General features: G+C 40.4%; 5 protein-coding genes and 1 pseudogene across 6 annotated transcripts in view; 5 read left to right on the top strand and 1 right to left on the bottom strand.

The window, feature by feature from the left end:
* Positions 1-7,832, top strand: part of LOC121305471 (NXPE family member 1-like) — a 9,580-nt gene extending 1,748 nt beyond the window's left edge. The window contains exons 3-5 of the mRNA XM_041237113.1: positions 1,907-1,968; positions 2,586-2,804; positions 7,054-7,832. Of these exons, the coding sequence (XP_041093047.1) occupies positions 1,907-1,968; positions 2,586-2,804; positions 7,054-7,595 (823 nt within the window). The 3' untranslated portion in view covers positions 7,596-7,832. The remainder of the gene's footprint in view (positions 1-1,906; positions 1,969-2,585; positions 2,805-7,053) is intronic.
* Positions 7,833-13,542: 5,710 nt separating this feature from the next.
* LOC121305534 (NXPE family member 1-like) lies at positions 13,543-20,826 on the top strand. Its single transcript, XM_041237186.1, has 5 exons — positions 13,543-13,805; positions 14,600-15,297; positions 16,577-16,638; positions 16,995-17,213; positions 19,806-20,826. The coding sequence occupies exons 1-5, from the start codon at positions 13,692-13,694 to the stop codon at positions 20,345-20,347; spliced, it is 1,635 nt and encodes a 544-aa protein (XP_041093120.1). The 5' UTR covers positions 13,543-13,691; the 3' UTR covers positions 20,348-20,826.
* Positions 20,827-28,619: 7,793 nt separating this feature from the next.
* LOC121305461 (NXPE family member 1-like) lies at positions 28,620-38,650 on the top strand. Its single transcript, XM_041237101.1, has 6 exons — positions 28,620-28,769; positions 30,919-31,048; positions 31,560-32,257; positions 32,862-32,923; positions 35,099-35,317; positions 37,985-38,650. Exons 2-6 carry the CDS (start codon positions 30,956-30,958, stop codon positions 38,524-38,526), a joined length of 1,614 nt encoding a protein of 537 aa, XP_041093035.1. The 5' UTR covers positions 28,620-28,769; positions 30,919-30,955; the 3' UTR covers positions 38,527-38,650.
* A 1,457-nt stretch (positions 38,651-40,107) lies between these two features.
* Positions 40,108-42,466, top strand: LOC121305543 (annotated as a pseudogene).
* A 3,022-nt stretch (positions 42,467-45,488) lies between these two features.
* On the top strand, positions 45,489-53,962 carry LOC121305547 (TBC1 domain family member 25-like). 2 transcript variants are annotated; one of them, XM_041237210.1, is made up of 7 exons: positions 45,489-46,131; positions 47,299-47,408; positions 47,715-47,869; positions 49,009-49,133; positions 49,444-49,632; positions 50,028-50,303; positions 50,375-53,962. In XM_041237210.1, exons 1-7 carry the CDS (start codon positions 46,087-46,089, stop codon positions 52,799-52,801), a joined length of 3,327 nt encoding a protein of 1,108 aa, XP_041093144.1. In that variant the 5' UTR covers positions 45,489-46,086; the 3' UTR covers positions 52,802-53,962. The 2 variants fall into 2 exon arrangements, with proteins under 2 accessions (XP_041093144.1, XP_041093143.1); XM_041237209.1 differs by lacking the exon at positions 45,489-46,131 and having other exon boundaries at positions 46,490-47,408.
* A 4,158-nt stretch (positions 53,963-58,120) lies between these two features.
* LOC121305546 (NXPE family member 1-like) lies at positions 58,121-65,765 on the bottom strand. Its single transcript, XM_041237208.1, has 5 exons — positions 65,501-65,765; positions 64,024-64,721; positions 62,717-62,778; positions 62,142-62,360; positions 58,121-58,786 (listed from the first exon to the last, which is right to left on the bottom strand). The coding sequence occupies exons 1-5, from the start codon at positions 65,612-65,614 to the stop codon at positions 58,245-58,247; spliced, it is 1,635 nt and encodes a 544-aa protein (XP_041093142.1). The 5' UTR covers positions 65,615-65,765; the 3' UTR covers positions 58,121-58,244.
* Between the last annotated feature and the right edge of the window lie 5,412 nt (positions 65,766-71,177).

The raw sequence follows: 71,177 nt of genomic DNA, 5'->3' as shown, positions 1-71,177 counted from the left end.
TTTGGTTTCTCTTTACTCTATTCTGTATTTGTAATGTATATTTCTAAACCAGTGTACGTGGGGAGTAATGATGTAGATCTGTGCCATTTACCCGGTTGGCTTCATTTCTTTACATTGAATTCAATGGGCTCTGCGTTAGTTGTTCATGAACCTTGCAATGAGATTTCAAGAGATAATGAAGTGTATTTCTGCCTCAGTAAAGAGATGAATCTTTAGCTTGTCCCTTGAATTTGATGTGTTTCGACCACTGGAACAATGCAAGTCATACCAAACTGAACAAAACAAAGCCCTATAATACTCTCATAATATCTACTGAGAGTAACAATTACCAGGCTTTATTACTGACAGGTAGAATTATACAGAGAAATTCACTACTGCTAGAGTTGATGAATTAACCCTGATACAAAGTTAAATCATTGACAGTGTTTCCCCTCTGCTGCGTGTTCCAACTGCCAGTGAGTTTAACAGTGTAACGACACATAAACCCCAAACCCCACCCCAGCCCACTGGAGATAAATTTTACAACGCCCAAACGCAAGACTCCTACTGCATCGCATTTTCATCCATTTGCCCCATTGCAACCGTGGCATAAGAACATAAGAACACAAGAAAGTTTACAAACGAGAGGAGGCCATTCGGCCCATCTTGCTCGTTTGGTTGTCAGTAGCTTATTGATCCCAGAATCTCATCAAGCAGCTTCATGAAGGATCCCAGGGTGTCAGCTTCAACAACATTACTGTATTGAAGTAGTTCAGTTCTCAGTAAGAACTACTTGGTCAATTACGGTGTGGCTAGTTTCACACTTGTGATTTCACGGGGCATGAGCTGGGGGGTACGGATAGGGCAGAGGAAGCAGAAGGGAGCGGGAAGTAGGACAGAGTGCTGGCTAGAAAGGACCAGACCTAGGTTAAAAGAGGGGGCGAAGCCCACTGTAGTAGCAGACCAGTGAAGCTGGACATGGAAGCTAGGATAGATTGGCCGAGACTTGGCCTGGGACCTGAGATAAGAACAAGGCATAGAGATTAATATGGGACTCGAGCACGGAGTAGCCACGTCCCGAATTGAGGCAGAGTATAGAACAGAGCCTTGAGTGAGGCAAGATAAATCCAGGAGCTGCGAAAGGACAGTGTGTGGCCGGGGGTCCGCTCTGACTCACATGGTGAGAACCCCCCTGAAGGTAAAGGGAGACTGATGCCTAGCCCAGAGGTCAGGGAAGTTGCCCCCAAAAAGGATGGACCCCCGGCTGCTCACAAAATCTCCCACACCGTGAGACAAACAAAAGACAGCACACGCCAGCGCATAACAAACAAAAGACCAGCTGATTAAGCTGATTAATTGCTTGGGCTGGAGGATCTGAAGGGGGGGAGATGAGCAAAAAGTCATCTATGAGATGGAGGAGGAAAGGAACACGATAGATGTTGAGCAAAATCCAGCAGAGGGCTTCTGACAAGGAATCAAATATTTTTGGGCTGCTGCGGCAACCAAAAGTGAGCTGGGTGGAAAAATAGAACTTGTCTGCCCAGCAGACTCCGAAAAGATAACGGAGGGAAGGGTGAATAGGCATAACCTTGAATGCATCGAAAATATCGGCTGATGTGTTAGTAAGCTACCTGAATTGATACCAATATTGTAAAGTTACACACACATAGCTTGAACATTATCAACATGCACAACAATGTAGCACGTATTCACAACAGAAATCAGATAGGGATCAGTCAGCTTATTCTGGGGGAAGCCTTCAGGTACAGTGATGGTCTGTCGTCAGGAGACCCACACTGGCCAACCTGCAATTACAGGTGCTCTCATGCAAATGCTGCGATATACATGGTCTGTGTGTGTGTATTAATGCCTCTTTAAAACATGAAACTGTACAAATCCAATAAAGAGGTTTTCTTTTCTTCTGAAGGTCTACGGTTGGCGTGACAATCCAAAATAATTTCAAAGACATTACAGTGGTTACCTGTGAAGGTAAGGTTCCTTTGTGATTTGATTATGTAAGTGATTTGAATTCTTAAATTAAAATAGTACAACCTTGAAGTAACCTAAACCTTTGGGCTAATTAACTAAATACTTTTAGGAAAAACAGCAATATAAAGGATGTCTAAATGTTTGTTTTGCAAGTATTTTTTACATGCAGTGAATATGTTCCATGTTTCTGTTGTCACAGAACAAGGCTGGACGTTTGTACCACATAACTTTTTAAATAGGTAAATTAAACAAAACCTTTTTTTCTCACAAAACCCAACGAGTCGAGATGTATTATAAAATGCACATTAAGTAGAAAACAGGAATGCAATTTCCTTATCATGTGCTGAATAGAAAGGAGCGAAATGCATCTAATTATAAAGAAATGTCAAGTGTTGATACACAAGATCTTGATACAGAATTGTATTGATCTTATCATAACATACCACTTTGAAATATCGTGATCGAGAGATATTGTATCTTGTGATCTCGACATAACAAATCTGTAATTGTGTTTTCCTGTCCCTAATGAGCCACCGTAGTATTGGTCTTTTTATTCTAAGTGTAGAAAGCATTTTAATAACACTGTCAGGCTGTCAATAGAATGCTTTCTGTTTTAGATCGTGTTCCTCAAGCTGCTGGGAAGTGTGAGCTGGGAATGAGCTCTCCTATCCCCAGTGGATTTTTCCATTCAGACCGGTGGAGTTCTTCCTATTGCAGAATGAGCAGCTTCCAAAATGTGAACGACATGAACCAGTGTCTTCAGGGGAAACAGGTTTACCTGCGGGGGGACTCGACAATGCGCCAGTGGATTGAATATTCCACATTCAAACTAAACGGTAAACAGATCTTCACTCCAAGTTAGATCCGTTATGTTTATTTACTACTTCAGTTGTTCTAAATGTAGCATGGAAACCTTTCAAGAAAACCTTTGTCATGATCCTGATACAGATGCAGAAGCCAAAGTCAAGGAAGTATTGAAAGCGTTAAATACACCTTTTTGAATTAAATCAAACTCATTTGAAACTCACCAACCACTGCCTGATCACTATGAACCTGAAGGAGAATTACTGTACGGGAGAGATCGCCAGTGTCCAAGTGGAAATTAATGACAACTGGGCTTTTAGTATATAAAAAAGTGCCCCTCAAAGTTTTTAACCATCATAAAACTTTGCAGACCCTCATTACAAAGAGGGAAAAGATTACTCCTAGGATTAGTGTGCATCAGTGAAAAGGGTATGTGTGAAAGAAGGACTACCTTACATGGGTTTGTTATGAATTTTTATATATTTTTATGTATTTATTTATTTAGAGCATGGCTTCTCAAACTCGGTCCTGGGGACCCCCTGTGGCTGCTGGTTTTCAATCCAACCCAGCTCTCAATTAACTAGACCCTTCATTGAACTGATAATTTGCTTAATTAGACATTTTTACTTGTTTTCAGCTCTTAAAACAGTTGCAAAATTCAAGTTGCTTATCAAATGTTATAGCTAACTTGAAATATACAGCTGTTCAAGAGCTGAAAACAAGTAGAAAGGTCTAATTAAGCAAATTATCAGTTCAATGAAGGGTCTAGTTAAGTAATTGAGAGCTGGGTTGGAATGAAAACCAGCAGCCACAGGGGGTCCCCAGGACCGAGTTTGAGAAGCCCTGATTAGAGCAAGCTTATATATCCTCTGTACGTGCAAGTCAGCAATAGAGGGTTGGTAGATTCTGAAATTTCTCTGTTCTTTCTAAAGCTGTAATTAGCACGGTTAAACCTTGGGCTGGATTAAATCAAGCTCGATTATTTTATAGTTCTGTATTCTTTAATACAACATGGTGGCTTTGCTCTCTCTGTAAGGAAGATGTAGTCGCTACACTACACACCACTGCCAGATATTCTGTCTGGTTACACAGGGCTTGTCAAACATATGTAGAATTAGCAAAGAAACGACTTGAAGTATTCATTCGCTGACGCGTTTGGGTAACGGGGCCGAAATGATCCGTTACTTCACGTTTTCATTCATGCACTTATTGAGTTGAGTATTTTGATTTTGTACGCGTTTTCTTTGATAGGGCACTTTATGATTGATTTGTAGCACTTTATTGCTGCTTCCTCGCTCGGCTCCGGAGCTAAATTAATTAATTACCCGGCATTTGAAAACAATATAGTCACCTGTCTATAAATATCCCTTGATGGTTTGTTTTCGAGGATGGCTATCCACTGTTTGTCTTGCCTGTGCGTGTAGAAACTTTGGACTTTGTTCTTGCTGCTGTGATGATAATGTAATATCTTTTGTCCCTATCTCTGTTTCAATCAAAAGACGATTCCTGTCGCCTGGATAATTTTAAAGGACTGGTTTTTTTATTCGCGCTTTTGCACAGTTGATTTGTTGCTATAAGTGTTTATAAATCTGCACGGTTATATACTGTCGATGGTAGTAATAATTGTTGTTGTGCGTATCTACGATCAGAGTCTATGTCCTCTCCAAATAAAGCCTGCAGTTATTTTTAATCGCTGTAGTTTGTGTGTTCCTAGTGGTCTGTATCCCAGTTCCACGCCCTGTAAAATAACCTATTTAAGAGACGTGTTTTAAACCACCGTTGGTTTTAATTGAGGGTGAAATTCCCTCTGTGGCGCAGGCAGGCTTTCCTGTTTTATCCATTCTGTGGCGCTTGTCCCGTTCTGTCGCTGCGGGCAGATGATACATATGCATTAAAAGGAGAGTTGTTTAGACTGCAATCCAGCGATAAGCTAGTTAGCCACCGCGTAAATTATCATGTGAAGTCTGGTTGGGGCAGGTTGTCACATGCAAATCCTGTAGGAAGAAGTCTTATATTTTTTCTTCTTTTTTTTTTATACCAAATTGTGGAATGAGTCACCATGTAATGCTGCTTTAAATTATTTCCTGTTTGTTCTGCTGGTTCTGTGGAGGCTGTGGGATTATTCTGTAGCATGGGTCAACATTTCAAATAGATGGATAGATAGATAATGTGTGTGTGTGTGTGTATATATATATATATATATACGTTTTTTTTTTTTTTTTTATCTATTTCGGTCGTCTGGGTTTTCAAGATGTAGTTTGCTTTGTTTAGGATTAGATATTCTGTCTTTTCACAGACACTATCTTTTACTCAGCTTTGGACTATATTGGGTCCCTAACCTGTAATTGTTAGTTCGATTCAGATCTCTAAAAGCTGTATGTGTGATTGCTGTTCTCTCTCGGTGTTTAATATCTAAGCGGTGCATTTAATTGTTCAAATCTAATCAGCATACTCCCGAGTCGTGATATTACTGTCTTGACTGGTTTATTATTATTATTATTATTATTATTATTATTATTATTATTATTATTATTTATAGATTTGTAACTTCCGTTAATGCTTTAGAACAAAGGGTTTTAGCAAGTAGCTTAAATCTGTTACACAGTGAGGCAATGTGCCCCACCCCTGTGTGTATTTGTGTGTTGCGTGTGCTGTGTTCATGTTGGTGTGTAGGTATTGGTGCACGGGATATAAATGGGTCTGTGAGTGGTTTAAAATATATAGCTGCATTTACTTCACGTGCATTTAAACTTTTTAATAGTATGTGAGCACTGGGTTGCACAAATTAATTCACCTGCTGGGAATAATTAGTAATTGAATCCCAGCACAACAGTATATATAGATGCACGTTTCACTCACTCGGGGTTGTGTGTTCGATGAGTGGAGAACGACTGAGAGAGAGGAGATTAGTTTAAACATTAACGATTGCTACTGTGCTGTGTCGTGGAACTTTTCAGGTCCGCAACTAAAAGAGCCAACTGCACCAGGTGTTCAGAGATATAAAGTTTTATTAGTTTGCTCAGCACATCAGTGTTAGGAAACCCAAGCAGTGTTCTGCCATACAGAGTTAGCATACAGATATTACACCTTTACAGAGAGACAGGGTCGTTTCCCTTTCAACCAATAAGCTAGAGCTAACCCAGTTGGGGTAGCAAAGAAAGGGAAATAGGTATTTACAAGGTAGTGAGAAGTCAACTCAGTAGATTGTAATGCAATAAAAGTTTAGGTGGAATGTCATGTTCCCTTTTGTCCCACCATCTACAGTTTGGTTCCCAGCAACATGTATCTGCAGTTTAATACATTTATTTCTATAAACTTAATAGATCACAAACTCAAAATATTTTAAAACATATAACTCGGTGAATAAATGTAGTACAGGGTAGCAACAAACAGATACAGGAATGGTGCTATGCAATTATTCCCCTACAGCTGGTTGAACCAGCACGATACTTGTTTGCTCATTTATCTCTCTGTGAAACAAAACGCCACGTTAGCCAAAACGAACAAAGTGTTTTTCGTTTGCAAATACTTTTATTTCATGTTTTGTTGATTTTTTTAAAGAGCTCAGCAGTGCATTTCACACACCATACCCCCTTTGCAGTACTGTGTGCGTGTTCATTTCTGGTGTGACCTAACTACTTAAACCAGCCTGTCACATACAGTGATAGGTTGAAACAATGAACCGCCTCCTTCACATAGCAATGCTTAGTGCTAATTGTTTGAAACACAACATGTCAGCACTGGCACGGCGATACTATTTGGTTGAGACAGTATAACTTTCTTGCAGGCAGTGCAAATGCTCAATCTGAAACTAAAGTTAATGAGAAAGTTGAAGGTACTGCTACAGTAAATGTACATTCTAATACCTTCTGGCATTGCTTTATTGAGTGTATCATTCTGCGTTAATCCATTCCATAATCTCACACTAGTGAGCCACATAACATGACTATATATGCAAGCGTTTGGACTGCCTTTGCCATTCTGTTTGAATTCCTCCCTTAAACTGTCTGGTTACTGACAGTGATCAATCTGTTAACACACCGAGGTCTTTCTCTTAGCGAGCCTGTTCTGTTCCCTATATGAGTTGAAAGGGGTTGGCAAAAAAGAAATTCCTCTTCATGCGACTTCAAAGTGACTCTTCATTATTAAACACGCTCCCCCCCCCCCCCCCCCCCCCCCCCCCCCCCACACCCCCCCAAGAAAATTTAACACAACCCCCAGGTTGGGACGTGCTGTTTTAGATTATTAGATTAGCCATTAATCTGTTTTCTTCCTTCACAGAGCTGAAGTACACAGGTAAAACAGAGACCCATGCACCCAAGCTTGCTGTTGACAAGACGAGAAACATAACCATGTCCTGGAAGATGCATGGATTCCCTTGCATTTCATATTCACCATGCTTTACGGATGGTGGGATCTATATTGTTGAAGAGCTGGACAGACTCGCTGGCAGGGAGAACACTGTTGTAGCTATCTCTGTGGGTCAGCACCTGCGTCCTTTCAGCTTGAAATTCTACGTTACAAGAATGATGAACATCAAGCAGGCTGTCGCAAGACTTCTTCAGAGAAGCCCTTCGACCAGGGTGTTTGTTAAATCAGAGAACACCAGAGAACTCAGCTCTGAGATGATCTGGGCAAGTGACTGGCACGGTCACCTCCACAACCTGGCTCTGAGGGAGGTGTTTCGGGGGGTGAAAGTGGGGTTCATTGATGCTTGGGACATGACTGTAGCTGCAAACTCATTCTCCATTCACCCAAACAGGAATATCATTCATAATCAAATTGCTTTGTTTTTGTCATATCTGTGTGGTCCAAGTGTTTAGCGGGGAGTCTTTGTGTGATTGGTGCTTTGATGTAACTGTTCTAATCATCATGTCTAAATGGGGGTAGAACCATAATCTAGACTTGTGGAATATATGGTGCTTAAACGATGAATTCCCAAAAAATCTGAGTTAGGCAGAAATAAATTTCTAGGGGATAAAACTTGAGTAAAATGAATTATTTTCTTAGCAAAAAATAACGCTGTGTAACAATTTTTTTTTTTTTTTTTTTTTGTTCCTGGGTAGTAAGTGTTATTTCCTAATTGCTTATGCCTCAAAAGAATAGAAAATGGCTATTATTCCCCACAAACTTTGCTTTTGTGACCAGGACAGTGATATTTCAAAATATCACTATTTCCAATGGGAAAACGGGCAAATGTGTGTCTTCTCGTTCACATAAAGTCAGAAAAAAACAACATATGAATCCAAATTAAGATGTATTTATACTAAAGTGATACAAAAATGACTACAAAAGATTTAGAAGTGAGTAGTTTTTCAAGATTTACGATTATACTGTAAATTTGATTGATTTGAAAATAGGGTGCAAAGGAAAACACTTAATGAATATTGTACACAATACCCTGACAGAGGGCTGAAATCCCTGAGGCAGGACGAAGTCTGCCTTGTCTCCCTGTGATTGTTCAGCTGTGTTGAAGCAAGATGGGGGAGCTTAGACTCTGAATAATAACTAAATGTAAAAAGTAAATGTATGCTATGAAAGTCTTTCTAAAACACTTATCTGCTGCGTCTTCTACGGTTTATTTGAGACAATTTAAAAATGTGTGAAGGAGCTTTATCTTAACAAAGTATTTCAATCAGATTGTTGGTAATCATGGTCTTGTTGCATGTTGAAATATGACAAAGGGGCTTTCATAGTATTAAAAACGATGTTATTTATTTATTTTTTTAAAGCATAAAAGTTGATTTCACCCATTATCTGCTTGAATTGAAAAATAAAGATCGAAAATAACTATAAATTCTTTCTAAAATAAACGTCGATATGAATCGTTGATTTTGTCTTGGTGTTGTTCAGTATTGTGTATTCTCACCTCCTGTGGTCATAGCCCTTCTCTACTGGCACATCATCCAACCTGTGAGGACTCGGTATGGTACATCTGTACCGTACAAATACAGCATTTTTTTTTAAGCACCCAAACATAAAATCCACTAAAAAAAACTATCTTTGGCAAATCGGATTTTTACAACCTTTTAAAGCCTTCTGCCCACGCTGTTTCTCCTGCCTCCGACTCCTCCACCGGTCCGTCTCTGTTCGACCTCCCGTCCCTCCTGAAAGCGCTCTTCGCGAAGGCTATCCCTTTCCCCTATATATAATTATTTTTTAAGTAGCTTACCCACGTTATTCTGCTTATTTTATTTGTTTGTTTGTTTGTTTTCTTTCGTTGCCGCTGCTATGAAAAAGATCTGTTGACTGGCAGGTTTGAACGTTGTTCTCTCGAGATCTCTTAGGCTGTGTGATAGGGTTATGATGGCATTACAGGTGCACAGATCTCAATCAAATAGAAAATGTTTTGGACTAAGCTTAAGGAAATACGGAAGACAGAATGCGTCCAGATTTCATCAAAAAAGATTTTGCATACTGGTTACAAACGATCATAAACGTTTGGAGGCTGTTAAGTACCCAGGGCGAGTTCAACAGTAACAATATGTTGAAGCACAAATATGTTGAAGTACCTGAAATGTGCAGTGGACCGAGCTGCAGTCAACAAGTAACTTTACTGAGGTTAATGTCATTTCAGCTACTGCCAGGACCAATAGGCTGCCTTGACATTATAGAGTAATGCAAACAATATAATGAAATATGAATTACAATTCTGAATGTATTATAGATTAATATTCAGGGGGAACGAACCGTGAAACTCAAATAATCACCACGCCAGCTACAGGGTTTGAAACTTGAAGAACAAGTTTACTGCACCCTGTTTAACTTTCTTGTTAAACAACCGAAGGGCTTTCACCAGAAACGTACAGAAAATAAAAGGTTTTTTTAATCTTTTTGTGTATTTTTTACACAATTACACAATTACATTGTTCTTTCACATGTACAGCAAGTTCAAGCTATATTAGATATGTTAGTATATTATATATATATATATATATATATATATTATATATATATATATTACGTTATTTTGCTTATTTATTTTTTAAATAGCTTACCCACGTTATTCTGCTTATTTTATTTGTTTGTTTGTTTGTTTTCTTTCGTTGCCGTTGCTATGAAAACGATCTGTTGACTGGCAGGTTTGAAAGTTGCTCTCTCGAGATCTCTTTGGCTGTGTGAAAGGGTTATGGTGGTATTACAGGTGCACAGATTGCGCAATTTCGTGCTGTGTGAATGGGTATTATAAATAATGTTTTACTCGTCTCTGAGACGGCTCACTAGCGTCATTTGTGTGTGAAAGTGGAAAGGACTGAAAAAAAAATATGTAGGCTTATCAGGCATAATAGTACACGAAAGAACTGTACAGCTGAACACAGAAGACTTGTATACAGGTAGACCTCGATGCAAACCACTTCTAAAGAAAACGCATATAACAAACTGTATGCAAAATATAACTTTTCCTCCAAAAAATGGCTTAAGTATGTTTGGAGAAAAAGGGAAAGCCTTCAATGGAGAAAAACTTTGTACAGTTAAACTTGGAGGTGGTTTGATCATGATACGGGGACTGGAGACACCCAAGTGACTGATGATCGAATGAATTCAGCCGTGTATCAAAACATTCTACCCAGTAACCGTGTGCTCGAAGGCTGGTTGGCAGAGTGTTTATCCTCCAACGCGACAATGACCCACAGTGTACAGCGACGTCAACTCAGGAGTTCTTGAAGAAAACGTTCTGGAATGGTATTCTGCAATCACCAGATCTCAATCAAATAGAAAATGTTTTGGACTAAGCTTAAGGAAATATGGAAGACAGAATGTGTCCAGATTTCATCAAAAAAGATTTTTCATACTGGTTACAAACGATCATAAACGTTTGGAGGCTGTTAAGTACCTGGGGTGAGTTCAACAATGATTACACTGTAACACAAGTTTTGTTCTTGGGTAGTAAGTGTTATTTCCTAAGTGCTTATAACTCAAAAGTATAGAAAATGGCTAGTATTCCCCACAAACTTTGCTTTTGTAACCAGGACAGTGATGTTTTGAAATTTACCTATTTCCAATGAGAAAAACGGTCTTTTCGTTCACATAAAGTCAGAAAAAAACAACATATGAATCCAAATTAACATGTATTTATACTAAAGTAATACAAAAATGACTACAAAAGATTTAGAAGTGAGTAGTTTTTTCTAGATTTACGATTATACTGTAAATCACTTTCACGAATCAGCCCCCAAATGTAGTCTCCCATCATGTTCTCGTTATACTGTCCTTGGTAGCGACGTTCAAAGTCCAGTATATCCTGGTGGAAGCGCCTTGCTCCTCCGAGTACGCTCCCATGTTCTCCTTGAATTTATCAAGATGAGCATCAAGGATATGGACTTTGACGGACATCCTACAGCCCATTGTGCCGTAGTGCTTCACCAGAGTCTCAACCAGCTCCACATAGTTTTCGGCCTTGTGATTGCCCAGGAAGCCCCAAACCACTGCGACAAAGCTGTTCCAAGCCGCTTTCTCCTTACTAGTGAGCTTCTTGGGGAATTCATTGCACTCCAGGATCTTCTTTATCTGTGGTCCGACGAAGACACCAGCTTGACCTTTGCCTCAGACAGCTTAGGGAAGAAGTCTTGAAGGTACTTGAAGGCTGCCAACTCCTTATCTAGAGCTCTGACAAATTGTTTCATAAGGCCCAATCTGATGTGCAGTGGTGGCATCAGCACCTTCCGGGGGTCCACCAGTGGCTCCCACTTGACGTTGTTCCTCCCCACAGAGAACTCGGTCCGCTGTGGCCAGTCCTGCCTGTGGTAGTGTGCCTTGGTGTCCCTGCTGTCCCAAAGGCAAAGATAGCAGGGAAACTTGGTAAAACTGCTTGGAGACCCATCAGGAATGCCACCATTGCAGCCTCTTGATGCCATCTCAGAAAAATGCAGATATGTATCCACTTAGGCAGCTGGAACTAAACTGAACTGGTGGGCTTAAGGCCCCTGTATTTATACTACTATTTATATTACTGGAAAGTTCTAGAAAGTTCTAGAAGTTACTCCAAGTTTGCTCAGCACTAAATCTATCTGGAATGTTCTGAAAAACAGGTAAATTTCAAAATATCACTGTCCTGGTCACAAAAGCAAAGTTTGTGGGGAATAATAGCCATTTTCTATACTTTTGAGGCATAAACAATTAGGAAATAACACTTACTACCCAGGAACCAAAAAAAAAATAATTGTTACATGGTGTAATATGTTGAAGCACAAATATGAAATGTGCAGTGGACCGAGCTGCAGTCAACAAGTAACTTTACTGAGGTTAATGTCATTTCAGCTACTGCCAGGACCAATAGACTGCCTTGACATTATAGAGTAATGCAAACAATGTAATGAAATATGAATTACAATTCTGAATGTATTATAGATTAATCTTCAGGGGGAACGAACTGTGAAACCCTTTTAAAGCGCCCAATAAAGTCCCAGTACGAGAGAATGTTTTAAAAAACATTTAAAAGGCATTGCAATAGTCAATCCTAGAAGATATAAAGGCATGCAGCGGTCTCTCAGCATCGTGCTGTGAAAGGAAATGCCTCACCTTGCATTTCTAAGTTGAAAGAAAGCTACTTCAATTATACTCTGAATATGTGACTCAAAGGAGAGGTTATCAAACTACAACCAGATTCCTTATTTCAGTTTTCTGAGAGTACTGGAAACTAGCATTAATAGCATTTTCACATATTCTTTCCTGGCAGTTTTGCTTCATGACATTCAGGGTCTCGATTCCATGTATCGAACGTCATTTGTACCCACATGAATAATTATAGCTGAAACCTTTGTTTTTTGACCACGATTTTTTAGTTTGGCTGAAATGCCATGAACTCTAGCGCCTGAGATGTTCCCAACAGACCCTTTCTGTTAGAAGCGGTCAGATTGGGTTTGAGGGTTAATTTGGTAACATTAATTGGGCATTTATTATATCTTGTGTAACTTACCTGTAATTAGTTTATTGTTTAGTCAAAAAGAAATACAAATGAAAAAAAAAAGTTTAAATTCCTGCTGTGACGGAAATATAATGAGTTCTGGTTGGAAATCTCCCCTCCCGACCTGTGAGGGCACAAAATAACGAAAGGGAAAGTCTTTGGACGGGCTGGCCTGACAGTTCATTTCCAGGGTCAGGAAGTCGGTCAGCCTGGAAGAAGGCGAGACTCCGTTGCAGGAACGTATTGACCTGGAAGAGACCCTTGTTCCGTTTGCAGGTAAACGGTATTTGCCCCTCCCCCGTAAACGGTTTTTCCCAAAAAAGAAGAGAGAAGTATTAGTGAGTGTTTGTTTTGTCTGTTAGTAACTGTCTGTGTTTGTGAATCACCAGACAGCTAATACAGATCCAGAGCTGTCGCCAAGGGCCAGCACAAAACCGGATCAACACTGCACTACAGTCATGATTAACAGTGTTAGCACTAATTGTACTGCACCGCAAGCACTGAGAGCGCTCACTTTGGACTTTGTGAACGTGTGTGTCTTATTGTGTGCGTTAAACGTACCGTCATTCTTAACTACCATTCTGCAACATCATTATTCATTGCGCAATGCACATTGTTGCGTATTGCAAAAGCTTTATTATTGGTCATCAGACCATTGTATTAAAAAACAAATAAAACAAACCATTCCACCGTACTGTGCTATCTGTTTATTGTTTTGGATTACTGCATCATCACCGTACCTGCTATACACCTGTTTATGATCAGGAGCGACTTTGCCACACCTGCCTACACCTAGTCAAACTGGTTTCACAACCAAGTAGCGCAAAGTATGACAAATACCTAAATACCTAACTTGTGCTGCATAATGTGACTCTACCTACCTCCCTCTTCGAGTTTTGGTGACTTTCTACATTTGTTGCTGCCTCTTCTACCATTGCTTTGTCTCTCAATCCTGATACACTAGTGTACGATCAGGAGCAGACTAACCTCTCCTCTCATCTTCAGAGTACCGGACATGGCTGGAGCAGAAATCACCCTGAACAGGAAATCTCATCTCCCATATTTCAATAAGATGAAGATTTTATTTGTGCTTCTCTTGCCTTTTGTCCTCTATATATACTTGCTGCTGGTAAGATTGTCTTTTCCTCTGTTCAGTGAATCAACTCTCCTTCTGCATTTTATCATTGAAGGGGATATAGTAGAGGTAGAGGTATGTCTGTATATCACGCGTCTCCATACATCTGTCATGAAACTTGGTATTATTTAGCAGAGGTTATTGGAGTATCACATTCTGGGGATAAGGGGGGTCTGTCCGTACCTTCATCCAATTGTATGTCACACTATGCTGACTTTTTAAAATAGTGTTCATTTTTTAAGGAGGCTCCCCTCTGATGTATTTTAGCAAAATTTGTAACAAAGTTTAGACACACAACACATTGTTCTAACCCTAACCTAGAGCTCTGAAGTGCTTGTCCTTCATGAATCTGTTGTCTGAATGGGGTATGGCTTCATAATCGAAGGCTCAGATTTACATTAAATACGACTTTCAAATCTTTCCACTGCGGTTGGTCAGATTATGTTTATATGCATTCATTTGGCAAGACCTGGACTGTTTTTTCTAAACAAACAGATCAAGATATTCAATGGGGAAAATCTGTTGAAACACAGAAACAACAGTATAATTATAGGGCAGTTTTTTGTTAGTTTTTTAGTTCTAGTGCAATTTTTTTTAATTAATCCTAGATTCAAACCCAAATAATTAAAGCTTAATGTTAAAACCTGACTTTCTATCATGTATGATGCATGCATGTGAAAAAAGTAACGAAAGTATTTCTTAGTTAAAATGAAAATACTGGAATATGATAGAATCCCCCATTGCAGCTCCAGCAGTGGAGAATGACTCCTATCTTTTTACTCTTGCAGCGTGTTAAGGGGTTTGACAGACGACTCCTGTTACCTCCCAAACCAAGATTACATGATCCAAGAAGAGCTACTGAAGCAAAAGTCAATGAAATATTGCAAGCGCTAAAAAGACACATACCTACAGTAAATCAAACTCAACTGGAACTCACCAGCAGTGGCGAACACAGCCTGGTCACCTTAATGAACCCGAAGGAGAATTACTGTGTGGGAGAGATCCTCAGTGTCCGAGTGGAAATGAATGACTACCAGGGCAAACCCAAGACATACGGGGGAGATTTCATTCTGGCTCGGATCCATTCTCCAGAGCTGCAAGCAGGAGCGGCGGGCGTGCCTGAGGATTTCAACAACGGGACCTACCGCGTCAACTTCACTTTGTTTTGGCCGGGCAGCGTGAAGGTTTCGGTGCTTCTGATACATTCAAGCGAGGTGGTCTCGATGTTATCACGAGCTAAAGAGTATTGCAATAATAAATTTATTTTCACAGGCACCTTTCATAACAGTACGCTACAGGAGACATCTATATGCGACATTCATCTGAGCACAAATGAAACCGTCTGTAAATTCAAGGACAAGGGGAACCAGGAATCATTTTCCTGTTTCAAACCTAAAACATTGCCGTGTGAGACCCTGAATTACACAACATCAAGGAACGGCGAAACGTCCTGTCTAACCGACGCTGAGAACGAGCTTCTAAAGAGGTTTGGTTTCTCTTTACTCTATTCTGTATTTCTAAACCAGTGTACGTGTGGAGTAAAGATGTAGATCTGTGCCATTTACCCGGTTGGCTTCATTTCTTTACATTGAATTCAATGGGCTATGCGTTAGTTGTTCATGAACCTTGCAATGAGATTTCAAGAGATAGTGAAGTGTATTTCTGCCTCAGTAAAGAGATGATTCTTTAGCTTGTCCCTTGAATTTGATGTGTTTTGACCACTGGAACAATGCAAGTCATACCAAACTGAACAAAACAAAGCCCTATAATACTCTCATAATATCTACTGAGAGTAACAATTACCAGGCTTTATTACTGACAGGTAGAATTATACAGAGAAATTCACTACTGCTAGAGTTTATGAATTAACCCTGATACAAAGTTAAATCATTGACAGTGTTTCCCCTCTGCTGCGTGTTCCAACTGCCAGTGAGTTTAACAGTGTAACGACACATAAACCCCAGCCCAGCCCAGCCCAGCCCAGCCCACTAGAGATACTTTTTGCAACGCCCAAACTGCTGCACATTCCAGAGAGAGAGAGAGAGAGAGAGAGAGAGAGAGAGAGAGAGAGAGAGACTGCCCACACCCACAGGGATGGAATAAGACTCTCCTCTCATGCCACCGTCACATCAGGGATGGAAATAAGACTCCTACTGCATCGCATTTTCATCCATTCGCCCCATAGCAGCCATTACATGTATTGAAATAGTTCAGTTCTCAGTAAGAACTACTTAGACAATTAAATTATTACTGAAATGATTACAAGTACCAGATGTTACAACAGTATGATGAAATCTAAATTCTGTGAAAAGAAGAACATTCTGGGTGCCAAAATACTAAACAAAAACCGATCAATCAGTGCTCCAAAGGTCCTTGTAAAGATGGTCAGTGTTGTAAGCAGAGTAAAGAAATGAATATAATATCTGTAAACAAGTGTGCACAATTCCAACTGATGTGTTAGCAAGCTACCTGTATTGATACTAATATTGTAAAGTTACGCACACATAGCTTGAACATTATTGTCATGCACAATAATGTAGCACGTATTCATAACAGAAATCAAATAGGGATCAGTCAGCTTATTCTGGGGGAAGCCTTCAGGTACAGTGATGGTCTGTCGTCAGGAGACCCACACTGGCCAACCTGCAATTACAGGTGCTCTCATGCAAATGCTGCGATATACATGGTCTCTGTGTGTGTATTAATGCCTCCTTAAAACATGAAACTGTACAAATGCAATAAAGAGGTTTTCTTTTCTTCTGAAGGTCTACGGTTGGCGTGACAATCCAAAATAATTTCAAAGACATTACAGTGGTTACCTGTAAAGGTAAGGTTCCTTTGTGATTTGATTATGTAAGTGATTTGAATTCTTAAATTAAAATAGTACAACCTTGAAGTAACCTAAACCTCTGGGCTAATTAACTAAATACTTTTAGGAAAAACAGCAATATAAAGGATGTCTAAATGTTTGTTTTGCAAGTATTATGTGTTGATCTTCACATGACATACCAGTGGGAGACAGCTGGATCGAGAGATAATGTGTCTTGTGATCTCGACATAACAAATCTGTAATTGTGTTTTCCTGTCCTTAATGAGCCACCGTAGTATTGGTCTTTTTATTCTAAGTGTAGAAAGCATTTTAATAACACTGTCAGGCTGTCAATAGAATGCTTTCTGTTTTAGATCGTGTTCCTCAAGCTGCTGGGAAGTGTGAGCTGGGAATGAGCTCTCTTATCCCCAGTGGATTTTTCCATTCAGACCGGTGGAGTTCTTCCTATTGCAGAATGAGCAGCTTCCAAAATGTGAGCGACATGAACCAGTGCCTTCAGGGGAAACAGTTTTACCTGCGGGGGGACTCGACAATGCGCCAGTGGATTGAATATTCCACATTCAAACTAAACGGTAAACAGATTTTGCTTTGACTAACTTGAAACGTATACATGTTGATAAGCCGATGCAGAACGTGATTTTCCAGCTGTTTTAGCTTTACTTCTGGTTGTAAAATAAATAAAGAAATAAAACTGTACAAAGTAGTTTTACTGTAAAATACTAAACGTGTGTTGTTGCGCGCATATATATATATATATTCTGCAATTGATTTATCTGCTAAAAAATAAAAAGGAATCAGACAGACGTCTAATGTAGTGGATTTACAAGTTGAACTCTACGTTGATAATAAACTATGAAGACATTGACACACAGACACACACACTGACACACACACACACACACACACACACACACACACACACACACACAGACACACACACACACACACACACACACACACACACACACACACACACACTGACACAAACACACACACACACAAGTGAAAATACAGCAAACTCACGTAGAGTGAGGTTAATCAAAGTTACGAAAAGCAACATTTGTTTTGAGTTCGTTCGTGACCAGACCACTGATTTTATATAGGCCTACACAATATTTAGAAATTACAAAAGCAAATGAAAAACAAACAAACAAACAAAAAAACAACATAAGAAAATATTAATGTATTTAACTTTTACTATTCTATACTATGCTAGAATGTGACGACCCTAATTTACCACATATGTTTCAGTTTGATGTTCTTATCTGAATGTGTCTGGTCCTGGGTGTTGTGCCTAATTGTTGGGAGCTACAGGTTTGAACAATACCAGATTCTTCTTCTTCTTCTTCCTTCTTCTTCTTCTTCTTCTTCTTCTTCTTCTTCTTCTTCTTCTTCTTCTTCTTCTTCTTCTCCTTCTCTTTTTCACTAAAAACGTTTTCCGCTGTTTGAAGAGAAGACTCCGTTAAAATAGTAAATGAATTTATTGAAAACAAACACAAATTACAAATTCATTTAAACTTGTGCAGAAGCTCTTTAGAAAGGAGTGATGCTGTATTATTGCTTATGCAATTCAAACGTCATAAACTGTCAATCTGCATTGTTTTCTTGGGGGGAAATATCCACACAATTGTCAGCGCAAAACTGGATCTACCAGTATTCTGGAATACAGCCTGCTGTTTTGAGAACAGTATTGAAACTTGTTTTCAGCATTGAATTCAGTTCATGGTTTTTCCTTTTTTTTTTAACGTTTTTTTTTTTTAAATGTGAAAGCAATTAACTGATTTGCATGTGCAGAAAAATAAAACAGCAGTGCTTCTTAGCTTGTAAATAACGCTTCAGTGCCGCTGTCAGATCCTTTGCACGTTACAGAGGCTATCGGAAAAATACTCACTTTTAAATAAATTTTACCTATCAGAATTATTCTCACCTTGCTAATTCAACGTTTGAAACACAGGCAAAAAAAGGGGTAGAAAGGGGGAAATATGTATCTGTCTTGACAGACTATGCTCAAACCTGACATATAAACAAAGCAGACACAAACCTTTTAATAAAAACATTTTCAGGTTTTAAAAAAAGTGTTAACCCAGTCTTCTGAAAATAAACCTGTGAGTATATTTAACAGACCTCCCTGAGAAATAGCAGAGCAGTTTCAGCTGTATAATGGAAAATTCAAATACTGTATTGGAAGGAAACAATTCAATTGGCCCATGGCCTCATTCATTGGTGCTCGATAGCCTCCCCTATACTGGCCGAACTGAGATGAGTGCATTACAGTAATTAAGAATGGCTTGGCCAGCAGGCAGGACAAGGGGCACATTAGGCCACCTTCCCCCTAGACAAGGCACGCTGCAGGGTGGAGGAGGACCAAACAAAGAAACGACAGGGGTTTGTGGGCAGAGAGACCTATTTAACTGGTTAAACTGGTAACATATGTGATTGATGGGTGGAGTCTCCTTTCGGAAATGAACAAGTTCCCAAATTCTTGCACATTCTAGTACTTTCTGGCATTGCTAGCCAGTCAACAAATTTTAAAGTGCCAGCATTAAACTGACTAATTATTGTATTAAAAATGATTGTATTGAGTGTGTCATTCCGCGTTAATGCATTCTATAATCTCACACTAGTGAGCCACAGAACATGACTATATATCCACACTGTCTGGTTACTGACAGTGATGAATCTGTTAGAACACCGAGGTCTTTCTCTTGGCGAGCCTGTTCTGTTCCCTGTACGAGTTGAAAGGGGGTCGGCACAGAGCACAGAGTTGACAATGGAAAGGCACAAACCAGTAATGAAGGCCTTTCCCCAAACACAACAGAACCTTGGAATGCTTGCTTAGAGCTTTTTTTGCTGTTGTAATGCCTCGAGTTTTCTTTTGAAAAAGTGGCTCATCCTTCAGTCCAGGATGTCTCATCTCCAAATGGCGATGCAAACACTACAAACAACTGAAAAAAAAAAAATAAATAAATAAAAAATTGCAAGTTTGCAAAAAAACACATTAAAGTTAGCAAAATTCAAATTTTATTTAGATTTCATTTAATGATTGCTGTAATTACTGTATTATTAAATACTCCCCCCAAAAGAAAGGTTAACACAACCCCCAGGTTGGGACGTGCTGTTTTAGATTATTAGATTAGCCATTAATCTGTTTTCTTCCTTCACAGAGCTGAAGTACACAGGTAAAACAGAGATCTATGAACCCAAGCTTGCTGTTGACAAGACGAGAGGCATAACCATGTTCTGGAAGATGCATGGATTCCCTTGCATTTCATATGCACCATGCTTTACGGTTGGTGGGAGCTATATTGTTGAAGAGCTGGACAGACTCGCTGGAGGGGAGAACACTGTTGTAGCTATCTGTATGGGTCAGCACCTGCGTCCTTTCAGCTTGAAGTTCTACGTTACAAGGATGATGAACATCAAGCAGGCTGTCGCAAGACTTCTTCAGAGAAGCCCATCGACCAGGGTGTTTGTTAAATCAGAGAACACCAGAGAATTCAACTCTGATATGATCTGGGCGAGTGACTGGCACGGTCACCTCCACAACCTGGCTCTGAGGGAGGTGTTTCGGGGGGTGAAAGTGGGGTTCATTGATGCTTGGGACATGACTGTAGCTGCAAACTCATTCTCCGTTCACCCAAACAGGAATATCATTCATAATCAAATTGCTTTGTTTTTGTCCTACCTGTGTGGTCCAAGTGTTTAGCTGGGAGTCTTTGTGTGATTGGTGCTTTGATGTAACTGTTCTAATCATCATGTCTAAATGGGGGTAGAGCCACAATCTAGACTTGTGAAATATATGGTGCTTAAATGTTGAATTCCCAAAAAATCTGAGTTAGGCAGAAATAAATGTATAGGGGATAAACCAATGGCATAGCTAGGAATGGAAATTTGGGTGGGCCCCAACTTCAGGTGGACAAGGTCTGACCTCACCGGAAATAGCCGGGCTGAGCTCCTGGTGCCTTCAAACCAAAACTAAAATCGCAGCTGTGAGGAGCATACCTCGTTTGCAGCTAAACATGGCTGTCTTCGTTTTCACTGCATTCTCTAAACAAAGATATTGCGTTGGCCGCCAGACAAAACAGCATTTTTTAAAACGGCCTTGAGTGACAAATTCGGCAACATTGTTCACGTTTTGTAAAACTTTTAAAATTATGTTGACACGCTAATGAAGCAATTTCCATAAAATACACGGGAGAAAAGTTAACGGCAAACCTTGAAATGACAAAACACAAGCTTTTTGTATTGCTTTACTACGTAGAAATATTTTTTTATGAAGTTTTAAAACCACAGATACGTTCAAATTATTAATAAATCCCACATATCACTGACTCGCTAGGTCTTTGTACACTAGTATGACTCGAACATCAATAATGAAGTCGGTATTTGGGGGACAGCGTTGCCATAGTAACCAAATGCATTCAGCCAGCTGTCTCGATCCTGTTCACTGGAGACTTTCTACATAAAAAATATTGTGTGCATATATTGCGTCACAATCACCACATCGATTTGATTGGCTTGTGTCCCGTCTCCGATCCGCTCTGAATGGCTGGGGGTCGCTGTCAGTCATCTCAGTGGTCGTTGGAATGGCAGCGCCAGAATGCTCTCATTCGTTTAAATGACTGTCAATCATCAAGACCTGCACTGAGCGCCTGTCACTCAAAGAGCCTATTTTTGAAATTAGCGGGTTAAGCTTTTGTTTTAAGTATTCGGTGACAGCAGTTTGATTTGAAAATGTACACTAGGGCTGAATCAACAATCTATTTTTCGATCGATTCCACTCCTCTTTGTACACATGCATATAAATACTGGATTCAATAATTACATTTTTGTAACGTGCATAGTTATTATTAAATTTATTTTGTGATTGCTCTGGCTCCCTCTTGTGGTCAGTGTGAATGATGGCAGTGTGTGCAGCTTGGCAGGGCACTGATGCCTGTTTCCAGGCTATACAAACACAGAGAGGGATTCAATCAAACATTAAGTTCACAGTTTAATAGAAGAGTGGATTAGATATATTATTTTTATATGTGTTCTAAGTGCTGGACTTCTGTTCCAATAAGTGTCACAAACAGTTCTAGGTGATCTGAGCTTTGAACAAAGGTGGGACTTGATAGGGTTGGGTGACTCACAGTACAGTTAGATTATCCTTCCTGTAATTTGATGTTTAGCCTCTCAGTACTTTCCTGATTTCTATATTAATGTATTTAACTTTTACTATTCTATACTATGCTAGAATGTGACGACCCTAATTTACCACATATGTTTCAGTTTGATGTTCTTATCTGAATGTGTCTGGTCCTGGGTGTTGTGCCTAATTGTTGGGAGCTTCAGGTTTGAACAATACCAGATTCTTCTTCTTCTTCTTCTTCTTCTTCTTCTTCTTCTTCTCTTCTCTCCTTCTTCTTCTTCTTCTTCTTCTTCTCCTTCTCTTTTTCACTAAAAACGTTTTCCGCTGTTTGAAGAGAAGACTCCGTTAAAATAGTAAATGAATTTATTGAAAACAAACACAAATTACAAATTCATTTAAACTTGTGCAGAAGCTCTTTAGAAAGGAGTGATGCTGTATTATTGCTTATGCAATTCAAACGTCATAAACTGTCAATCTGCATTGTTTTCTTGGGGGGAAATATCCACACAATTGTCAGCGCAAAACTGGATCTACCAGTATTCTGGAATACAGCCTGCTGTTTTGAGAACAGTATTGAAACTTGTTTTCAGCATTGAATTCAGTTCATGGTTTTTCCTTTTTTTTTTAACGTTTTTTTTTTTTAAATGTGAAAGCAATTAACTGATTTGCATGTGCAGAAAAATAAAACAGCAGTGCTTCTTAGCTTGTAAATAACGCTTCAGTGCCGCTGTCAGATCCTTTGCACGTTACAGAGGCTATCGGAAAAATACTCACTTTTAAATAAATTTTACCTATCAGAATTATTCTCACCTTGCTAATTCAACGTTTGAAACACAGGCAAAAAAAGGGGTAGAAAGGGGGAAATATGTATCTGTCTTGACAGACTATGCTCAAACCTGACATATAAACAAAGCAGACACAAACCTTTTAATAAAAACATTTTCAGGTTTTAAAAAAAGTGTTAACCCAGTCTTCTGAAAATAAACCTGTGAGTATATTTAACAGACCTCCCTGAGAAATAGCAGAGCAGTTTCAGCTGTATAATGGAAAATTCAAATACTGTATTGGAAGGAAACAATTCAATTGGCCCATGGCCTCATTCATTGGTGCTCGATAGCCTCCCCTATACTGGCCGAACTGAGATGAGTGCATTACAGTAATTAAGAATGGCTTGGCCAGCAGGCAGGACAAGGGGCACATTAGGCCACCTTCCCCCTAGACAAGGCACGCTGCAGGGTGGAGGCAGGGAGGGAGGAGGACCAAACAAAGAAACGACAGGGGTTTGTGGGCAGAGAGACCTATTTAAACTGGTCCAACATATGAGATTGATGGGTGGAGTCTCCTTTCGGAAATGAACAAGTTCCCAAATTCTTGCACATTCTAGTACTTTCTGGCATTGCTAGCCAGTCAACAAATTTTAAAGTGCCAGCATTAAACTGACTAATTATTGTATTAAAAATGATTGTATTGAGTGTGTCATTCCGCGTTAATGCATTCTATAATCTCACACTAGTGAGCCACAGAACATGACTATATATCCACACTGTCTGGTTACTGACAGTGATGAATCTGTTAGAACACCGAGGTCTTTCTCTTGGCGAGCCTGTTCTGTTCCCTGTACGAGTTGAAAGGGGGTCGGCACAGAGCACAGAGTTGACAATGGAAAGGCACAAACCAGTAATGAAGGCCTTTCCCCAAACACAACAGAACCTTGGAATGCTTGCTTAGAGCTTTTTTTGCTGTTGTAATGCCTTGAGTTTTCTTTTGAAAAAGTGGCTCATCCTTCAGTCCAGGATGTCTCATCTCCAAATGGCGATGCAAACACTACAAACAACTGAAAAAAAAAAAATAAATAAATAAAAAATTGCAAGTTTGCAAAAAAACACATTAAAGTTAGCAAAATTCAAATTTTATTTAGATTTCATTTAATGATTGCTGTAATTACTGTATTATTAAATACTCCCCCCAAAAGAAAGGTTAACACAACCCCCAGGTTGGGACGTGCTGTTTTAGATTATTAGATTAGCCATTAATCTGTTTTCTTCCTTCACAGAGCTGAAGTACACAGGTAAAACAGAGATCTATGAACCCAAGCTTGCTGTTGACAAGACGAGAGGCATAACCATGTTCTGGAAGATGCATGGATTCCCTTGCATTTCATATTCACCATGCTTTACGGTTGGTGGGAGCTATATTGTTGAAGAGCTGGACAGACTCGCTGGAGGGGAGAACACTGTTGTAGCTATCTGTATGGGTCAGCACCTGCGTCCTTTCAGCTTGAAGTTCTACGTTACAAGGATGATGAACATCAAGCAGGCTGTCGCAAGACTTCTTCAGAGAAGCCCATCGACCAGGGTGTTTGTTAAATCAGAGAACACCAGAGAATTCAACTCTGATATGATCTGGGCGAGTGACTGGCACGGTCACCTCCACAACCTGGCTCTGAGGGAGGTGTTTCGGGGGGTGAAAGTGGGGTTCATTGATGCTTGGGACATGACTGTAGCTGCAAACTCATTCTCCGTTCACCCAAACAGGAATATCATTCATAATCAAATTGCTTTGTTTTTGTCCTACCTGTGTGGTCCAAGTGTTTAGCTGGGAGTCTTTGTGTGATTGGTGCTTTGATGTAACTGTTCTAATCATCATGTCTAAATGGGGGTAGAGCCACAATCTAGACTTGTGAAATATATGGTGCTTAAATGTTGAATTCCCAAAAAATCTGAGTTAGGCAGAAATAAATGTATAGGGGATAAACCAATGGCATAGCTAGGAATGGAAATTTGGGTGGGCCCCAACTTCAGGTGGACAAGGTCTGACCTCACTGGAAATAGTTTACATTACAAACATGATTTGAATCAATAAACCTAGCCGGGGCTGAGCTCCTGGTGCCTTCAAACCAAAACTAAAATCGCAGCTGTGAGGAGCATACCTCGTTTGCAGCTAAACATGGCTGTCTTCGTTTTCACTGCATTCTCTAAACAAAGATATTGCGTTGGCCGCCAGACAAAACAGCATTTTTTAAAACGGCCTTGAGTGACAAATTCGGCAACATTGTTCACGTTTTGTAAAACTTTTAAAATTATGTTGACACGCTAATGAAGCAATTTCCATAAAACGCGGGAGAAAAGTTAACTGCAAACCTGAAAGACAAAACACACGTTTTTGTATTGCTTTAATACGTAGAAATAATTATGAAGTTTTAAAACCACAGATACGTTCAAATTATTAATAAATCCCACATATCACTGACTCGCTAGGTCTTTGTACAGTAGTATGACTCGAACATCAATAATGAAGTCGGTATTTGGGGGACAGCGTTGCCATAGTAACCAAATGCATTCAGCCAGCTGTCTCGATCCTGTTCACTGGAGACTTTCTACATAAAAAATATTGTGTGCATATATTGCGTCACAATCACCACATCGATTTGATTGGCTTGTGTCCCGTCTCCGATCCGCTCTGAATGGCTGGGGGTCGCTGTCAGTCATCTCAGTGGTCGTTGGAATGGCAGCGCCAGAATGCTCTCATTCGTTTAAATGACTGTCAATCATCAAGACCTGCACTGAGCGCCTGTCACTCAAAGAGCCTATTTTTGAAATTAGCGGGTTAAGCTTTTGTTTTAAGTATTCGGTGACAGCAGTTTGATTTGAAAATGTACACTAGGGCTGAATCAACAATCTATTTTTCGATCGATTCCACTCCTCTTTGTACACATGCATATAAATACTGGATTCAATAATTACATTTTTGTAACGTGCATAGTTATTATTAAATTTATTTTGTGATTGCTCTGGCTCCCTCTTGTGGTCAGTGTGAATGATGGCAGTGTGTGCAGCTTGGCAGGGCACTGATGCCTGTTTCCAGGCTATACAAACACAGAGAGGGATTCAATCAAACATTAAGTTCACAGTTTAATAGAAGAGTGGATTAGATATATTATTTTTATATGTGTTCTAAGTGCTGGACTTCTGTTCCAATAAGTGTCACAAACAGTTCTAGGTGATCTGAGCTTTGAACAAAGGTGGGACTTGATAGGGTTGGGTGACTCACAGTACAGTTAGATTATCCTTCCTGTAATTTGATGTTTAGCCTCTCAGTACTTTCCTGATTCTGCTGTGTTTCCCCAAAGGGGGGGGGGGGGGGGGGGGGGGGGGGGGGGGGGGGGGATGCAGAAACCTGCCTGTTCACAATGAACTGGCCCATAAGTGTTGAGACATGTGTGCCAGGGAGCTGCTGCACACATAAGGAATGAAGGAGACCAGGTGGGTAACAAGGATGACACAGGAGGCAAGACAATGAAGAATAAACTGCCTTCAATAACGCTGATGTGCTGCTCCTTAATAAAAACAAGAATTCACTTAGAAATATACAAATTCCTCATTTAAAAAAATGTTTTTTTAAATTGAGATAACTTTATCTTTATTATTATAAGTTATAACCTGAGTTAGATATTATCGTTTATTAAGTAGGCTGCATTATTATGCAGAGTTCCCCAGCGTCTGGTGCACTGGACTGCAGTCAGATCCCCAGCAAGGCACCCTCAGGAACAAATGAGGCACATTTTGTGAACAGGAAATCCTTTCACAGCATTGATGTGCAGGTACTTATGACGTTATCACTTACATGAAATTAAAAATGAGCTACAATTCAGCAACTGATGCAAATAATCCAACATTTTAATGACAATTATACAATGCCAGCGCTAGACAGTAGGTGTCAGGCTTTGGATAATAATGTACATCATCCATGACTTGACCTCAGTTATTCTCAAATGATCTGTGACAGATCTTGCGGCACCATTGTCGCATGAGCGGCGCTCCACAAATTAAAAAAAAAAAAAAAAAACTTCCGCATTTAGCTTCTCATACAATTGTTTTCCACGCTTCCTCTCTGGGCTTGGCAGCAGCAGTGTTGCTCTTAGTTGTGACCGTGCTTTTATATTCATCCAAACTTTCCATTATAAGCTCTTGCTTGGTCAGGCTGAAAGAAAGTTGTTCCTGGCAAGCAGCCCGCAAATAAATTGTGCGCCCTGAACAAAACTGACTGCAGCTTGTGCTGTTTGGAGTTTGAAAATGAACTGTTATATAATGAATGTTTAACAATATTCAATTCAATTTTGAAGTAAGGCTCAGCTATTAGCGGATAAGCAACTTGCAGAGTTCCCCAGCGTCACTGGACTGCAGTCAGATCCCCAGCAAGGCACCCTCAGGACCAAATGAGGCACATTTTGTGAACAGGAAATCCTTTCACATGTATTATTATTATTATTATTATTATTATTATTATTATTATTATTATTATGTTTTGGGCAGGTATTTCCGCATTGTGTTGCGCAGATATTGAAGGTTAGTTGGTACAGTATTAACAGGATGCCATGAGCGATTATAAAATAATACTGTAGTCTGTTTGGAGTACATTTTTTTTTACATATTTTAATAACACTCCTATAGTATGTTAAACTTGCTAGGCTTGTTGCAAATGCTGTGGGGTTTTTTTTTGACCCTTGCAAGGCGTAATTACCCCACGCATTCAATTGTTGTGCACATGCTTTAATTGAAGTACAATTATATTTAAATGAAAAGGTCTGGGGGAGAGGAATGCACTGAAAATGTATGCTACACTCATCGATATTTACTGGAACCATTATATTGTGTGGGCCCAATTAATCGATTGCTATTTTGAGGCTTAACTGAGAGCCCTAGTGTTTAGTATTAGAGAACAACAGTGAAAGCAGGAACAGCTTCAAACATACCCTTACGTATTTAGCACCCGGTGGAATCAAAGCTGAGTTAATTAATAACAATAATTAATAACAGCTGCCAGTCGTTGCGTGTAACCTCGGTAGCACGGCTTGGCTCAGCAGTGGGGAAAAAAAAACAAACCAAGCGCCTCTTAGCCGGCCTGTGAGGGCTAGGTTGCCCATTGGTCTGAGTGGGTAACTCGAAATCCAATGAACTATAAAAGGGGAAAAGAGAAACACGAGTTATTTATTAAAGATTACAGATCATTGTCCACACGTGACATTGATATAGCATATACGTAAGTCTCTACAGAGTACTATCAATGCTTTACTAATTGAATATACTATCGAGCACAACTAAATCCCAGATATTTAAATTAAATATACACTTTTAATATTACAGTTTGCATATTTAATTACTATTTATAATCTGTGTCCTGTTCAAAGTATCAAATACTAAATATGATGTATGTTTTAATTGCATTAGTATTTTTGTGGAAGGTTATTGCTCTAGGAGCGTGCCTATCCTGTGACAGATAGGTGAGAGAGGCTGGAGGGTTTGGTCGACACACCACGCATGCGTGCAGGATTTCTTTGCAATTGTGCCAAACAGCCAAGAAAAAGCGCTGCTGCCGCTGAGAGGGAGACCCCCAGCTCCAAGAACCTTCTCCCTCACTCAAACTGAACGAAACTTCAGTGGAATTACAATCCCCAGCACGGTGAATGAAAGTTTACCTTCAGGGTTATCTTCAGGTGTGTGAAGCAGGGTGACGTCACTAGCAGACCGTCTCTTCCCAGATTCGGTTTGGGTTCACGGAAATCATTAAAATTCATTACCAAAGCCATAGCTATCAACTTCTATTAATCACCTCACAGCACTCAAAACCCGCACCAAGATAGGTTCTCCCAAACTAAATCGAAATTAGCACCTGCGGGCACATGTACGCCACACACACAAACACCAACAGTACAGACATACATACAAATCAATGGTCAATGGGAGGTAAAAACAACCTTGTGGTGCAGAGCAAATTTATTTTGAAACACCTTTTGAACTACCTGTGTAAAACGCAACCGCGAACAACAGACGGAAGTTTAAGCCACACCTTCTCAACCGGCATTTTAAAACACCGTGGTTGCACAGGTGAGCAGTGCCTGTTCGTAAGGGAAAGGCGAATGTGTTTATGCTTAATATGGAGATACGGTGTGTTCCGGCGGTTTGTTTCCTTTGAACTACTACCTGGACCGCTCTGGGGGGTAAGTGGCTGACTAATAATCGATGTGGTTGTACGTGAGGACTAACTTGGCATAAGAGCAACCAGGATATATGCTGAAGAGCGAATTGCATTTTTTTGATTACATATCGTTTGATGTCCAGGGAACTTGACTGCTGTTAATCGCTTCATGAGACAGACAGAAAGACCAAGCACACACACACACACACACACACACACACTCACTCCAGCTGACTCGACAATCGTATTTACAAGCGACACACACACACGCACCTCTACCTCTTTCATTACCAAAGGGGGTGCGCTCCCTGTTTAAACAAACCGCTGAACTCTGGCCAGCATTACACGCCGAGGTTTCGGGTGAGAACATGAGAGGCTGTGTGTGTGTGTGTGTGTGTGTGTGTGTGTGTGTGTGTTTTTTTTTTTTTTTTTTTTTTTTAATTCATGCTTTTGGAAACACTGTAAGTAATCGCTGGAGAGCTCGTCAAGCGCAGCTATGATCTTTTCTGCAAAAAAAACAAAACAAAACAAAAAAAAAACATCCGAGAACCGGTTTTGCTTTTTTTTTTCTGCAATGCTAAACACAGTGGCGACGATCTGCAGTAAAGTGGCGGTAGATCAAAGCATTTGGCTGATCTTCCGAACAGAAGGCTGGTGGGAACGACTTGAATGAACTCCAAATAACCGGATTAAAACCGTACGCATATCTAAGGAGTGGTATATGAGTTTCTGTCATTTCCTGAAGCATTTCAAAGAGTGCCAAAACACACAGATCTGGTATCGGATAAAAACCTGTGATCCCACTGCAGAGTTTTGGGACACGAATTCCCATATTGTTTTGGTTCATCAGGCACACACACACACCCATATATACCATGTTTATCAGATGGAAATGTCTCATATAACATTATTAGTTGCGCAGAAATCCACTTGGCCCCTACTGCTGTTATAGTGTGGCTGTAATACTTAATTAACCAAACAATGAATAACCACACTCGATGCTTGCTCTGAAAAGGATTAGCTACTGCTTTGTCGCTGCCCTTTGTAACTGCACTGTGTGTGTATACACACCCTATGAAGACAAAAAGGTGAACTGTCAACTGCAGTTAGCCTGCCTGTGCACGTAGCTGGCAGAAAGACAAGGAGGGGGGAGGAGTAGAAACCACAAATCTTTTTAGTGGAAAGAACTGGGAAAGCCTTTTAGCTGAGTGGGTGTAGGCCCAATAAAGTCCAGGTGCAGGAGAAAGGTACTTTTAAAGTCATTTTAGGGTTAATGCAAACTCTGTGTGTGTGTGTGTGTAACAACAGTCAAGAAAGCAGAAATGCAGAAACGTTAATGTGTTAACATTTCCCTCTCGTTCAAATGACATGTAAGAGAACAAACATTGCATCCAACGAAAGCTGAAAGATAAGCACAATAAAGACTAAACTTAGTATTCCCTTAAATTAGGGTTATGTTTATTATTATTAATCATCATCTTTATGTAGCACCTTTCATAGTGGACCACCATCACAAAGCGCGTTACAAGACACAAGACTAGGGTGTGTGAACTTTCATCAGCGGCAGAGTCGCTTACAACAGCGTCTCACCCCAAAGACGCGGGGACCTCCTGGTTACAAGCCAGTTTCTCCCATGAGCTGTAACTAATTTGACTGTTTCTCTCGGTGCTGCTGTGTGCTGTTCTGTAGGTCTTGCCTGTTGGAAGCCTCATACTATTGAATAGTGATTTATTTACAAAAGGGAGGGTCCTGGTTTATCTTTATCACCTGAAGGCTGTGGGTATTTCTCCTCTCTAACAACAATGATATTGTGGATGGTAGAATTAAAGTTCCAAATATAAATATCACATGGTCCCGTCTTGGCGTGCTCGCATTGCAGGTGCTCCTGTGCAGGGATGGGTTGTGGTTATCCGGGACATGTTTATTGGGTCTGTGGCGCCCAGTTGTTTGCTACTCATTTGCAAATAAAGCACAGCGCCCCTCCTGGTTTGGAGGTAGATTTGCAGCTCAGGTTCCTTCTCTCCTGTTCAGTCTGTCACTTAATTGGTTGTCTAATAAAATGATGCATCCTTGTCTCTTCTAAAGGAGTTCCGAGTTAAAGTTAAAATCTGTAATTATTATTGTGATTAAGGCCCCCTTCCTAGGCGACTAACCTCTCTTCTCATCTTCAGAATACCGGGCTTGGCTGGAGCAGAAATTGCCCTGAAGATGAAATTTCCTTTCTCCTCCTCATGTAATAAAAATAAGAAAGTTGTAATTCTGTTTCTCATGGCTTTTGTCATCTTGAAACATCTGCTGCAGGTAAGATTGTATTTTACTCTATCCAGAAAGTCAAAGCTTGTGTGTAAAATCACGAGTCACATTTCTCCATAAATCTGGAGAACTGCTTACACATTTGCCATGAAACTTGGTATTGCAATTAAGCAGAGGTTATTGGAGTATCATATTCTGACGATGTATATGTCTATTTTTACATTTATCCGTTTGTATGTCAGATGTTTTTTAAAAAAGTTTACTCATTTTGTTTAATCTTTATGGCCACATTAAGGAGGCTCCTGTCATTTTATCCAAATTCTGAACAAAGTTTACACACAGATAAGTCACTGTAAGCAACCTAGACCCGTGAAAGTATCTGTTTGTTTATAAATCTTTTATATGAATTGGGGTATGGCTTTGGAATCAAATGCTCAGATTTAAAGTAAATAGAAACTTTCATGTATTGTCTTGATATAATCGTCTTCCATATGGTGAGAATAGACTCCCCCGTTGCAGCTCCAGTAGTGGAGAATGACTCCTATCTTTACTCTTGCAGCATGTTAAGGGGTTTGACAGACGACTCCTGTTACCTCCCAACCCAAGATTACATGATCCAACAAGAGCTACTGAAGCAAAAGTCAATGAAATATTGCAAGCGCTAAAAAGACACATACCTACAGTAACTCACACTCAACTGGAACTCACCAGCAGTGGCGCACACAGCCTGGTCACCTTAATGAACCCGAAGAAGAAATACTGTGTGGGAGAGATCGTCAGTGTCCGAGTGGAAATGAATGACTACCAGGGCAAACCCAAGACATATGGGGGAGATTTCATTCTGGCTCGGATCCATTCTCCAGAGCTGAAAGCAGGAGCGTCGGGCGTGCCTGAGGATTTCAACAACGGGACCTACCGCGTCAACTTCACTTTGTTTTGGCCGGGCAGCGTGAAGGTTTCGGTGCTTCTGATACATTCAAGCGAGGTGGTCTCGATGTTATCGCGAGCCAAAGAGTATTGCAATGACAAATTTATTTTCATAGGCACCTTTCATAACAGTACGGTAAAGGAGAATTCTAGATGCGACATTCATCTGAGCACAGATGAACCCGTCTGCGAATTCAAGGACGAGGGGAACCAGGAATCGTTCTTCTGTTTCAAACCTAAAACACTGCCGTGCGAGAGCCTGCGTTACACAAGATCGAATAACAGGAAAAGGTCCTGCCTGACGCAAGCTGAGATTCAGCTTCTGGAGAGGTTTGGTTTCTCTTTTTATTCTTTATTTCTGTCTCCAGTAAGGTGACGATTCTTCAGTTTGTCCCTTTAAATTTGATGTGTTTTGACCCCTGGAACAATGTTAATCATACCAAACTGGCACTGCCTACCTCTCCCAGACACATTTTCAAAATCAAGAAAAGTGTTGTACAAGGTGATGAAATCAAAATTCTACAAAAAGTCGGCTTGCCAAAAGTCCTTGTAAAGATGGTCAGTTTTGTAAACAGAGTAATGAAATTAATATCTGTAAACAAGTGTGCACAATTCCAACTGATGTGTTAGCAAGCTACCTGTATTGATACTAATATTGTTAAGTTACGCACACATAGCTTGAACATTATTGTCATGCACAATAATGTAGCACCTATTCATAACAGAAATCAAATAGGGATCAGTCAGCTTATTCTGGGGGAAGCCTTCAGGTACAGTGATGGTCTGTCGTCAGGAGACCCACACTGGCCAACCTGCAATTACAGGTGCTCTCATGCAAATGCTGCGATATACATGGTCTCTGTGTGTGTATTAATGCCTCTTTAAAACATGAAACTGTACAAATGCAATAAAGAGGTTTTCTTTTCTTCTGAAGGTCTACGGTTGGCGTGACAATCCAAAATAATTTCAAAGACATTACAGTGGTTACCTGTAAAGGTAAGGTTCCTTTGTGATTTGATTATGTAAGTGATTTGAATTCTTAAATTAAAATAGTACAACCTTGAAGTAACCTAAACCTCTGGGCTAATTAACTAAATACTTTTAGGAAAAACAGCAATATAAAGGATGTCTAAATGTTTGTTTTGCAAGTATTTTTTACATGCAGTGAATATGTTCCATGTTTCTGTTGTCACAGAACAAGGCTGGACGTTTGTACCACATAACTTTTTAAATAGGTAAATTAAACAAAACCTTTTTTCTCACAAAACCCAGTAAGTTGAGATGTATTATAAAATGCACATGAAGTAGAAGACAAGAATGAAGTGTCCTTATCATGTAGACTATATGATTAACAGAGAAAAACAGGTTAATCTCAGTTGCATAATGTATTCAACCCCTTTGCTACTGCAGCCCTAAATCAGCTCAGGTGCAAATGATTTGTTTGAAAGGTCACAAATTTAGTGAAATGGTTTCAGCCTGTGTGTACTCAAAGTGGTTTAATTTGTATATAAAGACTTTCAAGCTGCAACTCACATAGTGATCCAACAAAGCAACCATGAAGACCAAGGAGCTTTCGAAAACAAGTCAGGGATAAAGTAGTAGAGAGGCACAGAGCAGGAGAAGGGTACAAGGAAATTTAAAAGGCACTGATTATCCCTCTCAGCACAGTGAAGTCCATCATTAAGAAGTGGAAGATGCATCATACCACCCAGACACTACCCAGATCAGATCGCCCTCCCAAACTGAGCAGCCCGGCAAGCAGGAAACTGGTTTGGGATGTCACTCTGAAGCCAACAATGACCTTGAGAGATCTGCAAAGTTCTGTGTCTGAGATGGGAGTTGGTGTTCACACATCAACAGTAAGCCGGTCCCTACACAAAGCTGGCCTGTATGGACGGGTGGGGCAAGAAAGAAGCCATTACTCAAAGCCTCATCTTCAAGGATGTGTGGCGTTTGCATGTAGATGATACTGCAGACATGTTGAAAAAGGTTTTGTAGTCAGACGAGACAAAAATTGAACATTTCGGTCTAAATTCCAAACGTTACATCTGGCGCAAGCCCCAAACTGCACATCACCTAGTCAACGCCATCCTACCTGTCAAGCATGGTGGTGGCAGCATCATGTTATGAGGATGCTTCTTTTCAGCAGGGATTGAGAAGCTTGTCAGGATAGAGGGAAGAATGGATGGTGCAAAAAACAGGTGACCCTTGAGGAAAACCTGTTTGAGTCAGCCAAGACTCTGAAACTGGGGAGGAAATTTACATTTCAGCAGGACAATGACCCGAAGCACAAAGCCAAAGCCACGCTGGAGTGGTTGAAAAAGAGAATTAATGTTCTTGAGTGGCCCAGTCAAAGTCCTGACTTGAATCCAATCAAAAATTTACGATGAGACTCGAATATTGCAGTCCATCGACTATCCCCGGCAGACTTATCAGAACAGAAGCAATTTTCCCCTGTGAAGAATGGACAAAAACGTCACCATCCTACTGTGCAAAGCTAGTAGAGACCTATCCAAAAAGACTCATAGCAGTAATTGCTGCAAAAGGTGCTTCTACCAAGTACTGACTTAAGGGGCTGAATACTTATGCAACCAGTAAATTTCATTTTGTACATTTTCTTTGCAAGTGTTGCCGACATTTATCCTCCTTCTATATAAGTGTTCAGTTTAACCACTACAGCTTTTGCATTTAAAAAAAAAAAAGCTAGTTTGAAAAACTGTGCACACGTTATTTGTAATTCAAAAAGATATGAAAACTTTGCAGGGGGGTGAATACTTCTGCAAACCAATGTATACTAAAAGCTTTGGTAGAACTAGAAGGCAAATACATAAACCTCAAAAATACCAATGAATTTGTATGAAACACAATAACAAATTAATTGTTCTGTGTTGGTGGGGGGGGGGGGGGGGGGTGGTAACAGTAGCTTGAATAGTCTTCCTTCATTATTATTAAGACCATGAAACACAACAGAATTGTGTTGATCTTGACATGACATACCAGTGTGAGACAGCTGGATCGAGAGATATTGTATCTTGTGATCTCGACATAACAAATCTGTAATTGTGTTTTCCTGTCCTTAATGAGCCACCGTAGTATTGGTCTTTTTATTCTAAGTGTAGAAAGCATTTTAATAACACTGTCAGGCTGTCAATAGAATGCTTTCTGTTTTAGATCGTGTTCCTCAAGCTGCTGGGAAGTGTGAGCTGGGAATGAGCTCTCCTATCCCCAGTGGATTTTTCCATTTAGACCGTTGGAGTTCTTCCTATTGCAGAATGAGCAGCTTCCAAAATGTGAACGACATGAACCAGTGCCTTCAGGGGAAACAGGTTTACCTGCGGGGGGACTCGACAATGCGCCAGTGGGTTGAATATTCCACATACAAACTAAACGGTAAACAGATTTTGCTTTGACTAACTTGAAACGGATGCATCTTGATAAGCCGATGCAGAACGTGATATTTTAGCTGTACAATTTCGCTTTGAACAATTTATTTCACTAGACATTGTACTTTTTTATTTAAACAGCAGTCTAGCTATATTTGTTCTGTGTTTATTTCACACAGTGAATGGAGTATCCTGTAGTTCAACAACAGAAAGTCTCTTCTAGATAGTCAATTGTACCAGAATTATTCTCACCTTAAAGAGGTGGAGGGGGAGGGTCATATTTAAATTAGCCATGCTGACGGCCTCCTTAGTTTCGTGCTGTTAACCGTAAAGGTCCCAAAATACTGTTTACATGAGCAGAGAACAATTTCATGGGAGAATCCACGTGTCATTGTGTTTGACATAAATGGTTATTGAAGATCTGATTTGCTGATGGAACGTGCCTTTTTTTAAAATACTTTGTTTTTGTCTTGCCCACACTGCTTTTCACACATCATCTGTGCTGGGGTGGGGTGGGGTGGGTAGATCTTTATCAATAATAAACTGGGCCAAATCTGAGTGGTCGTTGAAAAGATGTTTGGGCTGTTGAAAGTGAGGTGGAGGATACTATGAAGACCAACATAAGAAAGTTTACAAACGAGAGGAGGCCATTCGGCCCGTCTTGCTCGTTTGGCTGTTAGCAGCTTATTGATCCCAGAATCTCATCAAGCAGCTTCTTGAAGGATCCCAGGGTGTCGGCTTCAATGACATTACTGGGGTGCTGGTTCCAGACTCCCACGATTCTCTGTGTAAAAAAGTACCTCCTATTTTCTGTTCTGAATGCCCCTTTTATCTAATCTACTTGTGACCCCTGGTCCTTGTTTCTTTTTTCAGGTCAAAAAAGTCCCTTTGGGTCAACATTGTCAATACCTTTTAGAATTTTGAATGCTTGAATCAGGTCACCACGTAGTCTTCTTTGTTCAAGACTTAACAGATTCAATTATTTTATCCTGTCTACATATGACATGCCTTTTAAACCTGGAATAATTCTGGTCGCTCTTCTTTGCACTCTTTCTAGAGCAGCAATATCCTTTTTGTAGCGAGGTGACCAGAACTGCACACAATATTTAAGATGAGATCTTACTAATGCATTGTACAGTTTTAACATTACTTCCCTTGATTTAAATTCAACACTTTTCCCTATATATCTGAGCATCTTGTTGGCCTTTTTTTATAGCTTCCCCACATTGTCTGGATGAAGACATTTCTGAGTCAACATGAACTCCTAGGTCTTTTTCATAGATTCTTTCTTCAATTTCAGTAGCTCCCATGTGGTATCTATAATGAACACTTTTATTGCCTGCGTGCAGTAACTTTTCTCTGTTAAATGTAATTTGCCATATGTCTGCTCATTCCTGAATAAAGTCTCGATTGTTCTGGATGACCTTTGCTGCTGAAGCGTACTGAAGTGATTTATTACTTCCTGCTGCATCCTGCACAATCTGTGCCAGGACTGTAAGAAGGGGTTCAGACAAGTGGAGGAACATTTACCCCATCCGCCAGGAGGAATTGCACAACAACGACATGCAGAGGGTCCTGCTGTTAGAGACGCACTGCTATCTTTATTTGTGTAACCCGACTCTCTACTTTCACACTTGTTTCATTAGCTTATTTTCTATCTCTTTCTACCAAATACATCCTCATTTATGCTGCACTTGTGTAACTGCTTCTGCTTAATAAAGAATTGGAACATTGAGTAGTATTGTTGACTCCCAAGAAATAACTCGCGCAAATTCCACACCACATTTATTTTGAGAGTGGGTGTTGTGCATTGCATCAAGCTGCCTCATCATATCCTCTTCCCGTATGGATATTAACACCCGAGCCTCTTCATTGCTCCAATGGATGTCTTGCTCAGACACGACTAGGAGAAACTGCATGTGAGTATAATTGTACACTTTTAAACATGGTGTTTAGTACTACTTTACAATAGTCATTTTGACAGATGTTGGGAAAGCTATTTGCAAGTGCATTCTGAAGTACTGTACAGTAGCTGTAACCACCTGAATTCACAAGCCACAATTTTACCCAATAGACCGTTGTAGATATTAGACTATTCCTTTTAATTGTAAAAAGTGGTGGTTGACCACCAAATTGACCTACAACTAAAGTGTTCGTAAAGGACCTTAGATTGCACTTTTACACTAAAAGGGGAATTTATGAAGCAGACAAAAAACCTGGTCGTAACGGCCAAGGACACTCTTCAACAATTTTTCACTTTTTCACTTTCTAGCACTTGTGAACAAGGTTATATATATATATATATATATATATATATATATATATATATATGTGTGTATTTTAGGGATGTCATGTGATTAGAACAATAAAAATTATTTCAGTTAATCTTGGTTTTAATCACATATTTGATTGATCCAATTAGTGCATCCATCTCATTCAAATTAGTTTTATTACTGATTATTTTTAATAATGGTTGCTGACAGTGAAGAATCCATTACAACACCAAGGTCATTCTTTTGGTCGGCCTATTCCCGTTCTATAGCACCCATTCGCTAGTTAAACCCTACATGTTTGTAACTGGCATGCAACCTCCATATCAAAAATAAATAAACTGGAGACAACTGTGTGTTTTAGATAATGAAGTTAGCCTTCGATCTCTCTTCTTCCTCCACAGACCTGAAGTTTACAAGTAATACAGCACCCCAGGCACCCAAGCTTGCTATTGACAAGACGAGAAACATAACCATGTTCTGGAAGATGCACGGATTCCCTTGCATTTCATTTTCACCGTGCTTCATTGGTGGTGGATTGTATATTGTTTGGGAACTGGACAGACTCGCTGGCGGGGAGAACACTGTTGTAGTTATCACTGTTGGTCTCCACCTTCGTCCTTTCTCCTTGAGGTTCTACGTTACAAGAATGATGAACATCAAGCAGGCTGTCGCAAGACTTCTTCAGAGAAGCCCTTTGACCAGGGTGTTTATTAAATCAGAGAACACCAGAGAACTCCAGTTTGAGACGCTCCGCATGAGCAACTGGCACGGTTACCTCCAAAACCTGGCTCTGAGGGAAGTGTTTCGGGGGGCGAAAGTGGGGTTCATTGATGCTTGGGACATGACTGTAGCTGCAAACTCATTTGACGTTCACCCGAACAGGAATATTGTTCATAATCAATTTGCTTTGTTTTTGTCCTATCTATGTGGTCCAAATTCTTAATGGAGAGTGTTTGTGTAATTGGCGCGTTGACATAATTTCCCTGTAGCTTTTGAAATGGCTACTTTTAATATGTAGGTTTGTGCAAGAGGTTTTGGTTCATAAAAATATAAATAAAGACATGAAATGCGGTTTTACTTCAAAACAGCCGGCATACATTTAATTAGATATTATATTCAGACATTATATAGAGTGAAAAGGAAGGTCACTTTGTGCGGTTTCATTCAGTTATAAACAACTTATTCGCTAAACTTAAAAGATACAAAAATAGGGCAGAGTGTCCTAATTAGTATAAACCTTGTAATGCACCGTATTTCCCACACAGTATGGGCTAAACAGAGTTCCAATTCACAGGTGCCTCTGTATGAGATATCCATCTCAAAATATAACTGAATCCTATTCTCCATTTACACACTTATACAAGGATAAATGTAAAAAGAAATCGATCAATAAGATTAAAGCACACTTATTTCAAAGCAGCATGTGAATGAAAACATAACTAAATAAATATTCATTTATACTGATGACTTTGATGTACTTTCCCACATGTGCTCTGTATAGTTCTAAAATATTTTATTAATTTTATTTACTGCGCAAAAATTACATGTCCTCAAAATAAATTGTTCCCAATTAAGACTTCAATTTTTTAATTATTACATGAACAGTTATTTTAAAATGCAAGCTATTCCATTTTTCACCCCACTGTCTCTCTTCTACAACAACAGTACTTTGAAATGATTCGTCTCCACTACACACATCATTCGCTATTTTTGTAAAACAAAAGGAAAACGCCTTTTTTTTTTTCCAATTTATTTTGAACGCTGATTCGAGCTGTGCTATTTTGTTTTTACATTAATTGGTATTACTGTGTTTTCAGTCAAGATTCGTTTACCTACGGCTCATTTCAGAAAAACGTCATTGTTTTTAGAATGCCGTATGTGTTCAATAAAAGGTAGGCTTGAGGTTATTAGATTTTGTTTTGTTTTGTTTTTCTTGCTATATACGAAATGTTTTCACACCTTGTTACTGCAGACTGGATGACTGCGGTACGGTCTTTGCTAATTATGACTGTGCTGGAGTTTTAAAGTGAGCCGGGATAAATACAAGCGGGGGATGTACAGGGATATATATATATATATATATATATATAGATAGATAGATAGACAGATAATGAATAGAAATAAATTATTGGACAGGCCAAATTAGCAATTTTAAAGAGCAGGAAAAAGAAAATGAATGATGTTTTAAATACTGGTCCTTTTGTCATTTTTAGAATGCTTGTATTAACACGGGTTAGACTGGACTTTTATTTCTATAAGGCAAAGCATTATTTCGCAATGTTTGAGGAAGTTTGGTGTGTAGACAGGGTGTTGTGCGCTTTTAAGGATGGTGATCTGGAGGAATATCTGTGATGTGAATTTTTATGTGTCCACAATATTTTATGTATTGTTTTGTTCACCTTGGATGGATCTGAATTGATTTTGTGATAATGTCTGTGCTATAAATACTGTTTTTGTGTATTCTATTTAATTGTTAAATAAAGTATTTTCAAAAAGTAAAAAAAAAAAAGTATCTATCTATAGCATGGCTGAGATTCTGACTTTCCTCTTCTCCGTGTCGGGGACCCTGCTTCTGGGGACCTGGCTGCTGTCCGGTTGGGCTGGCCCGAGACTGGACACGGGCCGCAGGCTGGCCCTGTGCTGGTTCTCGGTGTGTGGCTTCATCCACGGAGTCATCGAGGGTTGGTTCAGTCTCTTCCATCTTCAGATCCCTGCGGACCAGCACTTCCTCTCCCAGCTCTGTGAGTAAACCTCTACAGCGCCCCCTTCTGGCAGCTGACAAAGCAGACACTGGAACCCATCTGACCTTCAGGGCAGGTGTTGTGACTCTTGGTCCCCCCGGTTGGTGTCCTGTCATTGGCAGAGTGTGTCTGGTTATACCGTCTCGCCAGGTTTGAAATCGCTGGCTGCGAGCGCCCAAGACAGTGAGCCACAGCCCGCTGCCCCAGTCCAGCCTCCAGCACGCCGATCGCACGAAGGCGCCGCTCTCTCGACAGACGTGGCAGATTGTTTCTGTGATTTTCTTTACTGCTTTTATTCAAGCTTGCAATTCGACAGCTGAAATCGCTCCACATCCAGCGTCCAATCAACTGGCTCACTAATTAGGTGATTAAGAGCTTCAGTCACTCAAGCGTGGGCAAGGATCAACGATCGAGTGATTAGAAAGAAAAACATTTCGTCAAGGTCCATCATTTATATACCTTTTTTCTTTTCAAAAAGAAATGTGTTATAATAGTGATAAGTTTCTTTTGGTGCACGGTATACAATTTGTCAACACGTGTTCAGTTGCAGATGTAGTTGACAAGTTGAATATAAGATTGCTCAGGTTTGCACGTTGACTTATAGACTTAGCTAACCGATTATCGATTGCTCTGTCTTGGTTTGCAAAAAACATTAACCCTTTCAGGACCAAGCATTTTTCAGTGGGGTACTCCCTAAGAATCGGGCATTTTTTAGTTGTCTGACTCTAAAAATTCACTACTCATTTATTTTTTACAGTACCATTGTGTCTGTTCTGAAAAAACTTGGCAACATTATAAAGTACGTTAGAAACCATGCAAACTTTTTTTCAACACAGTATTTTTTCCATTTGATTTTAAAGTTAAGTATTTATTATTATGCATTCTGCTTGGACATGTATAAAAACATCTTATTCTAAAACCAGCGGGACCTTGCAATAAATCCTGAACGTTTTGTTGAAACATATTGATCTTTGGGCAAATTAACATTGTTTCACCCTAGTGATTGTAATGATATAACGCATGTTTATTCTCATGGTCTTTATAAACAACATGGACACTGTTCTGAAAATAAATATTTATAAGTAAAATAATAGTCATTCATTCTGTTATCAGTTGCCCCCCTTTTTTTTATTTGCTGTAAAAGTTCCTGTGATGTTTTTTTCTCTTCCTGGCTGCTGTAAACTGTCTCTGCCCTTTAGACACTAAATGTCCCTCTCGGTGAAGTCACACAAAACAAAAACTACCAGGTTTCAAGCCTCTACCACAAAGTACGGTGGCCCTGTAGTCAAACAAAATGCTTTTTTTAAAAAATTGTGTTTACACAATCACGGTCCTAGAAGCTCACTTCAGTGTGATCGTGTTAACGCCATCCCGGTCCTTAAAGGGTTAATGATTACGTGCATCGTGTGGGACATTGTCAAGTCACATTGAAGCACTGTAGAAGACTTAGTGATAGACTGTCTCTCTCTCTCTCTGTGTGTCGTTTGTTCGTTCTCTCCGCAGAGCTGATAACTTCACAGTGTGCATGGAGACGATCACAGCCTGGGCGTGGGTCCTCTCAGTGTGTGGACTGTCTACGCCTTCAACAAACACTATCACTTCGTGCTGCAGCTCTTTGTGTCGCTGGGTAAGCGGGGGCGAGGGGGGGGGGGGGGGGGGGGGTCGGTACATCGCACTGTAACCAAGGACTGAACTGAAGTCAGCGTGCCAGTTCCAACAGAGTGTGGACAGGGTTAGGGTTGGAGTGAGGAGGAGAATCCTGGGGCAGGAGAGGGGAGGATGAGCTGTGTTAGACTAACCAGTCTCTCCCTCTCTGAAGGCAGCTGTATTTCCACTCAGTCTCTCTCTTTCTGTATTGAGACATTCTGTATTATACTAACCATTCTCTCCCACTCCTCTCTCTCTCTCTCTCGGGTCAGCTGTATGGGGGCATGCTGTATTTCTACACTGAATATCGGGAGGGTTCCTCTCACATTGAGAAGGGACACCCCCTGTATTTCTGGTTCTACTTCGTCTTCATGAACGCTCTCTGGATTGTGATCCAGGCTCTGCTCATAGTGGATGCCTGGTGCCACCTAGCGGCAGCTCAGGGCCTAGCCGACAAGTCCAAAGGGCCAAGACAGAGGAGCCACGTCGATTAGAGACACGAGAGCAACAGAACACATCGCAGTCCCTCTGGGAATGTGACATCCTTGATATTTTAACTAGGCTTGCAAAACACCATGCAACATCTATTCAGCTGTTCTGTACTGAAACCTCATGAAAGCTGTTCGTTGTGCACCGGGCTGCAATGGCTTTGCGACTCCAATGCGATCATTTTCAATGGTCATACCTGACGCTTTCCTATTGCTGAGTTTGGATGTCTATATATATTAATTTGCTTTTAGAAGCATTTACAAATAGCCTACTTGAACAAGTTAATTCAGTATAAATGAAAACATTTTTTTTCAAAAGCACCACTACTGTCTTTCAGAAGGGAGGCTAATTTTGCTGCTATTTTGCTCCACAGTAAACCCTATCAGATCAGACACAATGAAACCTGTTGGAGCACAGGGAACGTATGCAAATATATTTGTAAAGATAAAATAGAAATAAATGAATATTCAAATGAATATTCAGGCTTGCAAACCTAGCGACCTTGTTTATGGTATATTTTATCAAACATGTAACAAAATTTGTTGGAGAGGTAACGCAGTATATAAAAACAATACAGAATCAGCTGTGAAACATAAGAAATTATAAAGTGAGCCAATAGTTCAACACTTTAAAACAATGAACATAACGTGAGATTTTTAGTTTTAGAAAAAAAAAACTAAAATTAGATAATGTGCAATACAGAATAACAGATGAAAATAAATGGATAGACTCAATACTTTGGTTTAAATAGAAAGCAACATTAGATGGTTACATCATTAACTTTGTATAAGCGACATCACAAACACATTCGTAGATTTCAATAGAAATAAGTGAGTGTGGTTACAGTGGCAACAGAAGTACGTACCTTTGAGTTGAATTTCAGAAAGTCAGAAAGAAAACTGATGTTTTGATCGCCATGACAGTGTTTGGAGCCTCTTTTGTAGTGTGTTTTGTAATTTCTTTTCTGTTAACTCACAGAATCGACGTTCAGCCATTTTCTCTTGTGAAGAGGCAAGGGGAAAAGGGCGTTCCTTTGAAAAGGGGCGGGCCTGACAGTGATGTGAACCAATCACAAGGCAGCCTGAGTCTATTGACCGGTGGTGTAAGGATGTTAGGACAATCTATCTTTCCTCCTGCGATGAGATTTTAACCAATCACAGGCCATTATCATTTTGTAGTTTCTTTGATTTACATTATGTTAAATAAAACATCTAAATTATATCTAATGTAGATTTAATTTAATTGCCTCAATCCTAAAGTTCTAGTTGATGTAAAAAGTTTGGCCACAGCTGTAGTTAACCCTGTACAGTAGCAGAAGTCAAAAAGGATCAGCACACTGTGATCAGGAGAGTGGACAGAAGAAAACCACTACATAATCAAAACAAGCGAAAAAACATTCTTTTACTAGACCGCAGAACAAGCAAATTAAGTGCTCCGTGCAACTACAAACGTTTCGGTCATTTGACCTTCTTCAGTGCTGTGCTAACCAGGTTAGGAACACCTGGGTATTAGAGTCAGGTGTTTAATTAAAAACAATTAAACAGGTGTACAGACCAATTAATACTATAGAACATATAGACATCAGATAACACATAATATACACTCTATTAAATAATTACATTGACAGGAAAATATCATATATAATAATAATGATAGGGATCATAAAAATGTAGCATATTGATAAACTCATGGGTTTAAACAAACAGTTATCCAGATTATAGCAAGTTATATAACACAGTGACATAGCATTGGCGTTCGTATTAGAGATAATTGAATACAGATACATGGTAAACCTAATTCTTCATTAATTCCTTCAGGTTGTACTGTTTTGAGATAGAAAATCCATTTTGCTTCACATTGAAGTCATCTTTGGTTTAGATCACCCCCTGTACGAAGTTAATCTTTGTATACACACAGAATATTTAAATCCGAAATGGAGTGATGTTACTGACTGGTTTGCATTAGTTGTGGTTTATGCAACCTGTTTTACATTAAATAAATTTATCTAAAAACAAACAAACAAACAAACAACAACACAGCGTTGGTTTGTATGTTGAGACATCGCTTAAAATAGGTTTGATCGATATGGGTTGAGATGATGTCCTTAAAAACTTATTTTCACAAAGATAGCTTTTCTATCTTAGTTGTCCTGTTTTGCAATCTTTTGGCTTTCTTTTAAATTCTAATTGTACTACATTTTCATTTTAGACTCTCAATCGTTCTACAGCAGGGCTTCTCGAACTCGGTCCTGGGGACCCTCTGTCGCTGTTGGGCTCCAACCGAGCCCTCAGTTACTTAACTAGAGCCTTAATTGAACTGATAATTTGCTTAATTAGACCTTTTTCCTTGTTTTCAACTCTTGAACATTTGCATATTTCAAGTTAGCTATAACATTTTATAAGTAACTTGATCTGCAACTGCTTAAGAGCTGAAAACAAGTAAAATGGTTTAATTAAGCAAATTATCAGTTCAATTAACGGTCTAAGTAATGAGATCTCAGCAGGAATGAAAAGCAGCAGCCACAGGGGGTCCCCAAGACCGAGTTTGAGAAGCCCTGCTTTATAGCTACATAAGCCTTGAAATATCTACAAGGGAGGTGACTAATTTGTTAAAGTAGCTTTAATAAATATAATATATATATATATATATATATATATATATATATATATATATATATATATATATATATATATATACATCAAAATTCAAAATCTTACATTGTTTGTTATTTTCCCTTTCTGCTTCCTTTATATCAGCACTGACACCTTAGTATATAAATGGACGTGTACAATTTGTATTAATATCTATTATGTATATATATTTATATATATATCTATATATATAACTATATATAGATTAATATATATATATATATATATATATATATATATATATATATATATATATATATATATATATATATATATATTTTTTAATCTTTATATTTTTCAGAAAACAAAAAAATATTATGACTACTACATATGATGTAAAAAATGAAAACAGTGAAACCCAATCGTTGTGTGGTTTTCTGACTTCCTGAAACTCTGCCGATGTAAAGTTTAATGGCTTATTCTCTTGACGGGTTTGTGTAATAAATATGGACAGCAGGCCTCAGCTCATAATGGGAAACTGACGGCCGCTGGGATGAACCTGCGGCAACAGGCGTTATAACCCCTTCAGTATAGCTCGTCCCTTGGGGCCATAGCCTCCCATTATGAGCCTCTCCTCCAGTCCACATGTGCTCTATCGCGTAAGTATTTCTTGCATAGTGTCAGTTTCCTTCCGATTAACACTAACGAATAGCAATTCTGGACTCTGACCTTGAACGATGTCTTGATGAGATGTTTAAATCCTGCAGACTGTGCATGCACAGTGACCCTATGAAAACCCCACTGTCACAGCAAACGGGGTTATTTATGAATGCAATCCCTCATAGGGGTATGAGAAGAAACCCTGCAGTTTCCTGGATGATGTAATGCTGCTTCACGTCAGATCCCGGAGCAGCGATGGCGATGCAAACCGCTGTAAAACAACAGCAAAGCGTCTGGAAATAAAGAAACCCGAGTAATAACCCTGCCACGAAACACTTAGCAAGACCAGGCGCTTCACCGCGACTCCACAGCGAGATGGAGGCTGAGGAGGTGAGGGAAGTGGTTCGTGTGAGAGTCAAGGTACGAGTTAATTGATTCCGTGTGCATCTATATCTGATATGATATCCCTTTAATAACGACACTAATTAATAACCCCCCCAGCCTCATTCCTCGCTTGGTCCCTTGTCATCATTCTTGATCTGTTACGGTTCATCACTGTAGTTACACCGCAGTCTGTTTTTTCATGTAAATCCATTTTACCATCTCCATGATGTGTCAACCAATGCAGTATAGTAAATAAACATTGCCGCTTTTAAAAATTAGCATCGAGTGTTCGAGTTTTGTATCCTATAGAATCTATATTATTATTATTATTATTATTATTATTATTATTATTATTATCGGTATTTGATATGTGCTTTTGTTAATGTTAGTTGCATTCGTAATAACAGTGTTGCTTATACTATATGCACGTATATCTTAAGTATTTCAGATAGTCAACCTTTTAATTTAAGTACAGGCATTAACTTATCGCACACCTAAGTCATGCAAACATATACTGGAATGACTAAAAGCTATTGAAAATGTATGAGCAGCAGCCTTTCAGAGGGTCTGGTTACCACCACAAATCCTGTGGCCAGTGAGAGACCCCCAAACAGACCCCCTGCCTGTAGTTTTGTCAGGGCTGAAAAGAGAAATATTTTAGAAGTTTAGAGAATGAAAAATTATATTTAATATTAAAAAAAAAATAATAACATTTACATTTACTAGCAGCAGCTGCCTTAGTGCCTGTAAAAAATTGGATAATCAGCCTGCCTGTGTATGTGTGTGTGTGTAGTCTAATGTATAATCACTGGCCATATATAGCGTTGTTTATGAAAATATGCACGTATTTTGGAATAAGTAAAGGAAAGAATTCTGCATCTCCCTGTTTGTCCGAAATAGAAACACACAATAACAAGCCTGACGATAACCACGTCAGGAAATTCAACTAACAGTACAGTAGTATGTAGCAGAGTTTAGGACGGTGAAGGTCTGTTGTGTGGGTTAATTTCGGTTTAGTTCTGTTCACTTCTACTTGTGTTGATGTTACTCACGTTCACAGACGTTCACTGTCCTGTAACATTGTACCATGGGGAGATGTCACGCATGTACAAAGTTGTGTCTTCACACACACACACACACACACACAGCCAGCCCATTCTTCATGAACTCCATATATTGACTCTCTTGAGTCTTTGTCTTCAGAAGTGTGAAGGGTTCCAGCAGTCTGAGTTCCGCTCCTTCGCAGTGGACCCACAGATCACTTCACTGGACGTCCTGCAGCACATCATGATCAGAGCCTTCGACCTCAATGAGTAAGGGGGGGGGGGGTGATGGGAACAAGTGAGGAGGAGGGAGGTTAGAGGAAGGAGAGGGGAAAGGAGAATGGAGAATGAATGGGAAAGAGGTGTTCTAGGGCACAATCTTTTTTGAACTCGACAGGTATGGGGAGTGGGAGTGAATAAAGGGAGGGAGAGTCAGGTGAAGGATTGAGAAGAGCAGTAGAGATAAGGGGAGGGACCTGCAATACAAGGGAAAAGAAGAGATAGCACTTCTGTACTTCCAAGATGGTTTTAGCCCTACTTCCTTCCTTCCTGCCTTCCTTCCTCCCTTCTTTCCAGGAAGAGGAATTTTGGGATCAGCTACCTGTCCCGGGACAGGCAGGGTGTGGAGCTGTACCTGTCTCTGCTCTCGGACTGGGACCTGGACGCAGCCTTTCTCAGTGCCTCCAAACCCTACCTGCAGCTGAAGATCGACACCAAGCCAGCCGAGGACAGTGAGTGAGCCTGCTTCCCTGCAGGAGCCCGCTGTGGCTGAACTGAGACAGTACAGCTATGGCCAAAAGTTCCTTGAAATTTAGGATTGAGACATAGTTGAACAAAAAAAACAAAACAAAAAAAAAACAAACAAACTATATGATCATAATTGAAGTCTTTAATTTAACATCATGTAGTCAAAGAAACTGCAAAATGATATTGCAAAATTCTACTGGAAGCCGTAATATCAGTACGTATTTCATGCTGGATTTAAAAACATCACATTTTTCAATTTTGTACAGTTTTTTTCTTCGTTAAAGTGTACGGAAAACTACAAAACGCTGATGTGTAATTCAGTGAGTTAGCGTAACGTTATTCAGCAGCTTTCATTCGACTTTGTGAAGCAAAACATTCAACCATAGCTTGTCGAGAGCACAGAGATTTGCAGTTGTTTGCCCCTGTGAGGCCCAAGATTAAATACCTGCAAGGGTGGTTCCTAACTGGGTATAGCAGGGAAGGAAGTAAAAGCGCCGTTGCAGATTAGATCCATTTCTGATTTGAATATGAGTTTAATAAGACACACCTAAGCTAATCAAGCTCTTAGTAAAACCTGGAGTGGGTAAAACTGCTGTGCAATAGGAGTGATAGTTCCTTTATAGTTTCACACAAGGCAGTCAAGCAAAAACACCTACTTGAGCCGGAAAGAATACCCCAAAGGTTTGCTGCAACAGGGCCGTGTTGAATCCCACAAGGCTCTGATTGAGTTCTGTATGTTCAGTGGGCTTGACAAGCCGATACAGTCTGTCTTTCCCGAGCTCCCTGTACCTCAGCTTCTTCCTGCTTCCGAGACCGGGCAAATGAACCACTTTTCTTTATCTCCATCGGGCCGCGCCAACAGTCAAGCGTGCAGCTCGTCTGATTCGGCTGTGACACAAAAGCGCTCGCTTTCCGAACAAGTTCACTCAATCAAAGTTCAATTCGAATCCCACAGTGTGAGTCGGTGAGTCTAGCCCTGGCACGGACTGTGTTTTTATCCCTCCTTTTCCTTTGCTTGTAACAGTGAGGATTAATTTGACTGGTGTGTGATACACAAGGGAGGCACTAACCTCCTCTCCCTCTCCTGCTCCCTCCTCTCCCTCTCTCTCTCACACGCTTCTAGGCCCCCTGCTGGAGGACTGGGATATCATCAGCCCAAAGGATGTGATCGGTACGGATCTCCTGCCAGGAGAGAGGAAGTCTTTGGCTGCTGCTGCTTTGCCCTTCACACAATCCCTTCTCTCCCAGGTCTGTGTGCTTGTATCTGTGTATGTGTCTTTTCTCTCAGTGTCTGTGTCTGTCTGTCTGTCTGCCTGTGTCCTCTGTGTGTCTCTCAATGTGTGTGTGTGTGTGTGTGTGTGTGTCTGTCTGTCTGTATGGCTCTGCCGGTGTCTGTGTGTGTCTCGGTATCTGTGAGTCTGTATGTCAGTGTCTGTGGTGAATTTGTGTTAGTGCTTAGCACTGGGACAAAGGTGCATAAGTGGTCCAATGAACAGTGTGTGTGTCTGTGTATTGACTTCGCTGCTGTGTGTGCATTGACCCCTCTGTCTCTCCCCAGGTTGGCAGGACCCTTTCCCGGGTGCAGCAGGCTCTCAGCTGGTCCGATGGGGAGGATGTGAAGCCCTTCAAGCCACCACTGAGCGACACAGAGTTCCACAGCTACCTGAACCACCAGGGTCAGCTGACTCGACCGGAGGATCTGAGACTGAGGATCTACCACGGGGGTGTGGAGCCCTCCCTCCGCAAGGTAGAGAGAGAGAGAGAGAGAGAAAACACATTTACAAACGAGAGGAGGCCATTCGGCCCATCTTGGTTGTTAGTAGCTTATTGATCCCAGAATCTCATCAAGCAGCTTCTTGAAGGATCCCAGGGTGTCGGCTTCAACGACATTACTGGGGAGATGGTTCCAGACTCCCACAATTCTCTGCCTCCTATTTTCTGTTCTGAATGCCCCTTTATCTAATCTCCATTTGTGACCCCTGGTTTCTTCTTTCAGGTCTAATTATTGACAATATCAGGATCCCCCCAGGTCTGTGGAGATGTGCAGTGTTGAAAGAGTTGTTCACCAGCCTCTCTCTCTCTCTCTCTCTCTCTCTCTCTCTCTCTCTCTCTCTCTCTCTCTCTCTTGCTGGGCCTCCCCAGGTGGTGTGGCGCTACCTGCTGAACGTGTACCCTGATGGTCTGACGGGTCAGGAGCGCATGGACTACATGAAGAGGAAGACGCGGGAGTACGAGCAGCTGAAGGGGGAGTGGAGCCAGCGGGCCAGCCCTGAGGACCTGGAGTTCATCCGGGGGAACGTGCTGAAAGACGTGCTGAGAACCGACCGCACGCACCCCTACTATGCAGGGTCCGAGGACAGCCCCCACCTCACCGCGCTGACCAGCCTGCTCACCACCTACGCCATCACTCACCCGCAGGTAACTGACACACAGCTAACCCCCCACCCCCCTCTCTCTTTTACACTCACACCCTCTCTACTCTCACTCAGGTCTTGTACTGCCAGGGTATGAGTGACCTGGCCTCCCCCATCCTGGCTGTCATGGATAACGAGGCCCACGCCTTCATCTGCTTCTGCGGGCTCATGAAGCGCCTGGAGGGGAACTTCCGGGCGGATGGCAACCTTATGTCCCTCAAATTCCAGCACCTGAAGCTGCTGCTGCGCCACTCCGACCCAGAGTTCTCTGCCTACCTGGTGTCCCGCGGCGCAGACGATCTCTTCTTCTGCTACCGCTGGCTGCTGCTCGAGCTGAAGAGGGAGTTTGCCTTTGAGGACGCCCTGAGGATGCTGGAGGTCACCTGGAGCTCCCTGCCCCCTGACCCTCCGGAGACCGAGGTGGAGCTGCTGGGGCTTACCTTGGAGGAGGGGGAGAGGGAGGAAAGGAGGGAGAGGCACATGGTAAGGCCCACTGTCCAGGTTGAGGGAGAGGAGAGGGAAGGAATTAGAGAGAGGAGGGAGAGGCACATGCTTAGTTCTACCCCCCAGGACGAGGGTGAGGGGGAGGTGGACAGCGAAGAGAGCAAGGAGAAGCACGTGCAAAGGCCCACCGCCCATGGTGAAGGAGAGGAGAAGAAAAGTGGGGAGACGAGTGACGGAGATGAGAGGGAGAACACAGGGGAGGAGAGGATGGAGAGAGGCAAAGATGAGAACGGGGAAGAATGGAGAAAGGAGCACTTGTTTAGACCTGCTGACCAGGGTGATAGGGATGATGATAGGTGGGACAGGAGGGAGAGGAATGACAGGGTCATGTTAAGACCCATCACCCCAGTTGAGGGAGAGGAGAGTGAGAGGGAAGAGAAAGCAGGGAAGCCCAGGCTAAGTCCAGTCTCCCAGCGTGAGAGAGAGGAGGGGGAAGGAGAGAGGGAGGAGCTGGAGACAAGAGAGAGAGAAGGAGATAAGACGGAAAGAGAGGAGAGGAAAGAAGGGAAGAGTACAGGAGATAGTAGGGAGAGGATGCTGAGACCATACCAGGATGAAGAAGAAAGGGAAAGACAAAGAAAGGGTGAGAGTGAGTTAGTGGAGAAAGAAAGGAGGCACATGGAGAGACCCAGCACCCAAAGTGAAGGGGAGGAAGAAGGAAGGTGTGAGGCGAAACCCAACACCCAGGAGGGGAGAGAGGAAAAGGAGACTGGGGTGAGGGTAGAGATAGAAGCAAGAGTGACAGAGAGGAGAGAGGGACTGAGGGAGGTGAGAGAGCAGGGAGGGGATCCTAAAGAAAATCCTTTTGAGGATGCTGAGAAGGCTGGAAATGTAGGGAGTGAAGAACACAAACCAAATCTAAAAGAGAATCCATCAGCAGAACTGGATTGGGGAATACCGAGGCACATAGAGGATTCTTTCATGGTGAGAGGAGAGGGAGGAAGGCAAGCATCCAGCAGGGAAGGATTACTTACAGAAGAACAGAACAAAACACAGGGAGAGGGAGAGGGGGGGCACAGTGTCCTGCCACTTCCACCCCTAGGAAAACAACCCAGTTTCGGGGAGTATAAATACTACAGCGCTTGGAACGAGAGTTTTGACCTTGAGGAAAAAACAAACTTGAAAGATCTGGACAATGTGATCAATTTGATAAACGTTTTAAACAGCAGAGTGGATGAGAGTAGCCAAACTCGTAGCCCCTCTGTCCTCTCCCGCCACCCCACTGAGGAAAGCGAGGGAGAGCTGGGAGAAGGGGAGAGAGAACCTCTCCTTAAACTGCCAAATCAACCACCCATCTCCCACCCCCTCCCGGCCAGCAACCTCTCCAGGAAAATGACGCCACCCAGTGGCAGGGTGGGCTCTCCATCTCTACCCAATGGGAAGCCGGCCTCCCCTTTGCTGGCTAATGGGAAGGCAGGATCTCCTTGCCTCTGCGGCGACAAGGAAAGAGGAGAGCGCCCAGTCTCTCCCTGCCTACCCAACTGGCGCACTGCATCGTTCTCGTTGCCCAGTAGGAAGTCCCCATCTGGGGCGACTGGGCGTCGTAACTCCACTTACTCTCCCCCTTCTTCCTCTCCATGCCTGTCCAGCAGACTACTGTCCCCCTCCCTCCCCAACAAGACAAGCACCCCTGCTACCCCGGAGAGCCAGGCTTGGGGTGTCGCACAGAAAGAAGACAAGCAGCAGCAGCAGCAGCAGCCCCCACTTTCCCTGCCGCCCCCCCAGGAATTTGGCAAAGGGAACCCATTCATGCTTTTCCTGTGCCTGTCCATCCTCCTGGAGCACAGGGACCACATAGTGAAGAACGGGCTGGATTACAACGAGCTGGCCATGCATTTCGACAGGCTGGTCCGCAAACACAACCTGAACAGAGTTCTGCACCGTGCCAAGGCTCTGTTTGCAGATTACCTGCACAGCGAGGTCTGGGACTCGGAGGAAGGGGACGAGGCCAGCTCTGATTCCCCGGCAGCCCAGAGCCCGAAGCAGCCTTTCTCCTGACCTTTCCTTTCCTCCGGTGGAAACCAGCCAGTGGCAATGACCAATACACAGATCACAACACGTCCCCATGTAACACTGCTAACGGGGCTGCTGTTTCTTTGTACGATATACAGTAATGACATAAAGTGACCAGTGACAGTGGCGATGGGGACTGTTTTTGTGAGACGGCATAGCATGTATTCATAAGTATAAATCACATTTATTTAAAGAATTTGGTGGACTCTCCCAAAGTACAGAAGGGTTCCAGCAAGGACGCTACAAATCAGCGATCAAACCAATTTTTTTCCTGATACAGAATTATTTCAATCCTGTTTTCATGATCTTTAGGAGGACCTTGACAAATATCAATCCTAGGGTTGGAAAAAAAGTCGAGTTGTCGGGGTGTTGTCCATAATTTATTTATTTATAGCTTTAGAAAAATATTATTTATGGTATCGTTAATAATCCTGCAACAGAACCCGAGATTCATTTCTGTTTTTTCATTTGTGTATGAAGTGGAGGGGGGGGGGTACCATGTATTAAACTGGGAAATGAAAAAAGACTTTAACACAGACGCCCCACATGCCTCTGTTGGGGGAGAGAACACTGGTGTGACTTTTATTTTGAAAAAGCAAAAAACAAAACTACTACTAATTAGGGAGGAGGTCTCAATTTAGATGAAAAAAATTATTTAAGAATATGGTGGTGATGAAAATATCATTGTCATCCAGCCCTAATCATTTAACACATTAACACAAGAGGTCAAGCATCCGCTGCTTGGTCAACGTGAGCTGGACTGACCCTCTTCTTCCACTCATAAAAGTGTATATAGTTGACACTGCGTAGTCCACTATGTACAACTGTTTTGTGGTAACTAGGGTGGGTTTTCACAAAATAAAAAGACTGTAGAAGGTCAGATCTAATCAAGAACCCCCCCCCAAAAAAAAGGTGACAGGTGGGTGCAGTTTATTCAGTGTATCTGTGAAAGGATAATAAAATGGAGCCAGATGTTTTGTAAGTCTTTAAGAGTATGCCAAAATAAATAAAATAAAACACAGACTCCTTGTGAATGTGTGGGACAAAAGCCCGTTTAACTCTTTATGTAGCATTCAGATAAGAGCATAGGAAAGTTTACAAATGAGAGGAGGCCATTCGGCCCATCTTGCTTGTTTGGTTGTTAGTAGCTTATTGATTATTGACAGAATCTCATCAAGCAGCTTCTTGAAGGATCCCAGGGTGTCGGCTTCAACAGCATTACTGGGGAGTTGGTTCCAGACCCTCACAATTCTCTGTGTAAAAAAGTGCCTCCTATTTTTTGTTCTGAATGCCCCTTTATCTAATCTCCATTTGTGACCCTTGGTCCTTGTTTCTTTATTCAGGTCGAAAAAGTATCAGAATCTTTTTAGAATTTTGAATGCTTGAATTAGGTCGCCACGTTGTCTTCTTTGTTCAAGGCTGAATAGATTCAGTTCTTTTTCAGTTCTTTGTCTGCGTATGACATGCCTTTTAAAACTAGATCAGCCGAGATTTCAGATTACATACAACTGCCACCCCAGCAAAATGTGCAGCTCCATTTTAAAACGGCTTCGAACGTGAAAATCGAACAGTGGGGTGCAACTTTATATTTGTATTTTCAGAGCAGAAGCACCGTATTTACATTGAAAATGAAACTTTCTTATTTCTTTGTCAAATGACCTGCCATCGTCATAACCATGAAAAACTAATAAAATAGAATTTATGCAATAAATTTGTGTAAACATATAAAATTCCTAAAACATAAATAACTAGTTAGAAAAATAGCATAAAAATGCCAACCCTTTCTGACTTCTGCTACTGTATGTAATTGGGGATCTACGAACCTGGAATCATCTACCTGCCATCGTCACAGCTGTGCATTCAAAACCAGAGCTACAGTATGAGCGAGGTGAAAACATAAGGGCAGCATGTACAGAATAGTATAAGAATTAGTGACAAAATGTTTGATCACCATTGGACAACTGGTTCTCTAGAAATCTGAAATTGTAAGCGTGACAGACAGATGGCCAGACTGTGAGCTAACAGAGAAGAAATTGCAAAACACACTACAAAAGTAACACTAACGTGACGATTAAAACATCAGTTTCTGACTCCGTGAAATTCAGCTCAAAGATATATATGATGGGCGAGAGATATAAACTGGATTATGCAAGTGTCAGCAAACCAGACAGAGGCAGAGAAGAACTTTGCTATACGGCATGAACTTCAAAAGCATTTTCTGTTCTTTATTTTGCTGCTTCTGTAAGAGCTATATTTAAACACAATATATAGGTCAATATTTATTTATGTATGCTGATGTCGCTTGTACAGAGTTAATGATCAAAGTATTGAGTCTATCCATTTATTTTCATCTATTATTCTGTATTGCACATGATCTAATTTTAGTTTTTTTTTTCTAAAACTAAAAATCTCAGGTTATGTTCATTGTTTTAAACTATTGGCTCACTTTATAATTTCTTGTGTTTCACAGCTGATTCTGTATTGTTTTTATATACTGCGTTACCTCTCCAACAAATTTGTTTGATAAAATATACCATAAACAAGGTTGCTAGGTTTGCATGACAGGTTTCTTAAGACTGAATATTCATTTATCTCTATTTTATATTTACAAATATATTTGCACACGTTCCCTGTGCTCCAATAGGTTTCAATGTGTCTGATCTGATAGAGATTACTGCTCCTCTGTCTTGGCCCTTTGGACTTGTCCGCTAGGCCCTGAGCTGCCGCTAGGTGGCGCCAGGCATCCCCTATGAGCAGAGCCTGGATCACAATCCAGAGAGCGTTCATGAAGACAAGTAGAACCAGAAATACAGGGGGTGTCCCTTCTCACTGTGAGAGGAACCCTCCCGATATTCAGTGTAGAATACAGCAGGCCCCCATACAGCTGACCTGAGAGAGAGAGAGAGAGAGAGAGAGAGAGAGAGAGAGAGAGAGAGAGAGAGAGAGACAGAGTGAGGGAGAGAATGGTTAGTATAATACAGGATGTCTCAATACAGAAAGAGAGAGACTGAGTGGAAATACAGCTGCCTTCAGAGAGGGAGAGACTGGTTAGTCTAACACAGCTCATCCTCCCCTCTCCTGCCCCAGGATTCTCCTCCTCACTCCAACCCTAACCCTGTCCACACTCTGTTGGAACTGGCACGCTGACTTCAGTTCAGTCCTTGGTTACAGTGCGATGTACCGACCCATCACAGGAACTTTTACAGCAAATAAAAAAAAGGGGGGCAACTGATAACAGAATGAATGACTATTATTTTACTTATAAATATTTATTTTGAGAACATAGTGTCCATGTTGTTTATAAAGACCCTGAGAATAAACGTGTGTTATATCACTGCAATCACTAGGGTGAAACAATGTTAATTTGCCTAAACATCAATATGTTTCAACAAAACGTTCAGGATTTATTGCAAGGTCCCGCTGGTTTTAGAATAAGATGTTTTTATACATGTCCAAGCAGAATGCATAATAATAAATACTGTGTTGAAAAAAAGTTTGCATGGTTTCTAAAGTGCTTTATAACGTTGCCAAGTTTTTTTTTAGAACAGACTCAATGCTACTGTAAAAAATAAACGAGTATTTAATTTTTTAGAGTCAAACACAGATAAAAAATGCCTGATCCTTAGGGAGCACCCCACTGAAAAATGCATGGTCCTGAAAGGGTTAATGTTTTTTTTTTTTTTTTTTTGCAAACCAGGACAGAGCAATCGATAATCGGTTAGTTAAGTCCAAAAGTCAACGTGCAAACCTGAGCAATCTTATATTCAACTTGTCAACTACATCTGCGACTGAACACGTGTTGACAAATTGTATACCGAGCACCAAAAGAAACTTATCACTATTATAACACATTTCTTTTTGAAAAGAAAAAAAGGTGTATAAATGACGGACCTTGACGAAATGAACTCTCCATCGCTGCGGAAATCAAAGAGACAGACAAGTTACAGCTGAGACAAACACACACCTCAGGGATGGGACTCCTGGTGCACAGCAGCTGCACCCCTCCAGGTTTTACTACCAGCCAGATTAGCTACGGCGCCTCTAGCTAACGAACACAGGTGTGTCGCCTTATTATTAAACTCCCTGGAAATCAGATATGGATCAAAGTACTATGTAATTTGAGTCTTATTTCCGTCCCATATGTCAAGTACACCCCTAAGGATAAACATGGGACATATATATCCATCTTCAAAGTGTCTAGTTTATCAGATACATTTGAAACAGCCGAGATAGCTTGCCTCTTTCGTCAGCAACTTTGTAATTCGTGCCCTGGTGGTCGAGCGGCTGCTGATCACAGTGCGGTTAGAGACACGTGTGTGTGTGTGTGTGTGTCGTTTTAATTTACCTGTAGACACACGTGTACAAATTGTACGCAAATGAAACGTTTGCACCGTTAACATTAACCTGTGTTCAGGCTATTCTAAAAAAAAAAAAAAAAAAAAAAGACTTTAGATTAAAATGTTATTAATATTGTACCCAGCAGCAGCAACTCACTCCCCTCAAATTTAAAGACTGTGTACCTAGTTAAGATTCCGTCCACCCAATCAAACAGCGAGCTGGAGTGATCGATAGGAATGAGAGCCAATCACCATATAGCCTAAACAGGACTGACCAGTAAAAAGGAAAGGGGGCGTAATACATTTTCTTACAAGGGAGGCATCGTGTCTGAGTTGTGATAGGCTAGTTATTTTAGAGCCTGACCAATGATGTTGTAGAAGAGAGACAGTGGGGTGAAAAATGGAATAGCTTGCATTTTAAAATAACTGTTCATGTAATACTTAAAAAATTGAAGTCTTAATTGGGAGCAATTTATTTTGAGGACATTATGTCATTGTTGTGCAGTAAATAAAATTAATAAAATATTTTATAACTATACAGAGCACATGTGGGAAAGTACATCAAAGTCATCAGTATAAATGAATATTTATTTAGTTATGTTTTCATTCACATGCTGCTTTGAAATAAGTGTGCTTTAATCTTATTGATCGATTTCTTTTTACATTTATCCTTGTATAAGTGTGTAAATGGAGAATAGGATTCAGTTATATTTTGAGATGGATATCTCATACAGAGGCACCTGTGAATTGGAACTCTGTTTAGCCCATACTGTGTGGGAAATACGGTGCATTACAAGGTTTATACTAATTAGGACACTCTGCCCTATTTTTGTATCTTTTAAGTTTAGCGAATAAGTTGTTTATAACTGAATGAAACCGCACAAAGTGACCTTCCTTTTCACTCTATATAATGTCTGAATATAATATCTAATTAAATGTATGCCGGCTGTTTTGAAGTAAAACCGCATTTCATGTCTTTATTTATATTTTTATGAACCAAAACCTCTTGCACAAACCTACATATTAAAAGTAGCCATTTCAAAAGCTACAGGGAAATTATGTCAACGCGCCAATTCCACAAACACTCTCCATTAAGAATTTGGACCACATAGATAGGACAAAAACAAAGCAAATTGATTATGAACAATATTCCTGTTCGGGTGAACGTCAAATGAGTTTGCAGCTACAGTCATGTCCCAAGCATCAATGAACCCCACTTTCGCCCCCCGAAACACTTCCCTCAGAGCCAGGTTTTGGAGGTAACCGTGCCAGTTGCTCATGCGGAGCGTCTCAAACTGGAGTTCTCTGGTGTTCTCTGATTTAATAAACACCCTGGTCAAAGGGCTTCTCTGAAGAAGTCTTGCGACAGCCTGCTTGATGTTCATCATTCTTGTAACGTAGAACCTCAAGGAGAAAGGACGAAGGTGGAGACCAACAGTGATAACTACAACAGTGTTCTCCCCGCCAGCGAGTCTGTCCAGTTCCCGAACAATATACAATCCACCACCAATGAAGCACGGTGAAAATGAAATGCAAGGGAATCCGTGCATCTTCCAGAACATGGTTATGTTTCTCGTCTTGTCAACAGCAAGCTTGGGTGCCTGGGGTGCTGTATTACTTGTAAACTTCAGGTCTGTGGAGGAAGAAGAGAGATCGAAGGCTAACTTCATTATCTAAAACACACAGTTGTCTCCAGTTTGTTTATTTTTGATATGGAGGTTGCATGCCAGTTACAAACATGTAGGGTTTAACTAGCGAATGGGTGCTATAGAACGGGAATAGGCCGACCAAAAGAATGACCTTGGTGTTGTAATGGATTCTTCACTGTCAGCAACCATTATTAAAAATAATCAGTAATAAAACTAATTTGAATGAGATGGATGCACTAATTGGATCAATCAAATATGTGATTAAAACCAAGATTAACTGAAATAATTTTTATTGTTCTAATCACATGACATCCCTAAAATACACACATATATATATATATATATAACCTTGTTCACTCTTTCACTTTTCACTTTTTAACAACTTCTCACAGGAACCGGCAATGCTGGTCCAAAAAACAGACGAAGTATTTAAGGGGGAAAATCAAATTTTCACGTTAGATTCCAGGAAATGCTTGTGAAATCAACATCCACTTAAACACGAGTTGGTGGTGAAAATGTTAATTTTCCTTATCAGATTAGATGTTGCAGATAACCCATTTTTTGTGGCTTGTGAATTCAGGTGGTTACAGCTACTGTACAGTACTTCAGAATGCACTTGCAAATAGCTTTCCCAACATCTGTCAAAATGACTATTGTAAAGTAGTACTAAACACCATGTTTAAAAGTGTACAATTATACTCACATGCAGTTTCTCCTAGTCGTGTCTGAGCAAGACATCCATTGGAGCAATGAAGAGGCTCGGGTGTTAATATCCATACGGGAAGAGGATATGATGAGGCAGCTTGATGCAATGCACAACACCCACTCTCAAAATAAATGTGGTGTGGAATTTGCGCGAGTTATTTCTTGGGAGTCAACAATACTACTCAATGTTCCAATTCTTTATTAAGCAGAAGCAGTTACACAAGTGCAGCATAAATGAGGATGTATTTGGTAGAAAGAGATAGAAAATAAGCTAATGAAACAAGTGTGAAAGTAGAGAGTCGGGTTACACAAATAAAGATAGCAGTGCGTCTCTAACAGCAGGACCCTCTGCATGTCGTTGTTGTGCAATTCCTCCTGGCGGATGGGGTAAATGTTCCTCCACTTGTCTGAACCCCTTCTTACAGTCCTGGCACAGATTGTGCAGGATGCAGCAGGAAGTAATAATTTGAGGAACAAACCCATGGTTCACTTCAGTACGCTTCAGCAGCAAAGGTCATCCAGAACAATCGAGACTTTATTCAGGAATGAGCAGACATATGGCAAATTACATTTAACAGAGAAAAGTTACTGCACGCAGGCAATAAAAGTGTTCATTATAGATACCACATGGGAGCTACTGAAATTGAAGAAAGAATCTATGAAAAAGACCTAGGAGTTTATGTTGACTCAGAAATGTCTTCATCCAGACAATGTGGGGAAGCTATAAAAAAAGGCCAACAAGATGCTCAGATATATAGGTAAAAGTGTTGAATTTAAATCAAGGGAAGTAATGTTAAAACTGTACAATGCATTAGTAAGATCTCATCTTAAATATTGTGTGCAGTTCTGGTCACCTCGCTACAAAAAGGATATTGCTGCTCTAGAAAAAGTGCAAAGAAGAGCAACCAGAATTATTCCAGGTTTAAAAGGCATGTCATATGTAGACAGGATAAAATAATTGAATCTGTTAAGTCTTGAACAAAGAAGACTACGTGGTGACCTGATTCAAGCATTCAAAATTCTAAAAGGTATTGACAATGTCGACCACAATTGACTTTTTCAACCTGAAAAAAGAAACAAGGACCGGGGATCACAAGTAAAGATTAGATAAAAGGGGCATTTAGAAAAAGAAAATAGGAGGTACTTTTTTACACAGAGAATCGTGAGGGTCTGGAACCAACTCCCCAGTAATGTCGTTGAAGCCGACACCCTGGGATCCTTCAAGAAGCTGCTTGATGAGATTATGGGATCAATAAGCTGCTAACAGCCAAACGAGCAAGACGGGCCGAATGGCCTCCTCTCGTTTGTAAACTTTCTTATGTTGGTCTTCATAGTATCCTCCACCTCACTTTCAACAGCCCAAACATCTTTTCAACGACCACTCAGATTTGGCCCAGTTTATTATTGATAAAGATCTAACCCCACCCCACCCCAGCACAGATGATGTGTGAAAAGCAGTGTGGGCAAGAGAAAAACAAAGTATTTTAAAAAAAGGCACGTTCCATCAGCAAATCAGATCTTCAATAACCATTTATGTCAAACACGATGACACATGGGTTCTCTCATGAAATTGTTCTCTGCTCATGTAAACAGTATTTTGGGGACTTTTGTGGTTAACAGCACGAGTCTAAGGGGGCCGTCAGCATGGCTAATTTAAATATGACCCTCCCCCCCTCCATATTTGCATAGCTTTCGGCTAAAAGTAGGTGCTCCGAGGGAAATAAAAACGTAAAAAAAGTCCATGTTTATTTTGTGAATCATACGTCTCGAGAAACAGAAAACGCTCATGGAAATAAGCCCATTGACAGATAGCATTCAGAGGATGTGTACTAGAGCAGATTTTTTTTTTCACCATACAAAAAAGTATTTCCATTTTCCTGCAGATTGATTTGGAACTGTGACTTAAACATAGTTTGAACGATGATACAGAAGGTCCTTTACCAGAGATCAAAGAGATCAAGTGGCTTGAAAGGAAATCTCTGATCCATTTTCTAATATTTGTTATAGCATATATATTTGGTGTTATTTTCAGAGGGTGGCATCACAATGGATTAATACACTGTAATGGATATAAATCGTTAAATTCCTTAACTATAATAATCATCTTGACATAAACATCAAGCTATTTATCCCCCATTGCAAAGTAATTTAGCAATTTACATTTAAAAAGCTGAAACTGATTTGCTTTTTCTAAGGGAGGTCAGCTAAATATACTCACAGGTTTACATTAAGTTGGCATTGATGTTTTTGTTTTTTTTAACCTGAAAATAGTTTTCAAAAGTTTGTGTCTGCTTTGTTTGTGTGTCAGATTTGAGCATAGTCTATCAGAACGGCTACACACTTTAAGTGCCCCTTCATTTGACTGTCTTTCAAATGTTGAATCAACAAGGTAAGAATAATTCTGGTACAATTAACTATCTGGAAGAGACTTTCTGTTGTTGAACTACAGGATACTCCATTCACTGTGTGAAATAAACACAGAACAAATATAGCTAGACTGCTGTTTAAATAAAAAAGTACAATGTCTAGTGAAATAAATTGTTCAAAGCGAAATTGTACAGCTAAAATATCACGTTCTGCATCGGCTTATCAACATGTATCCATTTCAAGTTAGTCAAAGCAAAATCTGTTTACCGTTTAGTTTGTATGTGGAATATTCAACCCACTGGCGCATTGTCGAGTCCCCCCGCAGGTAAACCTGTTTCCCCTGAAGGCACTGGTTCATGTCGTTCACATTTTGGAAGCTGCTCATTCTGCAATAGGAAGAACTCCACTGGTCTGAATGGAAAAATCCACTGGGGATAGGAGAGCTCATTCCCAGCTCACACTTCCCAGCAGCTTGAGGAACACGATCTAAAACAGAAAGCATTCTATTGACAGCCTGACAGTGTTATTAAAATGCTTTCTACACTTAGAATAAAAAGACCAATACTACGGTGGCTCATTAAGGACAGGAAAACACAATTACAGATTTGTTATGTCGAGATCACAAGACACATTATCTCTCGATCCAGCTGTCTCCCACTGGTATGTCATGTGAAGATCAACACATAATACTTGCAAAACAAACATTTAGACATCCTTTATATTGCTGTTTTTCCTAAAAGTATTTAGTTAATTAGCCCAGAGGTTTAGGTTACTTCAAGGTTGTACTATTTTAATTTAAGAATTCAAATCACTTACATAATCAAATCACAAAGGAACCTTACCTTTACAGGTAACCACTGTAATGTCTTTGAAATTATTTTGGATTGTCACGCCAACCGTAGACCTTCAGAAGAAAAGAAAACCTCTTTATTGCATTTGTACAGTTTCATGTTTTAAGGAGGCATTAATACACACACAGAGACCATGTATATCGCAGCATTTGCATGAGAGCACCTGTAATTGCAGGTTGGCCAGTGTGGGTCTCCTGACGACAGACCATCACTGTACCTGAAGGCTTCTCCCAGAATAAGCTGACTGATCCCTATTTGATTTCTGTTATGAATAGGTGCTACATTATTGTGCATGACAATAATGTTCAAGCTATGTGTGCGTAACTTTACAATATTAGTATCAATACAGGTAGCTTGCTAACACATCAGTTGGAATTGTGCACACTTGTTTACAGATATTATATTCATTTCTTTACTCTGCTTACAACACTGACCATCTTTACAAGGACCTTTGGAGCATTGATTGATCGGTTTTTGTTTAGTATTTTGGCACCCAGAATGTTCTTCTTTTCACAGAATTTAGATTTCATCATACTGTTGTAACATCTGGTACTTGTAACCATTTCAGTAATAATTTAATTGTCTAAGTAGTTCTTACTGAGAACTGAACTATTTCAATACATGTAATGGCTGCTATGGGGCGAATGGATGAAAATGCGATGCAGTAGGGGTCTTATTTCCATCCCTGTGGGTGTGGGCATCTCTCTCTCTCTCTCTCTCTCTCTCTCTCTCTCTCTCTCTCTCTCTCTCTCTCTGGAATGTGCAGCAGTTTGGGCGTTGCAAAAAGTATCTCTAGTGGGCTGGGCTGGGCTGGGCTGGGCTGGGGTTTATGTGTCGTTACACTGTTAAACTCACTGGCAGTTGGAACACGCAGCAGAGGGGAAACACTGTCAATGATTTAACTTTGTATCAGGGTTAATTCATAAACTCTAGCAGTAGTGAATTTCTCTGTATAATTCTACCTGTCAGTAATAAAGCCTGGTAATTGTTACTCTCAGTAGATATTATGAGAGTATTATAGGGCTTTGTTTTGTTCAGTTTGGTATGACTTGCATTGTTCCAGTGGTCAAAACACATCAAATTCAAGGGACAAGCTAAAGAATCATCTCTTTACTGAGGCAGAAATACACTTCATTATCTCTTGAAATCTCATTGCAAGGTTCATGAACAACTAACGCAGAGCCCATTGAATTCAATGTAAAGAAATGAAGCCAACCGGGTAAATGGCACAGATCTACATCTTTACTCCACACGTACACTGGTTTAGAAATACAGAATAGAGTAAAGAGAAACCAAACCTCTTTAGAAGCTCGTTCTCAGCGTCGGTTAGACAGGACGCTTCGATGTTCCTTGATGTTGTGTAATGCAGGGTCTCACACGGCAATGTTTTAGGTTTGAAACAGGAAAATGATTCCTGGTTCCCATTGTCCTTGAATTTACAGACGGTTTCATTTGTGCTCAGATGAATGTCGCATATAGATGTCTCCTGTAGCGTACTGTTATGAAAGGTGCCTGTGAAAATAAATTTATCATTGCAATACTCTTTAGCTCGTGATAACATCGAGACCACCTCGCTTGAATGTATCAGAAGCACCGAAACCTTCACGCTGCCCGGCCAAAACAAAGTGAAGTTGACGCGGTAGGTCCCGTTGTTGAAATCCTCAGGCACGCCCGCCGCTCCTGCTTGCAGCTCTGGAGAATGGATCCGAGCCAGAAAGAAATCTCCCCCGTATGTCTTGGGTTTGCCCAGGTAGTCATTCATTTCCACTCGGACACTGAGGATCTCTCCCACACAGTAATTCTCCTTCGGGTTCATTAAGGTGACCAGGCTGTGTTCGCCACTGCTGGTGAGTTCCAGTTGAGTTTGATTTACTGTAGGTATGTGTCTTTTTAGCGCTTGCAATATTTCATTGACTTTTGCTTCAGTAGCTCTTGTTGGATCATGTAATCTTGGGTTGGGAGGTAACAGGAGTCGTCTGTCAAACCCCTTAACACGCTGCAAGAGTAAAAAGATAGGAGTCATTCTCCACTACTGGAGCTGCAATGGGGGATTCTATCATATTCCAGTATTTTCATTTTAACTAAGAAATACTTTCGTTACTTTTTTGACATGCATGCATCATACATGATAGAAAGTCAGGTTTTAACATTAAGCTTTAATTATTTGGGTTTGAATCTAGGATTAATTAAAAAAAATTGCACTAGAACTAAAAAACTAACAAAAAATTGCCCTGTAATTATGCTGTTGTTTCTGTGTTTCAACAGATTTTCCCCATTGAATATCTTGATCTGTTTGTTTAGAAAAAGCAGTCCAGGTCTTGCCAAATGAATGCATATAAACATAATCTGACCAACCGCAGTGGAAATATTTGAAAGTCGTATTTAATGTAAATCTGAGCCTTCGATTATGAAGCCATACCCCATTCAGACAACAGATTCATGAAGGACAAGCACTTCAGAGCTCTAGGTTAGGGTTAGAACAATGTGTTGTGTGTCTAAACTTTGTTACAAATTTTGCTAAAATACATCAGAGGGGAGGGGAAATTAATACTATTTTAAAAATGTGTGACTTACAATTGGATGAATGCACAGACAGACCCCCCTTATCCCCAGAATGTAATACTTCAATAACCTCTGCTAAATAATACCAAGTTTCATGACAGATGTATGGAGACGCGTGATATACAGACATACCTCTGCCTCTACTATATCCCCTTGAATTATAAAATGCAGAAGGAGCGTTGATTTACTGAACAGAGGAAAAGACAATCTTACCAGCAGCAAGTATATATAGAGGACAACATGCAAGAGAATCACAAATAAAATCTTCATCTTATTGAAATACGGGAGATGAGATTTCCTGTTCAGGGTGATTTCTGCTCCAGCCATGTCCGGTACTCTGAAGATGAGAGGAGAGGTTAGTCTGCTCCTGATCGTACACTAGTGTATCAGGATTGAGAGACGAAGCAATGGTAGAAGAGGCAGCAACAGAAATGCAGAAAGTCACCAAAACTCGAAGAGGGAGGTAGGTAGAGTCACATTATGCAGCACAAGTTAGGTATTTAGGTATTTGTCATACTTTGCGCTACTTGGTTGTGAAACCAGTTTGACTAGGTGTAGGCAGGTGTGGCAAAGTCGCTCCTGATCATAAACAGGTGTATAGCAGGTACGGTGATGATGCAGTAATCCAAAACAATAAACAGATAGCACAGTACGGTGGAATGGTTTGTTTTATTTGTACCAATAATAAAGCTTTTGCAATACGCAACAATGTGCATTGCGCAATGAATAATGATGTTGCAGAATGGTAGTTAAGAATGACGGTACGTTTAACGCACACAATAAGACACACACGTTCACAAAGTCCAAAGTGAGCGCTCTCAGTGCTTGTGGTGCAGTACAATTAGTGCTAACACTGTTAATCATGGCAGTAGTGCAGTGTTGATCCGGTTTTGTGCTGGCCTTTGGCGACAGCTCTGGATCCCTATTAGCTGTCTGGTGAATCACAAACACAGACAGTTACTAACAGCCAAAACAAACACTCACTAATACTTCTCTCTTTTTGGGAACTCCCCCTCGTTTACCTTCCAGGTCAATACGTTCCTGCAACGGAGTCTCGCCTTCTTCCAGGCTGACCGACTTCCCAACCCTGGAAATGAACTGTCAGGCCAGCCCGTCCAAAGACTTTCCCTTTCGTTATTTTGTGCCCTCACAGGTCGGAAGGGAGTTTTCCAACCAGAACTCATTATATTTCCGTCACAGCAGGAATTTAAACTTTTTTTTTTCATTTGTATTTCTTTTTGACTAAACAATAAACTAATTACAGGTAAGTTACACAAGATATAATAAATGCCCAATTAATGTTACCAAATTAACCCTCAAACCCAATCTGACCGCTTCTAACAGAAAGGGTCTGTTGGGAACATCTCAGGCGCTAGAGTTCATGGCATTTCAGCCAAACTAAAAAATCGTGGTCAAAAAACAAAGGTTTCAGCTATAATTATTCATGTGGGTACAAATGACGTTCGATACATGGAATCGAGACCCTGAATGTCATGAAGCAAAACTGCCAGGAAAGAATATGTGAAAATGCTATTAATGCTAGTTTCCAGTACTCTCAGAAAACTGAAATAAGGAATCTGGTTGTAGTTTGATAACCTCTCCTTTGAGTCACATATTCAGAGTATAATTGAAGTAGCTTTCTTTCAACTTAGAAATGCAAGGTGAGGCATTTCCTTTCACAGCACGATGCTGAGAGACCGCTGCATGCCTTTATATCTTCTAGGATTGACTATTGCAATGCCTTTTAAATGTTTTTTAAAACATTCTCTCGTACTGGGACTTTATTGGGCGCTTTAAAAGGGTTTCACAGTTCGTTCCCCCTGAAGATTAATCTATAATACATTCAGAATTGTAATTCATATTTCATTACATTGTTTGCATTACTCTATAATGTCAAGGCAGTCTATTGGTCCTGGCAGTAGCTGAAATGACATTAACCTCAGTAAAGTTACTTGTTGACTGCAGCTCGGTCCACTGCACATTTCATATTTGTGCTTCAACATATTACACCATGTAACAATTTTTTTTTTTTTTTGGTTCCTGGGTAGTAAGTGTTATTTCCTAATTGCTTATGCCTCAAAAGTATAGAAAATGGCTATTATTCCCCACAAACTTTGCTTTTGTGACCAGGACAGTGATATTTTGAAATTTACCTGTTTTCCAGAACATTCCAGATAGATTCAGTGCTGAGTAAACTTGGAGTAACTTCTAGAACTTTCTAGAACTTTCCAGTAATATAAATAGTAGTATAAATACAGGGGCCTTAAGCCCACCAGTTCAGTTTAGTTCCAGCTGCCTAAGTGGATACATATCTGCATTTTTCTGAGATGGCATCAAGAGGCTGCAATGGTGGCATTCCTGATGGGTCTCCAAGGCGGTTTTACCAAGTTTCCCTGCTATCTTTGCCTTTGGGACAGCAGGGACACCAAGGCGCACTACCACAGGCGGGACTGGCCACAGCGGACCGAGTTCTCTGTGGGGAGGAACAACGTCAAGTGGGAGCCACTGGTGGACCCCCGGAAGGTGCTGATGCCACCACTGCACATCAGATTGGGCCTTATGAAACAATTTGTCAGAGCTCTAGATAAGGAGTTGGCAGCCTTCAAGTACCTTCAAGACTTCTTCCCTAAGCTGTCTGAGGCAAAGGTCAAGCTGGTGTCTTCGTCGGACCACAGATAAAGAAGATCCTGGAGTGCAATGAATTCCCCAAGAAGCTCACTAGTAAGGAGAAAGCGGCTTGGAACAGCTTTGTCGCAGTGGTTCGGGGCTTCCTGGGCAATCACAAGGCCGAAAACTATGTGGAGCTGGTTGAGACTCTGGTGAAGCACTACGGCACAATGGGCTGTAGGATGTCCGTCAAAGTCCATATCCTTGATGCTCATCTTGATAAATTCAAGGAGAACATGGGAGCGTACTCGGAGGAGCAAGGCGAGCGCTTCCACCAGGATATACTGGACTTTGAACGCCGCTACCAAGGACAGTATAACGAGAACATGATGGGAGACTACATTTGGGGGCTGATTCGTGAAAGTGATTTACAGTATAATCGTAAATCCCGAAAAACTACTCACTTCTAAATCTTTTGTAGTCATTTTTGTATTTTAGTATAAATACATGTTAATTTGGATTCATATGTTATTGGTTTTTCTGACTTTATGTGAACGAAAAGACCGTTTTCTCATTGGAAATAGGTAAATTTCAAAACATCACTGTCCTGGTTACAAAAGCAAAGTTTGTGGGGAATACTAGCCATTTTCTATACTTTTGAGTTATAAGCACTTAGGAAATAACACTTACTACCCAAGAACAAAACTTGTGTTACAGTGTAATCATTGTTGAACTCACCCCAGGTACTTAACAGCCTCCAAACGTTTATGATCGTTTGTAACCAGTATGAAAAATCTTTTTTGATGAAATCTGGACACATTCTGTCTTCCATATTTCCTTAAGCTTAGTCCAAAACATTTTCTATTTGATTGAGATCTGGTGATTGCAGAATACCATTCCAGAACGTTTTCTTCAAGAACTCCTGAGTTGACGTCGCTGTACACTGTGGGTCATTGTCGCGTTGGAGGATAAACACTCTGCCAACCAGCCTTCGAGCACACGGTTACTGGGTAGAATGTTTTGATACACGGCTGAATTCATTCGATCATCAGTCACTTGGGTGTCTCCAGTCCCCGTATCATGATCAAACCACCTCCAAGTTTAACTGTACAAAGTTTTTCTCCATTGAAGGCTTTCCCTTTTTCTCCAAACATACTTAAGCCATTTTTTGGAGGAAAAGTTATATTTTGCATACAGTTTGTTATATGCGTTTTCTTTAGAAGTGGTTTGCATCGAGGTCTACCTGTATACAAGTCTTCTGTGTTCAGCTGTACAGCTCTTTCGTGTACTATTATGCCTGATAAGCCTACATATTTTTTTTTCAGTCCTTTCCACTTTCACACACAAATGACGCTAGTGAGCCGTCTCAGAGACGAGTAAAACATTATTTATAATACCCATTCACACAGCACGAAATTGCGCGACCTGTGCACCTGTAATGCCACCATAACCCTATCACACAGCCAAAGAGATCTCGAGAGAGCAGCTTTCAAACCTGCCAGTCAACAGATCGTTTTCATAGCAACGGCAACGAAAGAAAACAAACAAACAAACAAATAAAATAAGCAGAATAACGTGGGTAAGCTATTTAAAAAAATATATATATATATATATATATATATATATATATATATATATATATATTATATATATATATATATGCTTGTTTGAAACTTCTGAAGACATGTGAAAGAACAATGTAATTGTGTAATTGTGTAAAAAATACACAAAAAGATTAAAAAAACCTTTTATTTTCTGTACGTTTCTGGTGAAAGCCCTTCGGTTGTTTAACAAGAAAGTTAAACAGGGTGCAGTAAACTTGTTCTTCAAGTTTCAAACCCTGTAGCTGGCGTGGTGATTATTTGAGTTTCACGGTTCGTTCCCCCTGAATATTAATCTATAATACATTCAGAATTGTAGTTCATACTTCAGTATATTGTTTGCATTACTCTATAATGTCAATGTAACTGGCAGTAGCTGAAATGACATTAACCTCAGTAAAGTTACTTGTTGACTGCAGCTCGGCCCACTGCACATTTCAGGTACTTCAACATATTTGTGCTTCAACATATTGTTACTGTTGAACTCGCCCTGGGTACTTAACAGCCTCCAAACGTTTATGATCGTTTGTAACCAGTATGCAAAATCTTTTCTGATGAAATCTGGACGCATTCTGTCTTCCGTATTTCCTTAAGCTTAGTCCAAAACATTTTCTATTTGATTGAGATCTGTGCACCTGTAATGCCATCATAACCCTATCACACAGCCTAAGAGATCTCGAGAGAACAACGTTCAAACCTGCCAGTCAACAGATCTTTTTCATAGCAGCGGCAACGAAAGAAAACAAACAAACAAATAAATAAAATAAGCAGAATAACGTGGGTAAGCTACTTAAAAAATAATTATATATAGGGGAAAGGGATAGCCTTCGCGAAGAGCGCTTTCAGGAGGGACGGGAGGTCGAACAGAGACGGACCGGTGGAGGAGTCGGAGGCAGGAGAAACAGCGTGGGCAGAAGGCTTTAAAAGGTTGTAAAAATCCGATTTGCCAAAGATAGTTTTTTTTAGTGGATTTTATGTTTGGGTGCTTAAAAAAAAATGCTGTATTTGTACGGTACAGATGTACCATACCGAGTCCTCACAGGTTGGATGATGTGCCAGTAGAGAAGGGCTATGACCACAGGAGGTGAGAATACACAATACAGAACAACACCAAGACAAAATCAACGATTCATATCGACGTTTATTTTAGAAAGAATTTATAGTTATTTTCGATCTTTATTTTTCAATTCAAGCAGATAATGGGTGAAATCAACTTTTATGCTTTAAAAAAATAAATAAATAACATCGTTTTTAATACTATGAAAGCCCCTTTGTCATATTTCAACATGCAACAAGACCATGATTACCAACAATCTGATTGAAATACTTTGTTAAGATAAAGCTCCTTCACACATTTTTAAATTGTCTCAAATAAACCGTAGAAGACGCAGCAGATAAGTGTTTTAGAAAGACTTTCATAGCATACATTTACTTTTTACATTTAGTTATTATTCAGAGTCTAAGCTCCCCCATCTTGCTTCAACACAGCTGAACAATCACAGGGAGACAAGGCAGACTTCGTCCTGCCTCAGGGATTTCAGCCCTCTGTCAGGGTATTGTGTACAATATTCATTAAGTGTTTTCCTTTGCACCCTATTTTCAAATCAATCAAATTTACAGTATAATCGTAAATCTTGAAAAACTACTCACTTCTAAATCTTTTGTAGTCATTTTTGTATTAC

The sequence above is a fragment of the Polyodon spathula genome, chromosome 43 (assembly GCF_017654505.1).
Source record: "Polyodon spathula isolate WHYD16114869_AA chromosome 43, ASM1765450v1, whole genome shotgun sequence".
Taxonomy (NCBI): Eukaryota; Metazoa; Chordata; class Actinopteri; order Acipenseriformes; family Polyodontidae; genus Polyodon; species Polyodon spathula.
This window is presented reverse-complemented; position numbering and strand designations above follow the sequence as displayed.

Bases quoted from the DNA above. Each gene is read 5' to 3' on its own strand.
- LOC121305534 (XM_041237186.1), top strand. From the start codon at position 13,692: ATGGCTGGAGCAGAAATCACCCTGAACAGGAAATCTCATCTCCCATAT. The intron at 15,298-16,576 runs GTTTGGTTTCTC...TTTCTTCTGAAG, and splicing joins GAGAACGAGCTTCTAAAGAG to GTCTACGGTTGGCGTGACAA. The intron at 16,639-16,994 runs GTAAGGTTCCTT...TTTCTGTTTTAG, and splicing joins TACAGTGGTTACCTGTAAAG to ATCGTGTTCCTCAAGCTGCT.
- LOC121305461 (XM_041237101.1), top strand. From the start codon at position 30,956: ATGAAATTTCCTTTCTCCTCCTCATGTAATAAAAATAAGAAAGTTGTA. The intron at 32,258-32,861 runs GTTTGGTTTCTC...TTTCTTCTGAAG, and splicing joins GAGATTCAGCTTCTGGAGAG to GTCTACGGTTGGCGTGACAA. The intron at 35,318-37,984 runs GTAAACAGATTT...CTTCCTCCACAG, and splicing joins TTCCACATACAAACTAAACG to ACCTGAAGTTTACAAGTAAT.
- LOC121305547 (XM_041237209.1), top strand. From the start codon at position 47,137: ATGTTACTCACGTTCACAGACGTTCACTGTCCTGTAACATTGTACCAT. The intron at 49,633-50,027 runs GTAGAGAGAGAG...GGGCCTCCCCAG, and splicing joins TGGAGCCCTCCCTCCGCAAG to GTGGTGTGGCGCTACCTGCT. The intron at 50,304-50,374 runs GTAACTGACACA...ACTCTCACTCAG, and splicing joins ACGCCATCACTCACCCGCAG to GTCTTGTACTGCCAGGGTAT.
- LOC121305546 (XM_041237208.1), bottom strand. From the start codon at position 65,614: ATGGCTGGAGCAGAAATCACCCTGAACAGGAAATCTCATCTCCCGTAT. The intron at 64,722-65,500 runs GTAAGATTGTCT...TTACTCTTGCAG, and splicing joins TCTATATATACTTGCTGCTG to CGTGTTAAGGGGTTTGACAG. The intron at 62,361-62,716 runs GTAAGGTTCCTT...TTTCTGTTTTAG, and splicing joins TACAGTGGTTACCTGTAAAG to ATCGTGTTCCTCAAGCTGCT.